The sequence below is a fragment of the Triticum aestivum genome, chromosome 1B (genome assembly GCF_018294505.1).
Source record: "Triticum aestivum cultivar Chinese Spring chromosome 1B, IWGSC CS RefSeq v2.1, whole genome shotgun sequence".
Taxonomy (NCBI): domain Eukaryota; kingdom Viridiplantae; phylum Streptophyta; class Magnoliopsida; order Poales; family Poaceae; genus Triticum; species Triticum aestivum.
The window spans coordinates 217,649,913-217,722,001 of NC_057795.1; the positions used below are offsets into that span (position 1 = coordinate 217,649,913).

Below are 72,089 nucleotides of genomic sequence, written 5' to 3' on the forward strand. Positions count from 1 at the left end.
TAGCAAAGTAATATGATAGTGGTGGTAACGGTAACAAAAGTAAAGACAGCAAAAGTAATGTTTTTGGTATTTTGTAGTGATTGTAACAGTAGCAACGGAAAAGTAAATAAGCGAGAACCAGTATATGGAAAACTCGTAGGCACCGGATTAGCGATGGATAATTATGCCGGATGCGGTTCGTCATGTAACAGTCATAACATAGGGTGACACAGAACTAGCTCCAGTTCATCAATGTAATGTAGGCATGTATTCCGTATATAGTCATACGTGCTTATGGAAAAGAACTTGCATGACATCTTTTGTCCTACCCTCCCGTGGCAGCGGGGTCCTATTGGAAACTAAGGGATATTAAGGCCTCCTTTTAATAGAGAACCGGAACAAAGCATTAGCACATAGTGAATACATGAACTCCTCAAACTATGGTCATCACCGGGAGTGGTCCCGATTATTGTCACTTCGGGGTTGCCGGATCATAACACATAGTAGGTGACTATAGACTTGCAAGATAGGATCAAGAACACACATATATTCATGAAAACATAATAGGTTCAGATCTGAAATCATGGCACTCGGGCCCTAGTGACAAGCATTAAGCATAGCAAAGTCATAGCAACATCAATCTCAGAACATAGTGGATACTAGGGATCAAACCCTAACAAAACTAACTCGATTACATGATAAATCTCATCCAACCCATCACCGTCCAGCAAGCCTACGGTGGAATTACTCACGCACGGCGGTGAGCATCATGAAATTGGTGATGGAGGATGGTTGATGATGACGACGACGACGAATCCCCCTCTCCGGAGCCCCAAACGGACTCCAGATCAGCCCTCCCGAGAGAGATTAGGGCTTGGCGGCGGCTCCGTATCGTAAAACACGATGATTTCTTCTCTCTGATTTTTTTCTCCCCGAAAGCCAATATATGGAGTTGGAGTTGGCGTCGGAGGGCCACTAGGGGGCCCACGAGGTAGGGGGGCGCGCCCCCACCCTCGTGGACAGGGTGTGGCCCCCCTGGTCTTCATCTTTGGCGAGGATTTTTTATTATTTTTTCTAAGGTGTTCCGTGGAGTTTCAGGTCATTCCGAGAACTTTTGTTTTTTGCACATAAAACAACATCATGGCAATTCTACTGAAAACAACGTCGGTACGGGTTAGTTCCATTCAAATCATATAAGTTAGAGTCCAAAACAAGGGCAAAAGTGTTTGGAAAAGTAGATACGACGGAGACGTATCATCACACGCGACATATGTGGCGAAAAAGGTGGCGTGGAGATCGAGGCTCTATTGTTTATCCACCCCGCTTACTTCGGCACGCCCCGTCCTGCGCGCTTCCCCGAAATTTCGAATCCCGTGAAATCCGAGATACACTGCAATCAATCGCGCCAAAGATTATGCAGCCCAAGACAGCACTCGGCGGATGATGCTACAAGTTCATTCGGCAACTCTCTAAATGGATCAAGGCGACTGAATCGAAGCTGAAGTACCAAGATAAGCCTTCCGTCCTGCGTAAAACACTCGCAAGACGCAAAGCTCGGAACAAGTTCAACTTCAACCTACTTTCCACTCGAACCTTAATCCATTCGGGGGCTACTGATGAGGGTACAGACCCGGGGTAGGGTCATAGGCCTGACCTATACACCCTACCCAAGGTCACTACCCTAGAAGATAAGAAGTCCAAGTGGCAACAAAGAACCCCTAGTCAAAGGTGTCGAGTGCTATCCACTCGACCAATCATATCACTCGTGTACCAATCCTACCTATTGTCACTCGACCATATAAGGAATCACTCGACCTACTGAAGAGCAGGAGTCACTCAGCACTGCAACGGTCAGACATTCACTCCGTAGTCTTTAAGGTCATTAATAGCACTTATGGTTGGCGTTATCAGTAAAGACCCTACTTTATGTACATTAAGCCCCTTGTAATGGAGGATGGATGGAGTCCTGGCGCACTCTATATAAGCCACCCCCCTCCTCTGGGACAAGGGTTGGTGTTGGAAATATGCCCTAGAGGCAATAATAAAATGCTTATTATTATATTTCCTTGTTCATGATAATTGTCTATTGTTCATGCTATAATTGTATTAACTGGAAACCGTAATACATGTGTGAATACATAGACCACAACATGTCCCTAGTGAGCCTCTAGTTGACTAGCTCGTTGATCAATAGATGGTTATGGTTTCCTGACCATGGATATTGGATGTCATTGATAACGGGATCACATCATTAGGAGAATGATGTGATGGACAAGACCCAACCCTAAGCATAGCACAAGATCGTGTAGTTCATTTGCTAAAAGCTTTTCTAATGTCAAGTATCATTTCCTTAGACCATGAGATTGTGCAACTCCCGGATACTGTGGGAATGCTTTGGGTGTGCCAAACGTCACAACGTAACTGGGTGGCTATAAAGGTGCACTATGGGTATCTCCGAAAGTGTCTATTGGGTTGGCACGAATCGAGACTGGGATTTGTCACTCTGTGTGACGGAGAGGTATCTCTGGGCCCACTCGGTAATGCATCATCATAATGAGCTCAATGTGACTAAGTAGTTAGTCATGGATCATGCATTACGGAACGAGTAAAGTGACTTGCCAGTAACGAGATTGAACGAGGTATTGGGATACCGACGATCGAATCTTGGGCAGGTAACGTACCGATTGACAAAGGGAATTGTATACGGGATTGCTTGAATCCTTGACATCGTGGTTCATCCGATGAGATCATCGTGGAACATGTGGGAGCCAACATGGGTATCCAGATCCCGTTGTTGGTTACTGGCCAGAGAGTTGTCTCGGTCATGTCTGCATGATTCCCGAACCCGTAGGGTCTACACACTTAAGGTTCGGTGACGCTAGCGTTGTTATGGGAATTAGTGTGCAGTTGCCGAATGTTGTTCGGAGTCCCGGATGAGATCCCGGACGTCACGAGGAGTTCTGGAATGGTCCGGAGGTAAAGATTTATATATGGGAAGTCCTATTTTGGCCACCGAAAAATGTTCGGGATTTTTCGGTATTGTACCGGGAAGGTTCTAGAAGGTTCCGAAGTGGGGCCCACCTGCATGGGGGGACCCACATGAACGTGGGTAGTCGGGGCAAGGCCCCATACCCCTGGTCAAGGCGCATCAAGATCCCCCCTTAGAAGGAATCAGATCATATCCCGAAGGGATAAGATCAAGATCCCAAAAAAGGGGGGATAACAATCGGTGGGGAAGGAAATGATGGGATTTCTTTCCTGCCACCTTTCCCAACGCCCCAATGGAATTGGAGGGCAAGAAACCAGCCCCCTCCACCCCTATATATAGTGGGGAGGCGCATGGGAGCTTCACCCTTCGCCTGGCGTAGCCCTCTCCCTCCCCAACACCTCCGTAGTAGTAGTGCTTGGCGAAGCTCTACCGGAGAACTGCAAGCTCCACCACCACGCCGTCGTGCTGGCGGAGCTCTCTCTCAACTTCTCCTCTCCCCTTGCTAGATCAAGAAGGAGGAGATGTCCCCAGGTTGTACGTGTGTTGAACGCGGAGGCACCGTTGTTCGGTGCTTAGATCGGATTCGGCCGCGATCTGAATCGCTTAGTGAACGACTCCACCGACCGCGTTCTTGCAACGCTTCCGCATCGCGATCTTCAAGGGTATGAAGATGCACTCCCCTCTCTCTAGTTGCTAGTTACTTCATAGATTGATCTTGGTGATGCGTAGAAAATTTTGAATTTCTGCTACGTTCCCCAACAGTGGCATCATGAGCTAGGTCTATTGCGTAGATTCTATGCACGAGTAGGATACAAGTAGTTGTGGGCGATGGTTTGTACAATTTGCTTACCGTTACTAGTCCTATCTTGATTCGGCAGAATTGTGGGATGAAGCGGCCCAGACCGACCTTACACGTACGCTTACGTGAGACAGGTTCCGCCGACTGACATGCACTTGTTGCATAAGGTGGCTAGCGGGTGCCAGTTTCTCCCACTTTAGTCGGGTCGGATTCGATGAAAAGGGTCCTTATGAAGGGTAAATAGAAATTGGCATATCACCGTTGTGGCTTTGCGTAGGTAAGAAACGTTCTTGCTAGAAACCCATAGCAGCCACGTAAAACATGCAACAACAATTAGAGGACGTCTAACTTGTTTTTGCAGGGTATGCTATGTGATGTGATATGGCCAAAAGAATGTGATGAATGATATATGTGATGTATGAGATTGATCATGTTCTTGTAAAAGGAATCATGACTTGCATGTCGATGAGTATGACAACCGGCAGGAGCATAGGAGTTGTCTTAATTTATTGTATGACCTGCGTGTCATTGAAAACGCCATGTAATTACTTTACTTTATTGCTAAACCGTTAGCCATAGTAGTAGAAGTAATAGTTGGTGAGACAACTTCATGAAGACACGATGATGGAGATCATGATGATGGAGATCATGGTGTCATGCCGGTGACGAAGGTGATCATGTCGTGCCTCAAGATGGAGATCAAAGGCGCAAGATGATATTGGCCATATCATGTCACTTTATGATTTGCATGTGATGTTTGTCATGTTTACATCTTATTTGCTTAGAACGACGGTATCATAAATAAGACGATCCCTCATTAAAATTTCAAGAAAGTGTTCCCCCTAACTGTGCACCGTTGCGAAAGTTTGTTGTTTCGAAGCACCACGTGATGATCGGGTGTGATAGATTCTAACGTTCACATACAACGGGTGTAAGCCAGATTTACACACGCAAAACACTTAGGTTGACTTGACGAGCCTAGCATGTACAGACATGGCCTCGGAACACAAGAGACCGAAAGGTCAAACATGAGTCGTATAGTAGATACGATCAACATGGAGATGTTCACCGATGATGACTGGTCCTTCTCACGTGATGATCGGACACGGCGTAGTTGACTCGGATCATGTATCACTTAGATGACTAGAGGGATGTCTATCTGAGTGGGAGTTCATTAGATGAACTTAATTATCATGAACATAGTCAAAAGGACTTTGCAAATTATGTCATAGCTTGCGCTTTAGTTCTACTGTTTAAGATATGTTCCTAGAGAAAATTTTAGTTGAAAGTTGATAGTAGCAATTATGCGGACTGGGTTCGTATACTGAGGATTGTCCTCATTGCTGCACAGAAGGCTTATGTCCTTAATGCACCGCTCGGTGTGCTGAACCTCGAGCGTCGTTTGTGGATGTTGCGAACATCTGACATACACGTTTTGATGACTACGTGATAGTTCAGTGCGTAATGTTAAACGGTTTAGAATTGAGGCAGCGAAGACATTTTTTGAAACGTCGCAGAACATATGAGATGTTCCCAGAGCTGAAATTAGGATTTCAGGCTCGTGCCCACGTCAAGAGGTATGAGACCTCTGACAAGTTTCTTAACCTGCAAACTAAGGGAGAAAAGCTCAATCATTGAGCATGTGCTCAGATTGTCTGAGTACTACAATCACTTGAATTGAGTGGGAGTTAATCTTCCAGATGAGATAGTGATGGTTCTCCATAGTCACTGCCACCAAGCTATTAGAGCTTCGTGATGAACTATAACATATCAGGGATAGACATGATGATCCTTGAGCAATTCGCGATGTTTGACACCGCGAAAGTAGAAATCGAGTAGGAGCAACAATTGTTGATGGTTAGTAAAACCAGTAGTTTCAAGAAGGGCAAGGGCAAGAAGGGATACTTCCTGAGACGACAAATCAGTTGCTGCTCTAGTGAAGAAACCCAGGGTTGAACCCCCGAGACTAAGTGCTTCTGTAATGAGGGAATGGTCACTGAAGCAGAACTACCCTAGATACTTGGTAGATGAGAAGGCAGGCAAGGTTGACAGAAGTATATTGGATATACATTGTATTAAATGTGTACTTTACTAGTACTCCTATTAGCACCAGGGTATTAAGATACCGGTTTGGTTGCTAAGTGTTAGTAACTCGAAATAAAAGAGCTACTGAATAAATGGAGACTAGCTAAAGGTGAGATGATGATGTGTGTTGGAAGTGTTTCCAAGGTTGATGTGATCAAGCATCGCCTGCTCCCTCTACCATCAAGATTGGTGTTAAACCTAAATAATAATTATTTGGTGTTTGCGTTGAGCATAAACATGATTGGATTATGTTTATCGCAATATGGTTATTCATTTAAGGAGAATAATGGTTACTCTATTTATTTGAATAATACCTTCAACGGTCTTGCACCTAAAATGAATGGTTTATTGAATCTCGATCGTAGTGATACACATGTTCGTGCCAAAAGATATATGATAGTAATGATAGTACCACATACTTGTGGCACTGCCACTTAAGTCATATTGGTATAAAACGCATGAAGAAGCTCCATATTGATGGATCTTTGGACTCACTCGTTTTTGAAAAGATTGAGACATGCGAACCACGTCTATTGGTATATACGCATGAAGAAACTCCATGCAGATGGATAGTTTGGACTCACTTGTTTTTGAATCACTTGAGACATGCAAATCATACCACATGGGCAAGATGACTGAAAGGCCTCGTTTTCAGTGAGATGGAACAAGAGAGCAACTTGTTGGAAGTAATACATTTGATGTGTGCAATCCAATGAGTGCTGAGGCACACAGTGAATATTGTTATGCTCTTACTTCATAGATGATTTGAGTAGATTCTTAGTATATTTACTTGATGAAACACAAATCTGAATTATTGAAAGGTTCAAGTAATTTCAGAGTGAAGTTGAAGATCGTCGTGACAAGAGGATAAAATGTCTATGATATGATCATAGAGATAAATATCTGAGTTACGAGTTTGGCACACAATTAAGACATTGTGGAAATTGTTTCACAACTAATACCGCCTGGAACACCATAGTGTGATGGTGTGTCCGAACATCATAACTGCACCCTATTGGATATGGTGCATACCATGATGTCTCTTATCGAATTAACACTATCGTTTATGGGTTAGGCATTAGACACAACCGCATTCACTTTAATAGGGCACCACACAATTCCATTAAGATGACACCGTATGAACTATGGTTTAGAGAAACCTAAGCTGTCATTTCTTATAAAGTTTGGGGCTGCGACGCTTATGTGAAAAAGTTTTAGGCTGATAAGCTCAAACCCAAAGCGGATAAATGCATCTTCATAGGACACCCAAAAATAGTTGGGTATACCTCCTGTCTCAGATCCGGAAGCAAAAGGGATTGTTTCTAGAATCAGGTCCTTTCTCGAGGAAAAGTTTCTCTCGAAAGAATTGAGTGGGAGGATGGTGGAGACTTGATGAGGTTATTGAACCGTCACTTCAACTAGTGTGTAGCAGGGCACAGGAAGTTGTTCTTGTGACGCCTACACCAGTTGAAGTGGAAGCTGATGATAGTGATCATGAAACTTCGGATCAAGTCACTACCAAACCTCGTAGGTCGACAAGGACGCGTACTGCTTCAGAGTGGTGTGGTAATCATGTCTTGAAGGTCATGTTGCTAGACAACAATGAACCTACGAGCTATGGAGAAGCGATGGTGGGCCCAGATTCCGAAGAATGGCTCGAGGCCATAAAATCCGAGAGAGGATCCATGTATGAAACCAAAGTACTACTTGATGGTCGTAAGGTTGTTGGGTACAGATGGATTTTAAAAGGAAGACGGACAATGATGGTAAGTATCACCATTAAGAAAGCTCGACTTGTCATTAAGATGTTTTCCGACAAGTTCAAGGAGTTGACTATGATGAGACTTTCTCACTCGTAGCGATGCTAAGAGTCTGTTGAAATTATATTAGCAGTCCGTGCATTATTTATGAAATCTTGCAGATAGGATGTCAAAACATTGTTTCCTCAATGATTTTCTTGAGGAAAGGTTGTATGTGATACAACCAGAAGGTTTTGTCAATCCTAAAAGATGCTAACAAGTATGCAAAGCTCCAGCAATCCTTCTAAGGACTAGAGTAAGCATCTCGGAGTTGGAATATATGCTTTGATGAGATGACCAAAGATTTTGGGTTTATACGAAATTTATTGGAAACTTGTATTTCCAAAGAAGTGAGTGGGAGCACTATAGCATTTCTGATGAGTATATGTTGTTGACATATTGTTGATTGGAAATGATGTAGAATTTCTGTAAAGCATATAGGGTTATCTGAAAAGTGTTTTTCAATGGAAAACCTGGATTAAGATACTTGAACATTGAGCATCAAGATCTATAAGGATAGATCAAAAATCGCTTGATAGTACTTTCAAATGAATACGCACCATGACAAGATTTTGAAGGAGTTCAAAATAGATCGGCAAAGAAGGAGTTCTTGGCTGTGTTATAAGGTGTGAGTATTGAGTAAGACTCAAGACCTGACCACGGCTGAAGAGAGAGAAAGGACGAAGGTCGTCCCCTATGCTTTAGACGTAGGCTCTACAGTATGCTATGCTGTGTACTGCACCTGAAGTGTGCCTTGCCATGAGTCAGTCAAGGGGTACAAGAGTGATCCAGAAATGGATCACAGGACAGCAGTCAAAGTTATCCTTAGTGACTAGTGGACTAAGGAATTTTTCTCGATTATGGAGGTGGTAAAATAGTTCGTCATAAAGGGTTACGTCGATGCAAACTTTGACACTAATCTGGATGACTCTGAATAGTAAACCGGATTCATATAGTAGAACAGTTATTTGGAATAGTTCCAAATAGTGCGCGGTAGCTGCATCTACAAGATGACATAGAGATTTATAAAGCACACATGGATCTGAAAGGTTTAGACCCATTGACTAATAACCTCTCTCACAAGTGAGATATGATCAAACCCCATGGGTGTTGGATTCATTACGATCACATAGTGGTGTGAACTAGATTATTGACTCTAGTGCAAGTGGGAGACTGTTGGAAATATGCCCTAGAGGCAATAATAAAATGCTTATTATTATATTTCCTTGTTCATGATAATTGTCTATTGTTCATGCTATAATTGTATTAACTGGAAACCGTAATACATGTGTGAATACATAGACCACAACATATCCCTAGTGAGCCTCTAGTTAACTAGCTCGTTGATCAATAGATGGTTATGGTTTCCTGACCATGGACATTGGATGTCATTGATAACGGGATCACATCATTAGGAGAATTATGTGATGGACAAGACCCAATCCTAAGCATAGCACAAGATCGTGTAGTTCGTTTGCTAAAAGCTTTTCTAATGTCAAGTATCATTTCCTTAGACCATGAGATTGTGCAACTCCCGGATACCGTGCGAATACTTTGGTGTGCCAAACGTCACAATGTAACTGGGTGGCTATAAAGGTGCACTATGGGTATCTCCGAAAGTGTCTGTTGGGTTGGCACGAATCGAGACTGGGATTTGTCACTCCGTGTGATGGAGAGGTATCTCTGGGCCCACTCGGTAATGCATCATCATAATGAGCTCAATGTGACTAAGTAGTTAGTCATGGATCATGCATTACGGAACGAGTAAAGTGACTTGCCAGTAACGAGATTGAACGAGGTATTGGGATACCGACGATCGAATCTCGGGCAGGTAACGTACCGATTGACAAAGGGAATTGTATACGGGATTGCTTGAATCCTTGACATCGTGGTTCATACGATGAGATCATCGTGGAACATGTGGGAGCCAACATGGGTATCCAGATCTCGCTGTTGGTTATTGGCCAGAGAGCTGTCTCGGTCATGTCTGCATGATTCCCGAACCCGTAGGGTCTACACACTTAAGGTTCGGTGACGCTAGAGTTGTTATGGGAATTAGTGTGCAGTTACCGAATGTTGTTCGGAGTCCCGGATGAGATCCCGGACATCACGAGGAGTTCTAGAATGGTCCGGAGGTAAAGATTTATATATGGGAAGTCCTATTTTGGCCACCGGAAAATGTTCGGGATTTTTCGGTATTGTACCGGGAAGGTTCTAGAAGGTTCCGGAGTGGGGCCCACCTGCATGGGGGACCCACATGAACGTGGGTAGTGGGGGAAAGGCCCCATACCCCTGGTCAAGGCGCATCAAGATCCCCCTTAGAAGGAATAAGATCATATCCCGAAGGGATAAGATCAAGATCCCTAAAAAGGGGGATAACAATCGGTGGGGAAGGAAATGATGGGATTTCTTTCCTCCCACCTTTCCCAACGCCCCAATGGACTTGGGGGGCAAGAAAACAGCCCCCTCCACCCCTATATATAGTGGGGAGGCGCATGGGAGCTTCACCCTTCCCCTGGCGCAGCCCTCTCCCTCCCCAACACCTCCTCCGTAGTAGTAGTGCTTGGCGAAGCTCTGCCGGAGAACTGCAAGCTCCACCACCACGCCGTCGTGCTGCCGGAGCTCTCCCTCAACTTCTCCTCTCCCCTTGCTGGATCAAGAAGGAGGAGATGTCCTCAGGTTGTACGTGTGTTGAACGCGGAGGCACCGTTGTTCGGTGCTTAGATCGGATTCGGCCGCGATCTGAATCACTTAGTGAACGACTCCACCGAACGCATTCTTGCAACGCTTCCGCATCGCGATCTTCAAGGGTATGAAGATGCACTCCCCTCTCTCTCGTTGCTAGTTACTTCATAGATTGATCTTGGTGATGCATAGAAAATTTTGAATTTCTGCTACGTTCCCCAATAGTTGGCACCCCCTGTAACACCACACACATATAATCCAGTCGACCGCCTCAGAGCACCGAGACGTAGGGCTTTTACTTCCATCGTGAAGGGCCTGAACTCTTAAATCTTGTGTGTACGACTTCACCATAGATGAGATCTTGCCTCTCCATACATACTCCCCTTTCTACTGTCAGTCTTGGAACCATGACAATGTATTTCCAAAATTATATGAACAAGTTTGTGCTGGGGCGAAGGAAAAAATGTTGTCGATGATAACACAAATCATCGAGGGGGGAGGATGGTATTTCTCATCATGAATTTAATTAATATCCTAGAAGAGCTCAGAATGTTGATGATGATCACGACACATTGTCAAGAGATTTGATGAAGATATAATCGATCGATGATGACATCAAGTCAAAGGAATGATGAAGCAAAAGGTTATTGGAATCACGGGTACGACATAAACTTGAAATCAAGCTTGTTGTTCAAGGCGAAATGATATGACGAGGAAGATCGACGTAAACTTAGCTCATCGTCGGAAATTATGCTCCAGGAAGGACCAGGTAGCACAGCTAAATTTTAGCACGATAATGATATTGCCGATCAGGCTATGAATGACTAGAAGGATTATTAAACTCGTAAGCAACAAAATTACTTAAGTTATTGAATCGGAGTGCAGGATCGATTTACTTATTAGTGTGATTGGTTGACAAACAACCCAGACCCCATGAAGTGACAATGACAGGGAAAGGTAGTCTACATCAAAAGTTCATAAGATATGGTACAATGGCATGATATCCTCGAGATACCAGGGGTAATACTTGAAGGTAGATCATATTAGAGGTTGGACATGTGTATTGATATGCAGAAGGCAAGTACTTCATCTTGTTCGAGAAATGGGATCAAAGAAAAACAATCTTGGTTGGAACCATGATTGCAGAGCTCCAAACAACAGTTACAAGATGAACTTATAAGAAGGGGGTAGTTATTTTTATGAGAACCTTTCATGATAAGATCCGCATCGTGTCCATGGGCATGAACACAAAGTTCAAGGTTGACTCCCACTTCTCCAATACAGAACTTTCATTCACTTCTCGATTTCAAAGAAGTTGTAGCATTGAAATTTTATCTAACAAAAAGACAGTAGAGTATAACCTGCATAACTTTTGAGTTCACACGGATTAGAAATGGCATAGGTGTTGGGGAACGTAGTAATTTCAAAAAAAATCCTACGTACACGCAAGATCATGGTGATGGCATAGCAACGAGTGGAGAGAGTGTTGTCCACGTACCCTCGTAGACCGTAAGCGGAAGCGTTATGACAACGCGGCAGATGTAGTCGTACGTCTTCACGATCCGACCGATCCAAGTACCGAACGTACGGCACCTCCGAGTTCAGCACACGTTCAGCTCGATGACGATCCCCGGGCTCCGATCCAGCAAAGTTTCGGGGATGAGTTCCGTTAGCACGACGGCGTGGTGACGATGATGATGCTCTACCGGCGCAGGGCTTCACCTAAACTCTGCGACGATATGACCGAGGTGGAATATGGTGGAGGGGGGCACCGCACACGGCTAAGGAACGATCCGTAGATCAACTTGTGTGTTTATTGGGTGCCCCCCGCCCCCGTATATAAAGGAGCCAGGGGGGAGGAGGCGGCCGGCCAAGGAGGGCGCGCCAAGGGGGAGTCCTACTCCCACCGGGAGTAGGACTCCCTTCTTTCCTAGTTGGAATAGGAGAAGGGGGAAAGAGGAGGAAGAGGGGAAGGAAAGGGGGGGCACCGCCCCCCCTTCCCTTGTCCTATTCGGACTATGAAGGGGAGGGGCGTGCGGCCCCCTCCTGCCTCCTTCCCTCTTCTCCCTCGAGGCCCATGTAGGCCCAATAACCCCCCGGGGGGTTCCGGTAACCTCCCGGTACTCCGGTAAAATGTCGATTTCACCCGGAACGATTCCGATGTCCAAATATAGGCTTCCAATATATCGATCTTTATGTCTCGACCATTTCAAGACTCCTCGTTACGTCCGTGATCACATCCGGGACTCCGAACAAACTTCGGTACATCAAAACTTATAAACTCATAATAAAACTGTCATCGTAACGTTAAGCGTGCGGACCCTACGGGTTCGAGAACTATGTAGACATGACCTAGAACTATTCTCGGTCAATAACCAATAGCGGAACCTGGATGCCCATATTGGTTCCTACATATTCTACGAAGATCTTTATCGGTCAAACCGCATAACAACATACGTTGTTCCCTTTGTCATCGGTATGTTACTTGCCCGAGATTTGATCGTCGGTATCCAATACCTAGTTCAATCTCGTTACCGGCAAGTCTCTTTACTCGTTCCGTAATGCATCATCCCGTAACCAACTCATTTGGTCACATTGCTTGCAAGGCTTATAATGATGTGCATTACCGAGAGGGCCCAGAGATACCTCTCCGACAATCGGAGTGACAAAACCTAATCTCGAAATACGCCAACTCAACATGTACCTTCGGAGACACCTGTAGTACTCCTTTATAATCACCCAGTTACGTTGTGACGTTTGGTAGTACCCAAAGTGTTCCTCCGGTAAACGGGAGTTGCATAATTCTCATAGTTACAGGAACATGTATAAGTCATGAAGAAAGCAATAGCAATATACTGAACGATCAAGTGCTAGGGTAACGGAATGGGTCATGTCAATCACATCATTCTCCTAATGATGTAATCCCATTAATCAAATGACAACACATGTCTATGGTTAGGAAACATAACCATCTTTGATTAATGAGCTAGTCAAGTAGAGGCATACTAGTGACTATATGTTTGTCTATGTATTCACACATGTATCATGTTTCCGGTTAATACAATTCTAGCATGAATAATAAACATTTATCATGAAATAAGGAAATAAATAATAACTTTATTATTGCCTCTAGGGCATATTTCCTTCAATCTCCCACTTGCACTAGAGTCAATAATCTAGTTCACATCGCTATGTGATTAACACCCAAAGAGTACTAAGGTGTGATCATGTTTTGCTCATGAGAGAAGCTTTAGTCAACGGGTCTGTCATATTCAGAGCCGTATGTATTTTGCAAATATTCTATGTCTACAATGCTCTACATGGAGCTACTCTAGCTAATTGCTCCCACTTTCAATATGTATCCAGATTGAGACTTAGAGTCATCTGGATCGGTGTAAAAGCTTGCACCAATGTAGCTTTTACAACGAACTCTTTTATCACCTCCATAATCGAGAAACATCTCCTTAGTCCTCACTAAGGATATTCTTGACCGCTGTCCAGTGATCTACTATTAGATCAAAATTGTATTCCTTTTGCCAAACTCAGAGCAAGGTATACAATATGTCTGGTTCACAGCATAGCATACTTTATAGAACCTATGACTGAGGCATAGGGAATGACTTTTCATTCTCTTTCTATTTTCTGCCATGGTCAGGTCTTGAGTCTTACTCAACTTCACACCTTGCAACACAGGCAAGAACTCCTTCTTTGACTGTTCCATTTTGAACTATTTCAAAAATTTCTCAAGGCATGTATTCATTGAAAAATCTTATCAAACATTTTGATCTATCTATATAGATCTTGATGCTCAATGTGTAAGCAGCTTCACCGAGGTCTTTCTTTGAAAGAACTCCTTTCAAACACTCCTTTATGCTTTGCAGAATAATTCTACATTATTTCGGATCAACAATATGTCATTCACATATACTTATCAGAAATGCTGTAGTGCTCCCACTCACTTTCTTGTAAATACAGGCTTCACCGTAAGTCTATACAAAACTATATGTTTTGATCAACTTATCAAAGCGTATATTCCAACTCTGAGATGCTTGCACCAGTCCATTGATGGATTGCTAGAGCTTGCACACTTTGTTAGCATCTTTAGGATTGACAAAACCTTCTGGTTGCATCATATGCAACTCTTCTTTAATAAATCCATTAAGGAATGCAGTTTTGACATCCATTTGCCAGATTTCATAAAATGTGGCAATTGCTAACATGATTCAGACAGACTTAAGCATCGATACGAGTGAGAAAATCTCATCGTATTCAACACCTTGAACTTGTTGAAAACCTTTCGCAACAAGTCGAGGTTAGTATATAGTAACACTACTATCAGTGTCTGTCTTCCTCTTGAAGATCCATTTATTTAACATGGCTTGCTGATCATCGAGCAAGTCAATCAAAGTCCATACTTTGTTCTCATACATGGATCATATCTCAGATTTTATGGCCTCAAGCCATTTCGTGGAATCTGGGCTCATCATCGCTTCCTCATAGTTCGCAGGTTCATCATGGTCTAGTAACATGACTTCCAGAACATGATTACTGCACCACTCTGGTGCGGATCTTACTCTGGAAGACCTACGAGGTTTGGTAGTAACTTGATCTGAAGTTTCATGATCATCATCATTAACTTCCTCACTAATTGGTGTAGGAATCACTGGAACTGATTTCTGTGATAAACTACTTTCCAACAAGGGAGAAGGTACAAATTACCTCATCAAGCTCTTACTTTCCTCCCACTCATTTCTTTCGAGAGAAACTCCGTCTCTAGAAAGGATCCATTCTTAGCAACGAATGTTTTGCCTTTGGATTTGTGATAGAAGGAGTACCCAACAGTTTCCTTTGGGTATTCTATGAAGACGCACTTCTCCGATTTGGGTTCGAGCTTATCAGGTTGAAAACCTTTTTCATATAAGCATCGCAACTCCAAACTTTAAGAAACGACAGCTTAGGTTTACTGCTAAACCATAGTTTATAGGATGTCGTCTCAACGGATTTAGATGGTGCCCTTTTAACATGAATGCAGCTGTCTCTAATGCATAACCCCAAAACAATAATGGTAAATCAGTAAGAGACATCATAGATCGCACCATATCCAATAAAGTGTGGTTACGACGTTCGGACACACCATAACGTTGTGGTGTTCCAGGTGGCGTGAGCTATGAAACTATTCCACATTGTTTTAATTGAAGAGCAAACTCGTAACTCAAATATTTGTCTCCGCGATCAGATCGCAGAAACTTTATTTTCTTGTTATGATGATTTTTCCACTTCATTCTGAAATTCTTTGAACCTTTCAACTATTTCAGACTTATGTTTCATCAAGTAGATATACCCATATCTGCTCAAATCATCTTGTGAAGCTCAGAAAATAACGATACTTGCCACGAGCATCAACACTCATTGGATCTCATACATCAGTATATATTATTTCCAACAAATCTGTTGCTCGCTCCATTGTTCCGGAGAACGGAGTCTTAGTCATCTTGCCGATGAGGCATGGTTCGCAAGCATCAAGTGATTCATAATCAAGTGATTCCAAAAGCCCATCAGCATGGAGTTTCTTCATGCGCTTTACACCAATATGACCTAAACGGCAGTGCCACAAATAAGTCGCACTATCATTATTAACTTTACATCTTTTGGCTTCAATATTATGAATATGTGTATCACACGATCGAGATCCAACAAACCATTTTCATTGGGTGTATAACCATCAAAGGTCTTATTCATGTAAACAGAATAACAATTATTCTTTAACTTCAAATGAATAACCGTATCGCAATAAACATGACCAAATCATATTCATGCTCAACGCAAACGCCAAATAACTTTTATTTAGGTTTAACACTAATCCCGAAAGTATAGGGAGTGTGCGATGATGATCATATCAATCTTGGAACCACTTCCAACACTCACCGTCACTTCCCCTTCAACTAGTCTCTGTTTATATAACTCCTGTTTCGAGTTACTAATCTTAGCAACTGAACAAGTATAAAATACTCAGGGGCTACTATAAACACTAGTAAGGCACACATCAATAACCTGTATATCAAATATACCCTTGTTCACTTCGCCATCCTACTTATCCACCAAAATATTCAGGGCATTTACGCTTCCAGTGACCATTTCCTTTGCAGTGTAAGCACTCAGTTTCAGGCTTTGGTCCAGCTGCGGGCTTCTTCGCGGGAGTGACAACTTGTTTGCCATTCTACTTGAAGTTTCCCTTTCTTTCCCTTTGCCCTTTTCTTGAAACTAGTGATCTTGTCAATCATCAACACTTGATGCTCTTTCTTGATTTCTACCTTCGTCGATTTCAACATCATGAAGAGCTTGGGAATCACTTTCGTCATCCCTTGCATATTATAGTTCATCACGAAGTTCTACTAACTTGGTGATGGTGACTAGAGAATTCTGTCAATCACTATTTTATCTAGAAGATTAACTCCCACTTGATTCAAGCGATTGTAGTACCCAGACAATCTGAGCACATGCTCACTAGTTGAGCGGTTCTCCTCCATCTTTTAGCTATAGAACTTGTTGGAGACTTCATATCTCTCAACTCGGGTATTTGCTTGAAATATTAACTTCAATTCCTGGAACATCTCATATGGTCCATGACGTTCAAAAACGTCTTTGAAGTCCCGATTCTAAGCCGTTAAGCATGGTGCACTAAACTATCAAGTAGTCATCATATTGAGCTAGCCAAACGTTCATAACGTCTGCATCTGCTCCTGCAATAGGTCTGTCACCTAGCGGTGCATTAAGGACATAATTCTTCTGTGCAGCAATGAGGATAAACCTCAGATCACGGATCCAATCCGCATCATTGCTACTAACATCTTTCAACACAATTTTCTCTAGGAACATATCAAAATAAACATATGAAAGCAACAATGCAAGCTATTGATCTACAACATAATTTGCAAAATACTACCAGGACTAAGTTCATGATAAATTTAAGTTCAATTAATCATATTACTTAAGAACTCCCACTTAGACAGACATCTCTCTAGTCATCTAAGTGATCACGTGATCCAAATCAACTAAACCATGTCCGATCATCACGTGAGATGGAGTAGTTTCAATGGTGAACATCACTATGTTGATCATATCTACTATATGATTCACGCTCGACCTTTCGGTCTCCGTGTTCCGAGGCCATATCTGTATATGCTAGGCTCGTCAAGTTTAACCTGAGTATTCCGCGTGTGCAACTGTTTTGCACCCGTTGTATTTGAACGTAGAGCCTATCACACCCGATCATCACGTGGTGTCTCAGCACGAAGAACTTTCGCAACGGTGCATACTCAGGGAGAACACTTCTTGATAATTAGTGAGAGATCATCTTATAATGCTACCGTCAAACAAAACAGAATAAGATGTATAACAGATAAACATCATATGCAATCAAAATATGTGACATGATATGGCCATGATCATCTTGCGCCTTTGATCTCCATCTCCAAAGTACTGTCATGATCTCTATCGTTACCGGCACGACACCATGATCTTCATCATCTTGATCTATATCAATGTGTCGTCACATGGTCGTCTCGCCAACTATTGCTCTTGCAACTATTGCTATCGCATAGCGATAAAGTAAAGCAATTATTTGGCACTTGCATCTTATGCAACAAAGAGACAACCATAGGGCTTCTGCCAGTTGCCGATAACTTCAACAAAACATGATCATCTCATACAACAACTTATATCTCATCACGTCTTGACCATATCACATCACAACATGCCCTGCAAAAACAAGTTAGACGTCCTCTACTTTGTTGTTGCAAGTTTTACGTGGCTGCTACGGGCTTAGCAAGAACCGTTCTTACCTACGCATCAAAACCACAACGATAGTTTGTCAAGTTGGTGCTGTTTTAACCTTCGCAAGGACCGGGCGTAGCCACACTCGGTTCAACTAAAGTTGGAGAAACAGACACCCGCTAGTCACCTGTGTGCAAAGCACGGCGGTAAAACCAGTCTCGCGTAAGCGTACGCGTAATGTCGGTCCGGGCCGCTTCATCCAACAATACCGCTGAACCAAAGTATGACATGCTGGTAAGCAGTATGACTTGTATCGCCCACAACTCACTTGTGTTCTACTCGTGCATATGACATCCATGCATAAAACTAGGCTCGGATGCCACTGTTGGGGAACGTAGTAATTTCAAAAAAATTCCTACGTACATGCAAGATCATGGTGATGGCATAGCAACGAGAGGAGAGAGTGTTGTCCATGTACCCTCGTAGACCGTAAGCGGAAGCGTTATGACAACGCGGTTGATGTAGTCATACGTCTTCACGATCCGACCGATCCAAGTACCGAACGTACGGCACCTCCGAGTTCAGCACACGTTCAGCTCGATGACGATCCCCGGGCTCCGATCCAGCAAAGCTTCGGGGATGAGTTCCGTCAGCACGACGGCGTGGTGACGATGATGATGCTCTACCGGCGCAGGGCTTCGCCTAAACTCCGCGATGATATGACCGAGGTGGAATATGGTGGAGGGGGGCACCGCACACGGCTAAGGAACGATCCATAGATCAACTTGTGTGTCTATGGGGTGCACCCCGCCCCCGTATATAAAGGACACAGGGGGGAGGAGGCGGCCGGCCAAGGAGGGCGCGCCAAGGGGGGAGTCCTACTCCCACCGGGAGTAGGACTCCCTTCTTTCCTAGTTGGAATAGGAGAAGGGGGAAAGAGGAGGAAGAGGGGAAGGAAAGGGGGGGCACCGCCCCCTTCCCTTGTCCTATTCGGACTAGGAAGGGGAGGGGCGCGCGGCCCCCTCCTGCCTCCTTCCCTCTTCTCCCTCGAGGCCCATGTAGGCCCAATAACCCCCCGGGGGGTTCTGGTAACCTCCCGGTACTCCGGTAAAATGCCGATTTCACCCGGAACGATTCCGATGTCCAAATATAGGCTTCCAATATATCGATCTTTATGTCTCAACCATTTCAAGACTCCTCGTTACGTCCGTGATCACATCCGGGACTCCGAACAAACTTCGGTACATCAAAACTTATAAACTCATAATAAAACTGTCATCGTAACGTTAAGCGTGCGGACCCTACGGGTTCGAGAACTATGTAGACATGACCTAGAACTATTCTCGGTCAATAACCAATAGCGGAACCTGGATGCCCATATTGGTTCCTACATATTCTACGAAGATCTTTATCGGTCAAACCGCATAACAACATACGTTGTTCCCTTTGTCATCGGTATGTTACTTGCCCGAGATTTGATCGTCGGTATCCAATACCTAGTTCAATCTCGTTACCGGCAAGTCTCTTTACTCATTCCGTAATGCATCATCCCGTAACCAACTCATTTGGTCACATTGCTTGCAAGGCTTATAATGATGTGCATTACCGAGAGGGCCCAGAGATACCTCTCCGACAATCGGAGTGACAAAACCTAATCTCGAAATACGCCAACTCAACATGTACCTTCGGAGACACCTGTAGTACTCCTTTATAATCACCCAGTTACGTTGTGACGTTTGGTAGTACCCAAAGTGTTCCTCCGGTAAACGGGAGTTGCATAATTCTCATAGTTACAGGAACATGTATAAGTCATGAAGAAAGCAATAGCAATATACTGAACGATCAAGTGCTAGGCTAACGGAATGGGTCATGTCAATCACATCATTCTCCTAATGATGTGATCCCATTAATCAAATGACAACACATGTCTATGGTTAGGAAACATAACCATCTTTGATTAATGAGCTAGTCAAGTAGAGGCATACTAGTGACTATATGTTTGTCTATGTATTCACACATGTATCATGTTTCCGGTTAATATAATTCTAGCATGAATAATAAACATTTATCATGAAATAAGGAAATAAATAATAACTTTATTATTGCCTCTAGGGCATATTTCCTTCAATAGGTTCAACCCACCTGGGCATCTTAGGAACATATACCAGAAACTTCAAGAGTAAATAACACAAGCTCGAAAGTAGAGCATGTTTGACAAAGCAGAGGATACAATTTACAAAAGGTATTATGTATCAAGGAAGAACTCACAAGGTGATTAAATATGAGGGGCACTGTCGGACAATAATCCAACAAAGGATCTAGTGGTCCACAAGGGATCCGATGTGAGCATTAGTACCCAACCAGAAGAAGAAATAATGCAAGGAGATCAGATTATAGAAACAACTGACTAATTCAAAGCTCAAATGCAAGGGAATTATGATTTCCAAATCAAGGGATCCAAAGCAAACGATCTGATTAAGGATGGATAAGTTGAATAGACTCAGGGGTACAATCGACGACAATTTGATTGATCGAGAACCGGCTCCTGTCCGGAATGATGTTTGAGCCGGAAGGATAATTTATAAGGATCAAACAATGATTGCGGGCATCCGCAAACATACCGAATCAAGGGCTCAAAATGACAATGACAAAGGATGCCAATGAACATTGCTAGACATATGGAATGCCACCATAATGCAAGCAGACAAGTATTTCAATAGCAAAAGGCTGTTGAGGATTTCTGGAAGATCGAATAGTATTTCAAAGGCTTTTGTGAAACACATGAACAACTAGGGGTGAACGGATACTCGATAAGTGTGAGGAAATATTCTTAGTGTATTCACGAGACAAGGAACTGTAAGGCAATAGGGATAAATCTCGGGAGGTGATAGTGCATCTTGTAATAACAAGAGCAACTCGGATGAATGTATGGACAAAAAATGTAGGTAGTTACACATAAGGATTTATCAGTGGTAGGGAATTGCAAAGGCAGTAGGCACAAGAGTGTCGAAAAACATCGGAGCGTATCTTCGAACTCTTCTGGCGAAGCAAGCAATCATCAGTAGTGAAGGGGCTCTCCGGGAGAAACTGGTTACGAGATCCTAGAGTCAGAGTTAGTAAAATCTTAAACATGAATAGACAAGAGATCGGAGTCCCAGAGTATAGACAAGGAATAAAAAGATCCTAATACCACCCAATGGCAACGTGGGCCAGTAAGCCACGTAGCCAAGTTAGTAAAACAATTTTCGGCTTCTAGACTCAACTTCGGCCAAGGAGTTGGCAAGGGGGATCCTACAGGCAGTCGGCTCTGATACCAACTTGTGACGTCCCCCGATTCAATCGTACACTAATCATGCACGCAATTGTGTATGACCAAGATCAGGGACTCACGGGAAGATATCACAACACAACTCTAAAAGTAAAATAAATCATACAAGCATCATATTACAAGCCAGGGGCCTCGAGGGATCGAATGCAAGTGCTCGAACATAAAAGAATCAGCGGAAGCATCAATGTCTGAGTACAGACATAAGTTAAACAAGTTGCCATAAGATGGCTAGCACAAACTGGGATACAGATCGAAGGAGGCGTAGGCCTCCTGCCTGGGATCCTCCTAAGCCACTCCTGGTCGTCGGCGGCCTGAACGTAGTAGGAGGCACCGTCGGTGTAGTAGGGGTCGTCGTCGACGGTGGCGTCTGGCTCCTAGGCTCCAACGTCTGGTTGGGGCATCCAAGAAGAAGAGGAAAAAGGGAGAAAAGAGGGAGCAAAGCAACCATGAGTACTCATCCAAAGTACTCGCAAGCAAGGATCTACACTACATATGCATGGGTATATGTGTAAAGAGGCAAAATCTATGGACTGATGTCTACTACGCAACCTTCTCCTTGTAGACGTTGTTGGGCCTCCAAGTGCAGAGGTTTGTAGAACAGTAGCAAATTTCCCTCAAGTGGATGACCTAAGGTTTATCAATTCATGGGAGGTGTAGGATGAAGATGGTCTCTCTCAAACAACCCTGCAACCAAATAACAAAGAGTCTCTTATGTCCCCAACACACCCAATACAATGGTAAATTGTATAGGTGCACTAGTTCAGCGAAGAGATGGTGATACAAGTGCAATATGGATGGTAGATATAGGTTTTTGTAATCTGAAATTATAAAAACGGCAAGGTAACTAATGGTAAAAGTGAGCACAAACAGTATTGCAATGCTACGAAACAAGGCCTAGGGTTCATACTTTCACTAGTGCAAGTTCTCTCAACAATAATAACATAACTGGATCATATAACAATCCCTCAACATGCAACAAAGAGTCACTCCAATGGCACTAATAGCGGAGAACAAACGAAGAGATTATTGTAGGGTATGAAATCACCTCAAAGTTATTCTTTCTGATCGATCTATTCAAGAGTCCGTAGTAAAATAACACGAAGCTATTATTTCCGTTCAATCTATCATAGAGTTCGTACTAGAATAACACCTTAAGACACAAATAAACCAAAACCCTAATGTCACCTAGATACTCCAATGTCACCTCAAGTATCTGTGGCTATGATTATATGATATGCATCACACAATCCCAGATTCATCTATTCAACCAACACAAAGGACTTCAAAGAGTGCCCCAAAGTTTCTACCGAAGAGTCAAGACAAAAACGTGTGCCAACCCCTATGCATAAGTTCACAAGGTCACTGAACCCGCAAGTTGATCACCAAAACGTACATCAAGTAGATCACGTGAATATCCCATTGTCACCACAGATAAGCACATGCAAGACATACATCAAGTGTTCTCAAATCCTGAAAGACTCAATCCGATAAGATAACTTCAAAGGGAAAACTCAATCCATTACAAGAGAGTAGAGGAGGAGAAACATCATAAGATCCAACTATAATAGCAAAGCTCGCGGTACATCAAGATCGTGCCGAATCAAGAACATGAGAGAGAGAGAGAGATCAAACACATAGCTACTGGTACATACCCTCAGCCCCAAGGGTGAACTACTCCCTCCTCATCATGGAGAGCGCCAGGATGATGAAAATGGCCACCGGTGATGGATCCCCCCTCTGGCAGGGTGCCGGAACAGGGTCCCAATTGGTTTTTGGTGGCTACAGAGGCTTGCGGCGGTGGAACTCCCGATCTAGGTTTCTTTCTGGGGGTTTCTGTATTTATAGGAATTTTTGGCATCGGTTTCACGTCAGGGGGGTCTCCGAGTCATCCACGAGGCAGGGGCGCGCCCAGGGGGGTAGGGCGTGCCCTCCACCCTCGTGGACGGATCTGGACTCTTCTAGCCCAACTCTTTTACTTCGGGGGCTTCTTTTGGTCCATAAAAAATCGTCAAAAATTGGCACGTCAATTGGACTCCATTTGGTATTCCTTTTCTGTAAAACTCAAAAAGAAGGAAGAAACGGAAATTGGCACTGGGCTCTAGGTTAATAGGTTAGTCCCACAAATCATATAAAATAGCATATAAACGCACATAAAACATCCGAGATGGATAATATAATAGCATGAATACTTCATAAATTATAGATATGTTGGAGACGTATCATGGACTGAACTGCAGAATGCCAGAATAAGAGGGGGATAGCTAGTCCTATCGAACACTACGCTTCTGGCAGCCTCCATCTTGCAGCATGTAGAAGAGAGTAGGTTGAAGTCCACCAAGTATCATCGCATAGCATAATCCTACCCGGCGATCCTCCCCTCTCACCCTGTGGGAAAGCGATCACCGGGTTGTCTTTGGAACTTGTCTAGGTGTGTTTCATTAAGTATATGGTTCTAGTTGTCATAAGGTCAAGGTACAACTCCGGGTTGTCCTTTTACTAAGGGACACGGCTATTTGAATAGATAAAACTTCCCTGTAGGGGTGCACCACATTTCCCAACACGCTCGATCCCTCTGGCCGGACACACTTTCCTGGGTCATGCCCGGCCTTGGAAGATCAACACGTGGCCGCCCTACCTAGGCACAACAGAGAGGTCAACATGCCGGTGTAAATCCTACATGCGCAGGGGTCTAGGCCCATCGCCCATTGCACACCTGCACGTTGCGTACGCGGCCGGTGAGCAGACCTAGCCTCCCTTATACAAGAGCAGGCGTTCCACTCCAACCCGATGCGTGCCGCTCAGTCGCTAACGTTAAGAAGGCTTCGGCTAATACCACGACGTCGAGTGCCCATAACTGTTCCTGCGTAGTTGGTTAGTGTGTATAGGCTAGTGGCCAGACTCAGATCAAATACCAAGATCTCGTTAAGCGTGTTATTATGAAGTAACCGCAAACGCCGACCAGGGCCAGGCCCACCTCTCGCCTAGGTGGTCTCAACCTGCCCTGTCGCTCCACCACAAAGTAACCATCAGGGGGCTGTCAGGAACCCAGGCCCATCACTACCTGGATGGTACCACCTGCCCCTTCATCCCCCATCTCTGAAACACTTGTGGGTACTCTATGAGCCGACCCGACTTTAGTCACCATCTGAATAGTATGTATGTATAGTATATACCCGTGATCACCTCCCGAGTGATCACGGCCCGACAGTATAGCATGGCAGACAGACAAGAATATAGGGCCACAGATGATAAACTAGCATCCTATACTAAGCATTTAGGATTGCAGGTAAGGTATCAACAACTGTAGCAACACTGACAGGCTATGCAACAGAATAGGATTAACCGAAACAGTAACATGCTATACTACTCTAATGCAAGCAGTAGAGGGAAGGAATAGGCGATATCTGGTGATCAAGGGGAGGCTTGCCTGGTTGCTCTGGCAAGGAGGGGTCGTCAACGCCGTAGTCGTACTGGGTAGCAGCGACGTCAGTCTCGGGGTCTACCAGAAAGAAGTAACAGAGGGGGGACACAATAAATAACAGAGCAATCAAAGTATCACAAAGTATAACATGGCAATACACGGTGCTAGGGGTGACCTAACGCAGTACTAGGTGTTACCGGCAAAGGGGGAAAACATCCGGGAAAGTATTCCCAGTGTTTGCGTTTTTGGACAATTGAACCAGAGGTGGATTGTTGCAGGTTCGCTATGCTAGGGACGTGTGGCTGACGAACGGACTGCGTATTCGGATTTTTCTCGTCGTTCTGAGCAACTTTCATGTACAAAGTATTTTCATCGGAGTTACGGTTTATTTTACATTAATTTTCAATGTTTTAATCATTTTCTGTAATTACCAGATTTAATATAATTCAAAGATATTAAATGGTTAAAATGCTAGGTGCACCCGAAAGTGTACCCAGTAGGGACTGTTAGAGGGTGACAGGTAGGGGCCCGTTGACTGCCCAGTCAGCAGTCAACAGTTGACTATTGACTGGTCAACAAAGTCCAGGGGTCCCACGTGTCATAGACTCAGACAATTATTAGGATTTTAAATTAGTCTAATTAAGTCATTTAGTTAGGCGGGCCCAATGATCAGAGATAGAGGTTAAATTAATTTCTGTTAATGGAAGCTTAATCTAGTTAGCAGGGCCCATACGGCAGTGGCTATTTAGCACCTAATTAAACTAAACGGGTCGACGGTTAGCACCCCGGGCACGCGGGTTGCCGGAGACAGAGCGGCAGCAGCACGGGTGGCCCCCTCCGGCGACCCTGTGGTCGGTCGAGAGGCCCTACGCGATGCAGGAGGGGCGAGGAAAAGGACGGCCCTACGAGCGCAGGTAGGGGTTATCCGGAGCGATGGCTGCGGTGACGGCGGCTTCAAGATGGGCGGCAGCCTAAGTGGGCGTGGGTGCGGGCTCGCACGGGAGGGCGGAGGCAGTCGCGGCGGCTGCAGCGAAGGCCGCTACGGGCGGCAGGACATCCGCGGAGGCGCGTGGGGGCGGCGCGGGAGGCGAGCATCAGTAGAGGCGGCGACGGCGACAAACAGAAGCAACAGCAGCAAAACAGCAGCAGGAGCAGGGAGGCGCGGCCTGGGTTCACGGGCGCATGGGGCAGCGCGCAGCCAAGGGCGGCCATGGTACACGGGCGCGCTGAGCCAAGCTACGGGCAGGGAAGATGGGGCGGCGACCTACGGCGTCGGGAGCCAGGGAGAAGCGGGGCGGAGGAGGAGGCTCACCGCGAACGTAGAGAAGGCCTGGGGAGGCCAACGGTGGTCGAAGGTGACCGAATCGATGGTGACAGAGGCGGGAGAAGGTGGCGATGGCGACGATAGAGTGAAGCTCCGGCCAAATGGATCCCCGTAGTCGATGCAGACAATGACGACGCATCTCCTGGGCGTACTCCCGAGTGATGGAGACGACGGTGGCCACGGAAACAATGGCGAGGCAGCGGTCACCGTGAGTTGTTCGAGCTTGGATTCGGGAAGAAGAGGAGGGGCGGTGGGGGAAAGAGGGGGAAAGGATGAGGGCAAGCCAGGGTTTTGTGGGGGCACTTTTATTGGCCAAGGGGAGTCGACGTGGTGGCCATCCGGCCATGGCGCCGTGGGACGGCCGCCACGCCATGGCCCTTGTCTCCTGTATGTACAAAGAACAGAGGAAGGGGAAAAGGCCATGGTGGGCTTGGGTCGTGCTACTGTAGCACTAGGCCTCTAGTGCACAGTGTGCACTTAGCCCCTTTTCCTTCTTTCTAATTTTCTATTTTGTATTTTATCCACCATTTGGTATTTTAATTTAATACCAAATAAGTTTTGTTGAATCCAAAACTTGTCACATAAATAGTAGGCAATGTTTTGAGCTAGCACACAAGATTTCAAGTGGTTTGGAAAGACATAAACATTTGTTTATTTTGAAAAGGCAATTTTAGTTGTTCTCGGGTCACTTTATATTTTACTAGGGATTAAATTGGCGAGTAAAATGATGTTGGTTTCTACATGACAATTACTTAGTGAATATTTGCAACAACTCGAACATTTTTTTTATTCTCTGCATGGATAACTAATAATTTGGCTTTACTTTAAATTTGAATTTGAGGTCGGTTTGGAACAAAGTGATGATTAGCAAAATCCAATTATGATGATGTGGCACCATTAATAGGGGTTTACTGTAGCATGACACACCGGGGTGCTACAGATGTACATACTAACGGAAACAATTTGCCTTGTACAATTGCCTCTGATGCCTCTCCCGATCGCACACGAGCTCATTTTGCCCCGCATGTGTTACCGGAGGACCTATCCCCGACGGTTTCTGGGTCGTGTTGGAAGGACCCCCCCTATCGTACACATAGGCAAGGCGACAATTTAAAGCTCCGTCGCGGAAAGGGGGTTAAAACCATTTGTATAGCACGTCTCTACACCGGTGAAACAAGTTAATGCAAGAATTATCTCCACAAAGCTCAGCATACAAACTTTCATCAAAATTGATTCTTTACATGCTTCTGCAATAGCCATGTATTCTGCTTCCGTGGTAGATTGAGCAACTATGGCTGCAACTTTGCCCTCCAACTCACGGCACAACCACCAACAGTGAACAGATAACCTATAAGGGACCTCCTCTTGTCCAAATCAGTGGAAGCAAAATCTGAATCCACATAGCCAGCTAGTCACCAGTTCTGCCAAATTTCAAACAAGCATTAGAAGTGCCACGAAGGTACCTGAAAATCCACTGAACAACCTTCCAATGTTCTTTACCACGGTTAGCCATGTATCTACTGACCAAACTCATTGCAAATGAAAAATCAAGCCTAGAACAGACCATGACATACATTAAAGAACCAACGGCACTGGAATATGGAACTCTTGACATATACTAAAACTCTTTGTCATTACTAGGACAATGAGAAGATGATAATTTGAAATGAGGAGCAATGAGAGTGCCTACTGACTTAGCATCATGCATATTAAAACGATGAAGAACTTTCTTAATGTAACTCTGCTGACTAAGAAATAACAAACCAGAATTTATGTCCCTCGTAATCTCCATACCTAGAATTTTCTTAGCAGCACCAAGTCCTTCGTCTCAAACTCACTGCTTAATTGTGCCTTTAAAGTAGTGATATCTTTCTTTCCCTTGACAACAATCACCGTATCATCAACATATAACAACAAGTATATAGGTGATCCATCAACAAATTTAATGTAAACACAACTATCATATGCAGACCTCTTAATTCCGTGTGTTATCATAAATGAATCAAACATTTTATACCACTGTCTCGGAGACTGTTTCAAACCATATAGGGACCTCTTTAACTTGTAAACAAATTTCTTCTTACCAGGCATTATGAAACCTTCTGGTTGGTCCATGTAAATCTCCTCCTCCAGTTCACCATGCAGAAAAGCAGTCTTGACATCTAACTACTCAAGCTCAAGATCATGCATAGCAACAATACCAAAAAATGCATGAATGGAACTATGCTTCACAAATGGAGAGAACACGTTATTATAATCAATACGTGGTATCTGACTGAAGCCCTTAGCCTCCGCTTCGGCCCAAGCCTACCGGTGACGGACCTCGCTCCACTCACTCGTCAGAAGTTAGTCTTTCTCTTTATACTTAAATTGGAGCATAACATAGCGTACATCTTCCCATCCGACATGGTTACATTTATGACTTACGAGATACATCAGTGTTCTGACCTCATGGGAGCTATGACGACGATGGAGGCAAGGTGACTTCGCTAAGGTGGTTAGATTAATGTTTCCCAATCGAGAGCAATAACCATGATATAGAGAAGACAGGGAAATCTCGTGGGAGTGGTTCATGGTAGGGATAGGATGCTAGGGTTGAGGGTGTGCGTGTTGATGTCGAAGAAGAAACCATGCCCCTGACTAGAGGTATGACAAGTGGCAACATGATTGGCAATGGTGGTTATTGGGGCACTATGGTTGCGGGTAGAGGAGACGGAAAGTGAGATGGCAATTTTAACCATAGGGATGGGTATCCGACCAGCATGGGTAGGGTATAGGAACATTTGTGTCCATGGTCAGTGCCCGAACCTTACCCGACTAGTCGCCGGTAGAATGGTACGACTTTGTGCCTATAAATATGCCCAGATCCTGCCAGATTATCTTTCTGGTGGGCACATCTTTTATAAACCCCAAGTTATCGAGTCTTTGTATGTAAGCTCTGTATCCCACCCCATCCTCCTCGCAATAACCAAATTCACAACCATAGAAATCTCTCGATGGCTGGCACCTATGAAACTAGCTATTATGCCGTCATTGTTGTGTTGATCTGCTCAATGGGTACCCATAGGGCACGATACAACATGGGCATGGATATTTACCCGATGGTTATGGTACGGTCATAACTTTACACCCATGAGAAACATGGATATGGGTAAAGAATTATTGTACCAACGATCACACCCCACACGCTGCCATCGGGAGACAGTAGAGGTGCTGGACACAACTCTTTAATTCTTGGCTCGCGGGGTCTAGTGTCTTAAACCAACCACATATAGTTTTAACTCAGTTATTTGCACGAGAAATCAATGTTGCTGCATCTAAAGCATTGACATTTCTCAGAAGGATGAGGTGTGCCAACTAGACACATCCAAGAAGTCGTTCTAACCATTGTTGAGGTTGTTGCACATTTATAAGATTAAAGTTCCGCTTCGTATTGAAAAATTTATGTGGTTCGTCCATAAAGAAGTCATTCTAACCAAAGATAACTTGGCAAAAAGGAATTGGGTTGGTAACTCCAGGTGCTGTTTTTATGATCAAAATAAAACAACTAAACAACTCTTTCTCGAATATCCTCTTGCAAAATTATTATGGCCATCAATTCATATAGCTTTTAACGTTCAACCCTCAAGGAGCATAAACATGTTATCTGGGACGTGACTGATGGAGTGGACGTACACTTAGCTAAACATATTCGGATAGGAGTATGTGCACTATTTTGTGCTATACGAAACACTAGGGACGATATGATTTTTAATGGGACAAAATTTATCAATTTTTTGCGGGTTATTCACAGAGCTACAATTTGGATTCGTATGTGGTCCTTACTCACTCATGCGGACTTTAGGGAGCTTTTAGTTATTGATTGCAACCGCTAAAAGACAATAGCACGGGCCATCTTCGGTCGATTTGGGTGGCGAGCTAATAATAGGCTAAATGTGTAAGCATCGTAGCTTGTTTTTTATCGCCAGATGTGGCACTTTTCAATTATATATCGCCAGATGTGGCGTTTTTGGGATTTATTTTCTTTCGACTACTGCTCAATTTATGAGCTTCTTTGGACCTTTATGACATTGCTCGTTTTTATTTAATAATATAGCTGCATGCATGGATTGATGCAGAGGCGGGTAGTCCTCCTTTTCAAGAAAAAAAAAGACACACACACCTGCATATTCTTGACTACTACTTCCTGCTAAACTAGAATCACATCACGCTAGCATGCCAGGAACTAAACCCTGAATCGAGGTAGCCAACTTGGCCCACAACCAGCCCTACAACTCTTGGTCAGCAAGGAGCGCAAGATCTAGAGGTTTCATCAGTTGAGAACCAGCTTCATAATCAGATCGTTCCAGGCGTCGATGGGCCCTGGCACGCACCAATGCAGGCAATCATTCTGAACCGATGAGCCATCCTTGTTGCCCTGTGCAAATGGATGGAACATCCTGTAAGGACCAGCATGGCCGTCAGGTCTCATGGACGAAATGCTGTAAGTGTCCAAGAGCTTCAGTTTCACCACATCCCTTGAGCTATTGGCCGCTGTTACGGCCTTGTTGAACTCCTCAAGCTCGATCCCCCTCATGATATGTTCCATGTATTTCCCACCGTACTCTCCCTTCTTGTAAGGCAATACCCTGTTACAGGTTCCACCGCTGAACCACTCGCCGTTCTCAAAGTGATCAGGCGCCCATGTTCTGAAGAGGACAACTGGCTTATGGTGTGCCGAGGTGATGAATTTGAGTACCTCTTGTAAAGTCCTGCGATACAAGTGCTCAAACCCGACTTCAGTTAGGTTCTTGTCCTGGCAATGATGACAGCCTAACACCTTACCACTCTCCCAGTAGACCGCAGTCTTAAGAAACCACTGTCCACCGGCAATCACAACATAGTCAAACCTCTCGTACTGACTTATCCAGGTTGGTTCAAGTATGTCAAGGTGAAGCTGGATCTCGGAAGTGGACTCGCCATTCTCATTTTCAAAAACCTCTGATTTGACGAGGAAGGGAGCCCAAACGAGGGACACAGTGAAGTTGTATGATTGGAAGTGCCATCTCCTATTTTTGAATTCTTTATCATGGTAGACCTCAACAGGTTCGTCGGCCTAAATAAACAGCAAGCAGGTCCAATAATAAGGATACTATACCACTACAAATGCAAGGTATAGAGGGGAGAGGCATGTTACATAAGTAATGCATTGTTGTTCTAACCCAACTAGAAGTACACTCAAATAGTGCACACAATTTATAAATATGAGGAAAAAAAACACCACTTTTGATCCTAAACTACTGGCTTCATTCACATTCCTCTTCAAACATTTTTTTGGGCTCATTTGAATCCATAAACTATCAATATGTCAGCCTATGTGTGTAAAATTAGTTACAAAATATGACTGTAATCTGTGCAAAAATAAAGTAAATATATTACATTTTTTTGCACAGATAAATGACCATATACTTTCAAACAAAGATTTACATGCATAAACCTCACGTCACAACGTACATACAAGATTCTCATCAGATATTTTCAAAATTTCAGAAGCGATTCTTGCATTATAGAAACTGGCCAGGGCTGAACTGCTCTGGATACTAGTGGATACAATAGTTTAGAGGGTTACGTATCTTGGCATAATTCAGTGTATGCTCCTCCAATTGTAGTATCTCCTAATGAGGAGAAACAAAATTTCCTTTTAGGGCATTTAAACGCAAAAAATCAGAAAATACAGAAACGAGCATGATGCTTCAAGTAAGCATTAACAGCAGCACTTCAGTATGACAAATTGATAATTAAAAGGAGGAGTCATGTAATGTGGTATAATTTACCTTAGACAGAAGGCATATCAAGGACTGGACTTGGTTACGAAGAATGGAGTCACCAATAAGGCCCCATGCTTTGTTCCTCATAGCACCTAGAAATCTAATTTCATCAAACGGTGGCAAATCACATTCATAAGGTTTCCACCTCCAGTGAAGATATCCAGTGTCTGGTCTACCATTCATCATACAATTTTGGTGATCATCAATAAATCGACAACTTGAATTTGTATAGGCTGGGCCAGAGGGATTCGGTAGCCACTCTCCATTGAAAAGGTCACATTTTCCTATGCAAGTAGTATCCACGTCAGATTCTGGAAATCAGAAAAGTGCAGAAATAAGCAATCCAGCTTAAAATGTTTTTTTTTCTTCTTTCAGATTTCCACAAGAGTAAATCCTTAGGTAAAAAAGTAGTGAGGTGGGTGCATTCAGGTAACAGAAACTGAGAACTGCTCCACTGAGTCATTAATCTTGTCCATTTTGTGAAAACCTGAAAACATGGCAATAGAAGGCACCTGGTTCTAACTGCCCCTGATTCTCTAGGCTATGCTTGCTTTTATTTTCCAAAAGAATAAAAAATAAATCCCTACCCCTGATTCTCTCTCTGTTTCGGCAAGAAAATTATTGGATCCGAAAATGATCGCTGCCAAATTCCTTACAGAAAGTTAGAAACTAAAAGATTTGATCTGAAATTCACCAAAATTGCTCTTCCTGAAGACCACCCGTGGAACTTGCCCATACATCAGGACGCAAGGCCACATGCTCATCGTGGCACAGCATTTTCGTAATGGCAAGGTTGTCTTGATGTGCTGGTGAAGAGTATGAATGCTCATGAAAGGTTTTCGTCCATGTGCTCATGCAGGTGAGAGTATGAATGCTCATGAAAGGTTATCGTCCATGCGCTCATGAAGGTCACAACCACCTTCATCCTTGCTACAGCATTCTGCACTTGCTCCGCTTTTTGTCACCAACATCAAGGTCATTTGCTTGCTGCACTTATTGTCTCGAACGGTCTAGCCACAAGGAAATGTTACCAGCAACGTACTAGGTTATTGATCATGTGAAAGTGTGGACAAGGATGAAACACAGAGAGAGGATAGGAAATAATTTTCCTTTTTCAAACTAAAGTTAGGCAGTCAAGCCCAGCGTATTGTTTTTGTGGTTTAAACCCCCCCTGATGCGCCTAATCTGGCGAATTCTTTTTGCGGCTTTTAATCTACCCGCTCCAATCTCTATCTCAAGAGAACTTGTTAAATGGGGTAAATAGACAAATTAAGGCTCTGATGCGGGTGGAAGTGACTGCTTTATGTTGGGCTATGTAGAACTGCTGCAATGGTTTTATTTTTAACAAGAATAATGTTTCCAATTTCTTTTTTTTCTCTGTTTTTTTGCAGGATAAACATTGGACCCATAGGTGGTGCTTACTGCACTGTGTGGAGGCACGGGTTTCACTGGACTCTGGGTGCAGCCATTTGGAAATGGTAGCACACGCTTTGTTCAACAAATATGTAACCTAGTAATAGGATTGATGTTTTATCGGAAAAAAAGTAATAAGATTGATGTCGCACAAGTTGTTGCTGTTAATCCTGTTGCTCTTTGGTTGGCAAACTCCGAGTTGCTTGTTTTTCGTTTTTTCTTTTTGTAAGGATTAAACGTTGCAATAAAAATTGGTTGCGCGCATCAACCAATGGAAAGGCCAGGGCCATCCCCTTTCTGGATAAAAAGATGGCAGGGCATCCCAGTCAGTGCCAAATGTGTCTTCCTGTGCCACGTGGTGGGACTTTGACGCAAAGTGCACCAACAAGATTGTGAGAAACTAGAATAGGATGGAACACACAATGTAAGGAACACTTAAAGAGTGATTTAAATACACTGTTAGACGCACAACATGTATAACAGAAAAACACTTTTATATCTAGCCAACTGCATGAGAGAAACAAGGGTAATCAGGGCACAGCTTGGTGTATGTAGCGTTGGGAATCACTTATTGGATTATCCACTCCAACAAAGATTAGTGACACAAATGAGCAATTCTCAAGTCATGTGACCTGTATGCATACAACTCACAAGTTGTTTGTACCTGAGGTGCAATTTAGTCTTCCAAAACATAGGAAACCTGTCGTTGCTCCCAAGATGTTCTTATTTGTGAGGCACCAGAACGGGTAAGCACTAATTAGTTGACGAAACAACTGCCTATGCGCTACTAAATTTGGCAGTTCATACACAAAATATGATTAGGCAGATCAAATGACAGTGTTAAAGGCAACGTATCAGATGAAAACTTCATTTCAGTGCAACCCTGAAAAGTATCTTCCTAGGACGTCGGATTCTAGATGGACTGCTTGGATATCAGGTGGATATCACGACCCAAGCTCCGGAGAGCGTAGTCGTGAGGAGGCTGCTGTGCCATGGCGTGGAGAGGTGGGCGAGAGGGTTGGTGGAGGTGAACCTTCGTTTTCTGATTGATGCCCCTAAGGCTTACATGGCTGTCCATTATATGGACGACATCTACTTGATCCCCAAGTTGGATCAGACCCTTTCCTCGCAAAACTGTGAATGTTCCCTAATAAACTATGATTCTTTCCTATCTTATAACAATTATAATAACTAGACAAGTCTCAGGCTGCAGGCTCTGGACTAGCCCTGCGCACCCATGAGAATTTTTGGCATTTTAGACCACCTGATGACTTTCCGATTAAAATAAGACTGCACCAGGGGTCAGCTTTGAGCACTTATCTTTTTGCTTTGGTGATGGATGAGGTCACAAGGGATATACAAGGAGATATACCATGGTGTATGCTCTTTGTGGATGATGTGATGCTAGTCGATGATAGTCAGACGGGGGTTAATAGAAGTTAAGAGCTATGGAGACAAACCTTGAATCGAAAGGTTTTAGACTTAATAGAACTAAAACCGAGTAGGTGCGATTTCAGTACTACTAGGCACGAGGAGGAGGAGGTTAGCCTTGATGGGGCAGGTGGTGCCACATAAGGACACCTTCCGATATTTGGGGTCAATGTTGCAGAAGGATGGGGATATCGATGAAGATGTGGAACCATTGAATCAAAGCCGGAAGGGTGAAGTGGCGCCAAGTTTCTAGCATTCTCTATGACAAGAGTGCCACAAAAGATAAAAGGCAGGTTCTATAGGACGGCGATTCGACCCGCAATGTTGTATGGCACTAAGTGGTGGCCGACTAAAAGGCGACATGTTCAACAGTTAGGTGTGGCGGAGATGCGCGTATTGAGATGGATGTGTGTGCTGAAATATGAGGTGTGCTTTAGGCCCATCTAACAATTTCTGAAAATCTCTAAGGGCCCATGTGGGTTTATTGGCACTAGGTGTAGTGGGAAGTTTAGTCCCACCCCGGAAGTTGGAGAGGAGTTGGACCTCCTTATAAGGGTTTCTCTTCTACATGCTATTGGAGCTTGAGAAGAGAAGAGGCCCTCGCGCACTCCTCCGCCGCCCGCCTCGCCACGCCATGCCTCGTCACGACGCGCCGCGGGTTGCAGGAATGAGCTGAGCCAAGCTCACACCTACGCGCTTATTTTTGCCAGTCAGTAATGTAGAGTTTTCTGACAGCTGGGCCATGATCTGAGACGTCGGATCGTGGGCTATCACGGACTCGGACGTGGGTCGAGCCCACGTCTCTCCATGCGGTTGCGCCTATATAAGTATGCGGTGTCTCCTAACCCTAGCCGCCACGAACAGATCACATCTGCTCCACGCGCACGCCCACCGTCGTTCCTTTTGCTGCTGCTGTTGCCGGTGACTCCATCCCGTCCGCCGCGTACATGGTCGACGGGAGAGCAGGTCTCCGAAACCCCGCCTCTCTGGATCCCGTACGGGAGAGGGTGAATAGGTTTTTGGGAAGCGACTACACGACTGCTCGCCTCCGATCCACTACTTCCTCTACGTCCGCGTCGTCTCCATCATCACCATGTCGCAGTCCGACGCCGACCGTCTCGCTGCCGAGAAGCTCGAAGCCGACAAGAAGGCCGCTGAGGACGCCGCTGCTGCCACCGCCGTCGCGGCTTCTGCCTGGCCTACTGGAGGGTATAACATGTTTATCCCCCTCATGTTTATTTTCGTATTAGCAGTACTAGCAGTGTATGTAGATGTGTCTACTGTTTGCGTAGTGTGTGCATGTTTTAGATCAGAATCAGTATGTCGTTAATTCAGTCAATGCCATGCTAGTGATTTATCTATGGATTAAATTAGTCAAAAAATTGCCTGTTTTCTCAACAATCCAAAAACCTATTCTGTGTAGGAATTTTTCGGCAAGTGGCTTTGTCGCTGCACTGAAACCGGATAAGTTTACCGGGATGTACTTTAAGCGTTGGCATACTAAGATCACTTTATGGCTCATGGCTATGAACGTGTTCTGGGTCGCCGGTGTCTCAACGGGATCGATTGCTCCTGAACAAGAGAAGGCGTTCAGGGAGGCCGCCGTTGTATTTCTCGAAGCAGTTCTTAACGTGATCGAAGATAAATTGGTCGACGCATATTTACATGTGCATGTCGCCAAGGACTTGTGGGAGGCGCTCGAATCTAAGTTCGGGGCCACCGATGCCAGGAGCGAGATGTATACTATAGAGCAGTTCCATGATTACAAGATGATTGAGAACCGTCCTGTATTGGAGCAAGCTCCTGAGATAATATGCATCGTTAAGGAGCTTGAGCTTCTTAAGTGCGATTTACCGGGCAAGTTTGTCGCGGCTGCATAATCGCTAAGCTCCCTAGTTCCTGGAGGAACTTTGCCACCACTCTGAAACATCAAAGGCGTGAATTCTCTGTGGAGGATGTCATTGGCCATCTGAGTGTTGAGCAGAATTCGAGGGCAAAGGACTCACACAGAAAAGGGGCCGAAGGAACTTCTGTCGCCAACATGGTGAGCCAGAGGAACATCAACTCCCACAAGCCCAAGGGAAAGAACGGTGTCCAACACAATACCGACTTTAAGAAGGGTAAGAAGACCTTCAAGAAGAACAAGGAGGATGAGGGCTGCTTTACTTGTGGTTCGGTTGAACATTGGGCCAACAAATGCCCAAACAAGTTTAAGAAGTCAGGACTCAGGACAGGACTCCAAGTCTGTCAACATGATTGTGGGCAACAATGAGAATGGTGCATCTGGATAAGGTAATTTATTTACTATTTTTTCCATTATTTCAGCCCACCGATTGATGGGTGGACACAGGTGCAGTTGTTCATGTGTGTGCTGACATTTTATTGTTTTCTTCTTACCAGGTCACAGGCCATGGGTCCTTATTGATGGGGAATGGCACGAGTGCTTCTATTCATGGTGTTGGCACGGTTGATCTGAAGTTTACTTCGGGAAGGATCGTGCAGCTGAAGAACGTGCAGCATGTCCCCGCCATCAAGAAGAACCTTGTTAGTGGCTCCCTTCTATGTAGAGAAGGATTTAAGTTGATATTCGAGTCTAATAAATTAGTTGTTACTAAGTATGGATTATTTGTTGGAAAAGATTATGAGAGCGGAGGGATGTTCCGCCTTTCCCTCGCGGATTTCTGCAATAAAGTCGTGAACCATATTCATTCGAGTGTTAATGAATCTAAAGTTTGGCATTCACGTCTTTGTCACATTAGTTTCGGTGTTATGACACGGCTAGCTAAGTTGCATTTAATCCCGAGTTTCACTTTAGCCAAAGGTTCTAAGTGCCTTTCATGTGTGCAAGCTAAGCAACCTCACCAGCCTCACAAGGCTGCGGAGGAGAGACACTTGGCACCATTAGAACTCATAAATTCTGATCTTTGTGAGATGAATGATGTGTTGACTAAAGGTGGAAAGAAATACTTCATGACATTGATAGATGATTCTACTGGATATTGCTATGTGTATCTGTTAAATACTAAAGATGAGGCTCTACACTACTTTAAAATCTATAAGGCAAAAGTTGAGAATCAATTTGAAAAGAAAATTAAACAAGTCAAGTCAGATCGTGGTGGAGAGTACTTCTCGAGTGAGTTTGATTCCTTTTGTGTGGAACACGGCATTATTCATGAGAGGATGCCTCCTTATTCACCCCAGTCAAACGGGGTTGCCGAGCGGAAAAACCGTACTCTAACTGATTTGGCTGACGCCATGTTAGATACATCGGGTTTATCCAAGGCATGGTGGGGGGAGGCTATATTGACGGCATGTCATGTCCTGAATAAAGTTCTGACAAAGGATAATGAGATCACTCCCTATGAGAAATGGGCAAAGAGAAGGACAACACTCTCGTACTTGCGTACTTGGGGTTGTTTGGCGAAAGTCAATGTGCCGATCCCCAAAAAGCGTAAGCTTGGATCAAAGACTGTGGACTGCGTTAATTTGGCTACGCTAAGAATAGCGTTGGCTATAGATTTCTAGTAGTGATATCTGAGGTACCTGACCAGAAGGTCAGTACAATTATGGAGTCCAAGGATGCTACATTCTTCGAGGATATTTTTCCTATGAGAGAGATGCAAAGCACTTCTAGACAGGAATCTGAGGGGACTCCTGAGCCTGCCATTCCTATGGAATATTATGAACAAACACATGATGAAAATCCTGAGGAGGATGACAAGGAAACCCTTGGTAGGGGCAAGAGACAAAGGACCGCAAAGACCTTTGGTGATGATTTCTTCGTGTACCTCATGGATGATACTCCCACTTCTATTTCAGAAGCGTATGCCTCTCTAGAAGCTGACTACTGGAAGGATGCGGTCCGTAGCGAGATGGATTCCATCATGGCTAATGGGACATGGGAGATCATTGAGCATCCCTATGGTTGCAAACCATTGGGATGTAAGTGGGTGTTCAAAAAGAAGCTTAGGCCCGATGGTACGATTGAAAAGTACAAGGCTAGGCTTGTGGCCAAGGGCTATGACCAAAAAGAAGAGGAAGATTTATGCTAGCCGTGTCATAACACCGAAACTAATGTGACAAAGACGTGAATTAAATGCAACTTAGCTAGCCGTGTCATAACACCGAAACTAATGTGACAAAGACGTGAATGCAACTTAGTTGGCGGCCTCGGTGTGGCCAAGGACAGACTGACCACCATTAAAGGCCGCCAACTTAAATGCAACTTATTCACCCGTGGACAGACTGACCACCATTCAAGTATTACTCTCGTTGGCGGCCTCGCATGGTCTTCTCATCCACCAGATGGATGTTAAGACGGCTTTCTGAATGGAGAGCTAAACGAGGAAATCTACATGCAACAGCCAGATGGATTTGTGATAGATGGTCAGGAAAGAAAGGTGTGTAGGTTGCTGAAATCTTTATATGGACTAAAACAAGCACCTAAGCAATGGCATGATAAGTTTAATACAACTCTGACATCTGTTGGCTTCCTTGTTAATGAAGCTGACAAATGTGTATACTATCGCCATGGTGGGGGTGAAGGAGTTATACTGTGCTTGTATGTTGATGACATACTAATATTCGAAACCAACCTCAAAGTCATTGAGGAGGTCAAGTCGTTTCTGTCTTAGAACTTTGAGATGAAAGACCTTGGTGTGGTTGATGTTATCTTGAACATCAAGCTACTGAGGGATGATGACGGTGGGATTACACTTCTGCAATCCCATTATGTTGAGAAGGTGTTGAGTCGTTTTGGATATTCGAACTGCACTCCATCTCAAACACCATATGATCCTAGCGTGTTGATTCGAAAGTTCGAAGGCACGGCTAAAGATCAACTGAGACTCGAATTATTGGTTCACTGGTGTACCTAGCGAGCGCAACGAAGCCTGACATCGCGTTTGCTGTGAGCAAACTGAGCCGGTTTGTTTCCAAACCAGGTGATGTACATTGGCATGCTGTTGAAAGAGTTATGCGCTATCTGAGAGGTACTATGAACTATGGACTTCACTATACCGGATACCCGTCGGTACTTGAAGGGTATAGTGATGCGAATTGGATCTCTGATGCTGATGAGATGAAGGCCACAACTAGGTATATGTTCACTCTTGGAGGTGGCGTTGTTTCCTGGAAGTCTTGCAAGCAAACGATCTTAACGAGATCAACAATGGAAGCAGAATTAACAGCATTAGACACGTCTGGTGTCGAAGCAGGATGGCTTCGAGATCTTTTGATGGACTTGCCATTGGTTGATAAACCGGCTCCGGCTATCCTTATGAACTGTGACAATTAGACTGTCATCACCAAGGTGAAGAGTTCAAAGGACAACATGAAGTCCAACAAACACATAAGAATGAGATTAAAAGCTGTCAGAAAATTAAGAAACTCCGAAGTGATAGCGTTGGAGTATGTCCATATGGCTAAGAATCTGACAGATCCCTTTACTAAAGGGCTATCACGTGCTGTCATAGATAATGCATCGAGGGAGATGGGCATGAGACCCACATGAGTTGCCATGGTGGTAACCCAACCTATGTGATCGGAGATCCCATGAAGTAGGACCTGGGAAAACAAGCCAGTGGTGAACTGAGGAGAGTAACTATACTAACCCACTCTGTTGGAGATGCAATACTCTCAATACTGTATGGTAGGGTGACTATTGTCTTAATGTGTTCCAAAACTTATGTAAGCAAGATGCTATCCTACAGAGCGATCTTTGGAGGAACACACCTATATGAGCCTTACTGCTGGTCACAGTCTATGAGATTAGGGTGATCTCTAGTAAGCTCATGAATAGGCCAGGAGTGTGACTTATATGCTCCACCCGAGGGGTCAGCCCTCGGCAGCCTAGTACTAGTAAGACATGTGGTGAAGCTTCTTTACGCCAAACTGACAATTCAAGGCATAGTCCATTGTTCAGTTGTGAAGGAGTGTAGCTACTTGCTCTAGGTGAAGCTCAACCTTCACAGGTCTTCACTGAAACACTAGTATATTAAAACAACAATTAGAACAGAGAACACAATGGGCCCTCGAGATCTGGTGGGGGATTGCTGAAATATGAGGTGGGCTTTAGGCCCATCTAACAATTTCTGAAAATCTCTAAGGGCCCATGTGGGTTTATAGGCACTAGGTGTAGTGGGAAGTTTAGTCCCACCCCGGAAGTTGAAGAGGAGTTGGACCTCCTTATAAGGGTTTCTCTTCTACATGCTATTGGAGCTTGAGAAGAGAAGATCCAGTGCATAGCTGACAGCTAATGCGTACTAATGTCAAGAGAGGTCGGGGTAGACCGAACTTGACATGGGAGGAGTTCGTAAAGAGAGATTTGAAGGACTGGAGTATCACCAAAGAACTAGCTATGGACAGGGGTGTGTGGAAGCTTGCTATCCATGTGCAAAAACCATGAGTTGGTTGCAAGATCTTATGGGTTTCAACTCTAGCCTACCCCAACTTGTTTGGGACTAAAGGCTTTGTTGTTGTTGTTGTAGACCACCTGTATGAGTGTAATGACAGAAAGGACCACCTCTGAGTGGAATTGGCAAAAAAAAAGCCACCTGCCCCGTGGCAGCAAGTGCGGCAAACGACACGTGATGATTGCCGCCACAGCCAGTGGCGGCAACCTGTTCATGCACTGTTCATCATCTCCCAGCGCGTGTATTGTGCACGTCCCCGTCAATGAACAGTATTGCCGCCACAGCCATGTCGCGTCGCGTGTCGCCGTACTTGCCGCCACGGGGCAGGTGGTCTGTTTTGCCAATTCCACTCAAAGGTGGTCCTTTCTATCATTGCACGCAGGTAGTCTAAATGCCAAAATTCCAGCCGTGACAGTGGGATCCTAATCATTCTACGAAAACCACCCTGTGTGATCCTTCTTGCAACCGGCCGTTCATCCTCTTTCTATGCCATGACTTATTGCGACGCCAGCCCCATGGCCATGGGCTGGAGAATTGGGAAATTATATTTCACCCACATGCTACACCACCGCACATCCTACTCAGTGCCCTCGCTGCTTATCTTTCCCCTCCTCACAATAGTGCGGCACTCCTTGTTGCCGTTTCATTTTAACAAATTAAAGGCGAGCATCTCAACCACGGTTACGAGGCGGAGCTTGGTGCTCCATTGCCCGTCAAGCTGGACGGCGGGCGCGCACGGAAGCGTCGCCCTCTCCCTCTAAGCATTGAAATCATGTACAACTTCACATTTGTTGGCAGCAATGGAGACTGGGGGTTAGACTGATATTTTTTTTTTCCTTTCCAGGAAGACGATGGAGCAAGAGGTAATAAATCCCCCCCCCCCCCACAAAAAAATGAAAATTCACAGCAGCCATGTAGCCTGTTCTTCTCCCCCAACGCTCACATGACCATTTGGAGGAACTCGCCATCGCCGACCAACCACGAACCAAGGAAAGTACCGAACGGGATTCACTCATGTACAAGAGTCCCCTAAATCTAGAGATCCAGATCCGGAGGGCCTAACCCTTGACTCGCCTACAACGGCAAAGAGTGCGCCGTAGTGACAGAGGTCGGAGAGAATTATTCCTTGCCATTGTCGTCTTTGTCGCCGCTTTGACCTCGGCGATGGAAACAATGGAGCTTCCTCCACCACCTCTTGCTCGCCAAGCATGAGAGAGTTCACGAAGCAGAGGGGAGTCATGAGGGGTTTTTCATGATATATGCTCAAGTGATTAGAGGGATATCCCACATTTAATCTGACCCGTCGATTCTGAATCCGAGAGCTCAAATTGAAAGATTCCCTGTCTGCACTGAAATTGAGTTTTCACCTGATACGTTGACGTGTTTAAAAACAAATAAAAGGTACAGTGAGCAGATTGAATGGTGATATTTTCTATCTAAAAATCAAAATGTTCTATATATTTGGTATCTAATTACCCTTGAAAAGTAAAGCTAAATTCCTCTACAGCTTGGATTTCAGAGATATCTTTCATATTAATATGAATTCCACGAGTTGTGACATTGGCAGGGGTGGAACCTATGAATAAAGATGTTATGACAACCGAGAACTCACAACATTTTTGTTAGCACTTATATAAACACATTCACCATTTTTTCCTAAGCCACAAATGTAGCAAGCTCTATACATGGAAGATGTGGAACCTATGAGTGAAAATGTTATGACAAGTTATCAACTAAGGACTAAAAATATTACCCCCTCCGTAGAAAAATATAAGAGCGTTTAGATCACTACTTTAGTGATCTAAGCACTCTTATATTTCTTTACAGAGGGGGTACTTTTTAGCACTTATCAAACATATAAATTCATCCCTTTTCTTCCTAAGCCACAAATTTGGGAAGGTCTACAAAGGTTAACAAATTGAACTCAACTGTTACACTCATGATTATGCTGCCAACAGTGTCAAGAAACATTATACTACTCCCTCTGTCACAAAATGTAAGACGGTTTTTGACATTATCATAATGTCAAAAAATGTCTTACATTTTGAGATAGAAGGAGTAACTTTTTATGGTGCCCACAAACATATACCCATTTCCTTATAAATATTTTCCAAAAAATGAATAGCAAAGGAGCTGCTAACATTTAATCAAACAAGTCAACAAGTAGCAATTTTGTCTTAACAATTGATCTGTGTCGAAGCTCGTAATATTCTTTTTATGGGTGTAGCGAAGCAAAGCTTTTAGTATAATTGTATAGAATTTCATTCCCGTATTTTTTAACTCAAGTACATCCCATGGCAGTATCTGAATTCTCGGTATTTTACATAAATATTTACCCGCTAGATGGGATTAAACCACCGGTCTCGTGTCTTACTTTCTATCCCATGCAAAAGCACACCTTAAAACCAAAATGTAGAATTCAAGTTGGCAATTGCCCATGGAAAATAAGTGACGGGGAAGACAAGTCAACACGTGCAACCGGAAGAGAGCGATGGCGCGCGAAACTCACGTATGACTCAAGAGGCCTCTACATGGACACAAAGGGGGGCTATCAGCAATTTTAATTTTTAAATAAATTGTGCAAACCAGGACTTGAACTCAAGACCTTAGCTCCGATACCATGATAAGCTTCATGCACTAGCCAATGCAACCAAAAGTCTGAACTGATGGAAAGGGCTAGTACAATCCACATATACTATAACACCCCCTCTCACGTGTGACGGGGAAGACAAGTCAACACGTGCAACCAGAAGAGAGCGACGGCAAACCAGAACTTGAACTCAAGACCTTAGGTCTGGTACCATGTTAAGCTTCATGCACTAGCCAACGCAACCAAAAGTCCAAACTAATGGAAAGGGCTAGTGCAATCCACAATTCCACATATACTGTAACAGTTATAACGGCTCCTATGCTCATAAATAAAGATTCAATGTTTCCAAACATGGAGGATAAATAAAAGATCAACTTTTTATACTAGAAAGTACATACATCAAATCAAAATGTTCGACACTGCTCCATTTTGTTCTCAGTGCCGTTTCGAGCTTCCCATCGAGCCGCGGGAAAATAACACTTAGCTAAAAAATGATAGGGCAAACACCGATTTCCCCAGCATTCAAGATGCAACAAAACAATCAGACTGTAAACGTGCAATCCCTATTCCTCTGCAATCACCCAATATCTTTCTGAACCTTACTAGTCTTATTAAGACCACGACAGGCGTTCAGGAACGATAGAGTAAAATTCTTATTTCACGGAACCAAAACATAAGTTCCAAGTTCCAACCTTGAACTCAAGAAAATACGGCGCAATTTCCAACAAACAAAAAATCACCAAAAACTGCAGGCGAGAAAAAATGCGAAACAATTCGCCCTCACTAAAAACCCCCGACAAGATAAACCTAAACCCTACGAATCTCTGAACTTTCTTACTCAACTGAAATTAGAACTGGCAGAGAAATCCCGTACCTTCCTTGATATCCGGCGACAGAGACGAAGAGGAAGAGAAGGAGCAGAGCAGACGGAAGGAGACGCCGGCGAAGAGGATCCAACCGATGGCCTTGAGCCCTCCCAATCCCCATCCCCCTCCGCCTCCCTTGCGAGATCGAGGAGAGAACGGCAACGCCGCCCACGGCGACCACCTCGGGCCCAAGCCCATGGGGTGCTACCGTGCTAGGATAATACTACTAGGATAGGATGGACCCCAGCTCGAGTGCCTGTGCGTGCAAGCCGAGCAGGGTAGGAGGACTGGAAGATAGGAGGAAGGAGACACTGGGACTGGGGATAATTGACGCTGGGACTGCGAGTCGACGACATCTGACCCTCTCGGTCTTCTTTTTTTTTTAGGAGTTCTGACCCTCTCGGTCTGGGCGTGTGGGAGTCCCATTGTGGGGCCTGCCGCAAATTTGACAAATTTAACCTATAAACGAAATTAAATCACAGAATGAACTATTCGTAAAATTATTTTACGCGGCAGACCCGTGGCGCCTAGCTTTCAAGCGCTGCACTAGTGCAACGCCTGAGAGCTAGGCGCTGCACTAGTGCAACGCCTAGGAGCTAGGCGCTACATTGTATAGTGTGGCGCCTAGTTCTCAGGCGCTGCACACGACTTAGTAATTTTTTGATCACACGTGTGCGACGCTGGCGGTGTAGCGCCTATCTGTGAGGCGTTGCACAGTGTAGTGTGGCGCCTTCGTGTCGGGCGTCACACAAAAAGGTCAGCCGCGTGAGATAGTTTCATGAATAGTTCATTCTGTGATTTGATTCCGTCTATAGATCAAGTTTGTCAAATTTGTCTCCATTCTCAGCCTCATCGCCTCCTCTTCCTGACCGGGCCTCGTGACCCGTGACCTTAATTCCTACACCAGAATACAGCATACGATTTTTGTACGATGTGATCTTACTCGTCCATGCAGTTCATCGAACGGCTGCTGATGCTGTCATACGTAAATCGTACAGAAATTTGTCGTATGTGCGTACGATTAATTCTATTACTATTTTTAGGCAGAGTTTTACTAGTAGATGGAGGGAGAATCACCGGTTCGGTTCAGCAGCGCGTAGAATATTATTTTGTTACTCTACTTGAACTGACCACTTAGAGCGGTTGTACTGATGCTTTCATTTTTGCTGAACTGATCCTCTTATTTGGTTTTGCGAATTTATTTTGTCGGAATGGGGCATATAACATATCGTTGAAAAGCTCTTGACATCTATATTACAAGTCATATATAATTTTCTTTGCAAAAAAACTCATGCTTTAGGAGCAGTTTTGAAAAAATTGGTTTTTTCAAATTAAAAAACGTGAATCGTATTTTGGACTTTATTTTCAAACGGTTTGTCAGAATTAAGCAAATGAGATGGCGTTGGAAAGCTTGTGAAAATCCGCTTTTCCATGAATACAATTTTTTTTTCAAATTCTACATGATTTAAAAGTAATTTGAAAAATGGTGAAAGGCTGGGCTAAATGTATTTTCGTAATTTTTTTTCAAACGGTTTGTCCGATTGACGCAAACAATACATCGTTGGAAAGCTATGGAAAATGTGCAACCTTTTTGTATAGATTGTTTTTTCTAATTCTATACGGTTTAGGTTCAAAATTGAATACTTTGAAAGTTGGTTACAAACATGATTTTTTTTAAATATCGAAATGATGCAAATAATATACCGTTGAAAAGTTATCAAAAATGCGAAAATTAGTCATGTTGAACATTTTCTCAAATTCATAACCATTTCAGAGTAATTTTGAATATGGCCAGACTCATTGTGCTATTTTTTGGTTCAAAAAACAAAATACTCGTATCGATCTATTCGTACTGATCTATGTGTGTCTTTATACTGAGCGTGTTTTCACATACTAGACTTTACTATGTTTCTTCGGTATGATTTTCCTCGTAACTTTTCAACGGTTTACAGTATAATCGTCCCCGAACTTGCATAGTTTATATTGTTGAATGGTATTTTTCTTAAAAATAAAATGTTTTGTGTGGTCTCTTAAACTGAGCATTTTTTTGCAACAATGTTATGAACTTCTCTCATATTACGACTTGTTCCTTTAGCATTTGAATTTCTGTGGGGATTCTTTTTGTTTGAACTTTTACCATCTGACTTTTATAAAAGACTTAGTAGACAACAACGAACATCATCTGAACTGCTGTGTCACAAAAACAAAACAAAACACAAAATCAGATCTTTGTACTTGAACTCCTCAAATTAATAGAGGTGCACTTACTCACAAACTTTTTTAATTCAAGGTTGTTGCACACATAAGAATTTAAAGCAACCTGTAGCTCTAGAAAAAATCAGGTGCCCTGTTATACCAAATACAAAACACTGGAAAAATCTTTGATTCTCATAGGCATTTTGTCAAGCACCTTGGTAGAAACTAGGGTTCTACCGGGTCTAGGCCGGAGGTTGTAGGGGAAGGAGGGAGCTGGTCGTGGGCAGACTTGCAGCCGCCGCCGGCTGAGCGCCGTCGTGCTCAAGGAGGCAGCGGCTGTGAGGGAGATGGCGCAGGGAAGGAGGCGGCTAGGGTTAGGTCTCCCGGCTCCCTAAGGAAGCCGAGCAATTATGATTGCGTCTTTGCTTGATTAGATTGATACATCTCCTCTCCTTATATAGAGAGGTTTACTTGACTCCCAAGCCCCTAATAACGATAATTGGGCTAAGCCCCTAATAACGATAAGATAGACTGGGCCACAACTAACCGGGCTAAGCCCCTAATAACGATAAGATAGACTGGGCCACAACTAACTGGGTTAAGCCCCTAACATGTCGGTCATAACATTTCTCCCCGCCTGCACAAACAGCTCGTCCTCGAGCTGGAAGGCGGGAAAGCACTTGTGGAACACCTTGACGTGATCAACCGTCGCCAAAACACCTCCGCGGAAGCTGGGGCGGGCAGGTCGCGAGCCCGACTGCAGCGGCATCATCCTCAATGTAGTCCGCAGCCTCCAAGTAAAAGAGTCGCGGACAGACGTGGTCGGGCGCGTAGGGCTCGTCGCAGTTGAAGCACAACCTTGGCGGCGACGCTCGAGTTGCTCGGCCGGTGTGAGCCGGCGGAACGGGCGCGGCGCGGTCGCGGCGAGGGGTGCCGCGGAAGCATGATCAGGACAACCTTGCGCTGGAACGTCCGGCCAGAGTGGCGGCCCAGCGGCCCGGGGCGGTGACGCCTGCTGGATGGCCACCGCGCGGCGCTCAAGCGCGCAGGCATAGTACATGGCCGTCTGGAGGTCCTGGGGTCCCCGCAGCTCCACGTCCACGCGGATATGATCCGGCAGACCGCGGACGAAGAGCTCAGCCCGCTGGCGAGCCGTCACGCCGGGCGCGTGGCACGCCAGGGCCTGAAAGCGGTCGACGAAGTCCTGCACCGTAGAGGTGAAGAGAAGACCGCCCAACTCCGTCAGCCGACTCCCGCGTATCGGCAGCCCGAAGTGAAGGAGGCAGAGCTCACGAAAACGCTCCCATGGAGGCATGCCGCCCTCGTCCTGCTCGAGAGCGTAATACCAAGTCTGTGTGGCGCCTCGGAGGTGATATGAAGCGAGCCAGGTGCGGTCCGACACGAGCGTACGTTGCCCCCGAAAGAACTGGTCACACTGATTAAGCCAGTTGAGGGGGTCCTCGGTGTCGTCGTTGGTGGCGAAGGCGAGCTTGGCAAAGCGCGGCGCCGTCTGGGTATGACCGCAATGGGGGTACGGCGCCATCTCGTTATGACCATCGTAGGGGTACGGCTCAGCAGTGCGGAGTAGCGGCACTGGGTCGATGATCACAGGGGGTCCCCCGTGGACTGCGTCGCGTCGAGGCCACCGTAGGGACCCGCGAAACTGGAGGACCCACAATACTGCGCCTGCTGTGACGACACGTGTGGCGGTCCCGAGGCCATCGTGTAGACCTGCTGAGACGACAACTCGGTCAACCAAGTCGATAGAGGAGACCGCAAGGGCGGGAACCAGACACAGTGGATCGGGAAGCCCGCCGGCACGGTCGATACGGGCCAGAGCTGACCGGCGGTGGCTGCTGCAGCTGCAGCGGGTGTTGCGGTGTCGCGCCGGGCAGTGGCAGCGGCTGCTGCGATGGAGCGTCGGGTGTGGCAAAGGCTACCAGGAACGGCGGCTGCCACTGCAGTCAGGCTGGCGATGGTGGCGATGGATGGCAGCTGCCGCGGCCCGGCAAGCGCGGCGGAGGCCACCTGATGCGGCGGCTGTCACTGCAGCCAGGGCTGGGCGATGGTGGCGATGGATGGCAACTGGAGTGGCCCGACGAGCGCGGTGGACGCCGCCTGGTGCGGCGGCTGCCACGGCAGCCACGGCGGCAATGGGCGGCGGGGGGGGGGGGGGGGGCGCCGCGAGGGTCAGCGACGGCCACTGCGGGGTGGCAGCAGGCAGCGGTTGCAGCTGCAGCGGCCCCGCGAGCGCCGCGGAAGCCGTCGCGGGTGACGGGTACCACGGCAGGGCTGGTGGCGGCGGACCGTAGGGGCTGGCTAAGTACAGCCGGATCCCCTGGACCACTGTGACCTAGTAATTGAGGACCCCGGTGACCTGCTCCGGGGTGAAGACGGCGGCAGGGGCGCGGTGGAGGGAGGCATCTAACCGATGGAGGCGCCGACGGTGGAGTCCAGCTGCGCGGATGAGGAGAGCAGCGGCGCGGACGAGGAGATCAGCGGCGCAGTGGTGATGGGCAGCGACGCAGTGGTGATGGGCAGCGGCGCGGTGGTGCCGGTCGGCAGCGAAAGCGACGAGGTGGGCGACGGCGAAGACATGATCGGAACTGAGCTACCTAATACCAAACTGGTCTAGGCCGGAGGTTGTAGGGAAAGGAGGGAGCTGGTCGTGGGCGAACTCGCAGCCGCCGGTGGCTCGGCGCCGTCGTGCGCGAGGAGGCGGCGGCTGAGAGGGAGATGGTGCAGGGAAGGAAGCGGCTAGGGTTAGGTATTTCGGCTCCCTAAAGAAGCCGAGCAATTATGATTGCTTCTTTGCTTGCTTGATTAGATTGGGGTTCGGCTCCTCTACAATACGGTTATTACTGCATAGGTGCTGTAGCTTCTAAATCTGCCGTTCATTCCAATCGAGTGGTTCTCCTTCCTCCCCCTTAAGTATCTTGTTATTAACCGGGGAAAACCACGCCGGCGTTATACGCCGCAACGGCAGTCCTCCGCCTCCAGGTGCCGGCCAGCACAATCATCCACGTAGCCGCGTAGGTGAAGTCAACACGGTGGCGACATCGTCGGAGTCCAGGGGCTATCCCGCCCTTGGCTCCTCAAGCTCCATACGCCAGCCGGCTTGGTTGCGGCTGCCGGCCCAGCCGCGCAAGTGAAAGCACGACACCGGAAACTTGCTCGGGCGTCGTAGAGTTGCATAGAAGCTGCAGAGCAAGTCTTCTTGCCACTACTTAACGAGGCCTCACCGGACCTTGTTGCTTGTCTTTCATGCTCCAGCCACCGATAGTTGGGCTTCAGGGACGTGCGATGCTCATGGTTTCCCTGAGGATCTTGTGCTTCAGTCCTACAGCTACAGGTCCTGTACAACTACAGGTCGGGGGAGCTCCTGGACCCCGACGATGTCGCCGTTGTGTTGACTTCACCTACACGGCTACGTGGATGATCGTGCTGGCTGGCGCTTGGAGGCGGGGAACTGCCGTTGCAAGTTGCAACGTCTAACGCCGGCGTGGTGTTTTTTCCTGTTAATAATAAGATAATTAAGGGGAGTAAGGAGAACCACTCGTTTGGAATGAACGGCAGATTTAGAAGCTACAGCACCTATGCAGTAATAACCGTACCGTAGAGGAGCCGAACCCACGATAACTGGGCTAAGCCCCTAATAACGATAAGATAGACTGGGCCACAACTAACTGGGCTAAGCCCCTAAAAAGCCGGTCATAACACACCTACAGAGCATTAATTTGTGCAAAGAATTAGCATGAGATTGAATGAAGCAGCAGCAAGCCACGAGTGCAAATAAGTACCAACAGCAGCTCAAGTTATTCCTCTTATTTTGTATAGGATGCACCACCAGCGCAAGTTCCTCCTCTTTGTTTTGTACAGAATGCAGGTGTTCATTCAGTTCAGAACATCACACTCGCACGCCACAGCAGGCAGCTCAAGTTCAGAATTTGTTTGCACAGAAGCAACATTAGATTGAACGAAGCAGGAGTAGGCCACGAGCGAAAACAAATACCAGCAGAGCTCAAGTTCCTCCTCTTTTTTTGTTTTTTACATGATGAACCATCAGCTTCTGTCCTCTTAAACTACTCCTGCACACACAAGAGCCATCAGCTTTGAACTACGCCTATATAGACACTCGAACGATCAGCTTTGGCATAGTTGAACTACTCAGCAATAAGCCATGTAAAAATCATAAGAAAAAACACTATTTTTCAGGCATAAACACAAACATCTTATGTGCTTATCACTGATCTCGGCTGGTAGAATGAGAGGGAGGTAAACAAAGGGCATGGGAGATGAATTAGCAGAGGAGAGAGAGAGAAAGAGACCTGGTCTCTTCGAATCAGCTGACATCGGGCCGCGCAGGTGAACTGCTGGCTCCTGTTTGAATGGCTTGTCCACCGGTGACGATCTTGGGAGGATGCTGCTGCCGCCCATCCGAGCTCTGAACTGCTGAGGCACAACCATGCCCAAGTCCGAACTACTGCTCGCGACAAACACGATCACCCCGACGCCATGGGGTTGGACTGAGGATGGCGCACATGCAACGATGGAGGAGACCGTGGGGTGAGGCCGCCGTGGCGCCACCATTTTTTGGTCGGCGGCGGCGGTGCGCTGGAATGAGGCGGCGGCGCATGTGGGGACGCAGGACCGGCGCGCTGGAAGGAGGCGTGTGGGGACGCAGGACCGGCGCGCTGGAAGGAGGCGTGTGGGGACGCAGGACCGGCGCGCTGGAAGGAGGCGGCGCTGTGGGGAGGTTGCGACAGCTTTTCCTGATGTACAATGCTTTCTATTTCGAAGTTCACACTAGCCAGGTCTGTAGAATTTGTTCCATGAGTTTTTACGCAAGGGGAAACACAAAAACTTTTAGAGCTCACTTTCTTGTGGAGGAAGTGGAAGAAGGATTAACTAATATTTGTTTTTGGCACAATAAATATATTTGAACCTAGACGATTTAACCGGTTGAACTGAAACAGTCAAACTGATTAGCATATCTAGGTATAATGAGACGTTTTAACTAGTTGAATTGAGACAGATTAGCACCAAATAGCTAGCACTGAACTGAGCTAAAATAAGAAACTGATCTGAACTAAAATAAGAATTGAACTAAAGTAAAATTAGAAATTGCATTGAACTAAAATTAGAATTTGCACTGAACACATGATTATAATGACTTGCACAATTTGTACGGAAACCGTTCAACGGAAATTAAACGACTCAAGAGATCAGTTGGCCACAACAATAACAATGTGCCAAGATCTGAAAAGATACGATGCTCAAAACTAATAACCAATAGTTGAACTCAGCATTCCACTTGGTTAAGGTATGTGCTAGTAATAACTCCCAAGGTTACAGGCTAAAACAAGATCATCATGTTCGTGTGCACACTTAGCAATATGACCGATGCACGTCATGGCCCTTAACAAGTACAATATGATAACAAAGTTACATTCTGTTTTTCCATGTCACTTAATACTTATTCAGTTTTCACTAGCATACACAAAATTGCATTGACAACATTCAGAAGTTGTAAAGAAAAATGCATGAGAACAGACAAGCAAGGGTCAGTATCGTACCTGGAGCGTACAGGCTTATGTAGGGTAGGACGCTCAAGTAGAACCCAGGCTCGTAAACCTTCTTAAGCTGTCAAGGATTGAGCTTGATCATAAATATGCCAACATCTGTGCTAACGAACATGAGAACCCACACCTTCTGCAGACCCAACAACAATTGAAATCGTCATTGTGATTGGCAACAGGTATAATTTTCTCTAGCTCAACTACCCTGTGCTGTACCTACCCTGCAGGTTCTTCAGTATCCACCTTCCTTTGACCACACATAAAGGCTGGAACCTTGGATGCAGGCAAAGTCAAGTGAAATGTCCCCCGTGGCCATGAGGGCAACCTCATACACGTTCCAGGATGGTTGGTCGATCAGGAATCAACTAAAATTTTCAATCAACTCGATATTCATCAGTACTAGCATGATTGGACAAGAAAGTATTTAATTTTAAACACTAAATGAAATCCAGATAGTCTAGTGAAATTGCAAACTGGAGCTTTAGTCACCTCCCCCTGACAAAGTGTGAAGGCTACAAGTAGTACTGCACGTTTCTGAAACATTTGACTAAGACCATAGCTGTTGTAGGACTGTGATTACTTGAATGGGTAGCCACGGTGCTGATACTAAAAAAAATGCATGTCTCAAATCAATTGAGACCAAGGCTCACTTCATTCCTTCCCCTATGTTACACTTTCTGCTTCGAGTATGTATTCAGATTTGTAACAGCACATGCACTAAACATGAAGAGTTTTTCGTTGAACTTATCTAGGTGATATATATAAACTTACAGAATTTTGAAAGTTGAACTCTTAAATTATTGTATCTTCGGGTCTGAACTGATGCAATCATATAACAATTCAAGCATTATGACCTGTAGCTCTCAAAAAAGGTAATTCCTTCTCTTCTCGTTATACCAAATAGAAAAATATTTGGTCCTCATCCGCATTTCGACAAGCACCTATAGAGCATTAATTTGTGCACAGAATTAGCACAAGATGAATTAAGCAGCATCAAGATACAAGTGAAAAGAAGTGGCAGCATCAGATCAAATTGCTCCTATGGTTTTGTGCTCCTATTTGTGGTATCAAAACCACAGTATGAACTTGTTTTTGGTTTCACCTGAATTGCAGGCATGGAAAGTATATAATGCACAAACATAATTTTTCTGTATAAAGCTCCACAAAATCAAGCACACCTTCTGCCAAATTACTAATAAAAACCCACACTTTTTCACGAAGCTACACTTAACTCGCTCCACGACAATATTCGAACTTATGCATGCAGATGAATTGAACTTTACAACAAAAACAAAATCTCTAAACCTGCCTCTGTGTTATGCTCGGCATCAACACACACTGTTCCTGTCCCACAAACAGCACTGGGACGGCGAGGCCGCCGGAGCGGTGGAAGGAGGTCCACGGCGTGGGGGGTGAAGGGCAGCGCGCGTGGAGGGAGGCCGCCGGCGTGGGGGGAGGAGGAGGGCAGCGCGCGTCATCGGGAGGAGGAGAGGGGCGGTGAGCCGAATGTCCGGAGGAGGAGAGGCGCGATCCGCCCTACATCGGTGGAAGGAGGAGGCTGGCATGTCACCACGGTAGTGCAGGCACCACCGCGTGACTGCCAGTTGGCCAGCCAAGGGTAGTGGGTGCGTGCGTGACAGCTGGGTGTGCGTGTGTGGCCGAGTGTTGGGTACTTAACCCCAGGAGGGGCGTTGTAACAGACAGGCTGTTATTTGTGAAATCACAATCCTCATCTAGTTTCTCTCTCGCTCACCCCCTCCCTCACGCTCCTCTCGTCCCCTTTCCCCTTCCTGCCTACTCGGATCCCCCAGATCCCGATCGGGGCGTGACAAATTGGTAATCAGAGCCACCGATTCCTGCCATAATTTTTTTCCGCTGCTCCGCAAATCCTCTTGGTCTTGATCCGTAACACCCACCGTCGCGGAGTTGGATCGGCTCGGAGAGGAGCAACGGCACCATCGAAGCCCTCGGTGCAGACGCGGCAGTTGCTGTCCGCCATGGACGACAACACCAGCACGCTCAAGGCCCTGATGGAGACAGTCCTCGCTCGCCTCGACGAGCAGAAGATCGACAACGACAAATGACTGGAGGTGCATGCCGCCTTCAACGCGCAGGTCGCGCAAGATCTGCGGGCGCTGACCAGACAGGTGGATCTCACGCAGGCCGATGTCGACGAGACGCGCAAGGCGCTCGAGAGGTCGTCGTCACCGCGCGGATCGGGATCGGCTGCTGTTCTCAACCCGTCACCACCTCCACCCCTGCCGCCTCCTCTGCGGCACCCATCGGCACAGCAGCAGCATCAGGGACCGCCCCCGTCCCCCCGGCTCGCCGACCAGCGTCCACCGCTGCTGCAAGTCCCGTCTCAACAGCAGAGCGAGCCGCACCACCACCACCAGCAACACCACGACAACTACATCAAGCCTCCCAAGCACGATTTTCCGCGCTTCGACGACATCGCTCCGTACCTGTGGTTGGATCGCTGCCGCGCCTACTTCGATCTCTACCGGGTACCACCATCAAGCTGGGTGACGACGGCAACACTGTACATCGAGGGCCAAGCCGCACATTGGTTACAAGCATTTCGGCAAACACATGGTGGCCTGGGATGGGAGGCGTTCTATGCAGCAATCATCGAGGAATTCGACGCCGACGAATTCGAGCTGGAGATGCACAAGCTTCTGCAACTCCGTCAGAGCGGCACCGTCAGCGAGTACCGTCAAGCGTTCGACGGCCACATGTACCACCTATTGGCGTTGGATCCCTCGCTCTCCACCAAGTTCTTCATCACGCAGTTTCTGCTGGGCCTCAAAGACGAATTGCGTGCAGCCGTGCGCCTCCAGGCTCCAACAAGCATCACACGCGCGTCAATCCTCGCCCGCATTCAGGAGGAAGAATTGAACACACCGCGGGCGCGGCCACGACCGCAACCGCAAGGCCGTCCACCTCCGGTGCCACAAGCACGACCAGGCGCGGCACCACGACAACAGCCCGACGACTATGCACGCGAGCGCCAACTCAAGGAATTTCGCCGCGCCAACGGGCTCTGCTTCAAATGTGGTGATTGTTACAGCCGGGAGCACCGCTGCAACCCACAAGCGCAACTGCTCACGATCCAGGTGGGCGCATACGGAGAAGTGCTCACCGACGACACCGTCCATGCACTGGATTTGCTCGAGCCGCAGGAACCAGCAGTTCCTCCTCCTCCGGAGTGCTGCACTATATCAGCACACGCGCTGGACGGCTCAGAGGCACCCAGTACCATCCGTCTCCGCGCTCTGGTGGGCAATCAGGTCATGCTGCTTCTGCTGGATTCCGGGAGTACACACAGTTTCATCAACAAGACCTTTGTCGAGCGCGTCGGCGCCACTACACAGGAGATCGACACATTGGATGTGCGTGTGGCGAACGGCGATCGCCTCACCTGTTCGCGCCAGGTCCCTGACCTCAAATGGTGGATGCAGGGTCACACCTTCTCGACACTGATGTATGAACTCGACACGGGCGCCTATGACGGCATCCTCGGCATGGATTGGTTGGAGAAAAACAGCCCAATGATGTGCCACTGGCAAGAAAAATTCATCTCCTTCACCCACGACGGGGAACTGGTCACTCTACAAGGTGTTCGACCAAAGACGACGCCAACGTTAGCGGCAGTTCAACCAGCTGAGTTGTGCAAACTGATTGCAGGCAATGACATTTGGGCAATGGCCATGGTGGAAATGCAGCCACCTAAACCCAAGTTTCGCATACCATCACTGACACCGATCAGTGATCTATTGGAGGAGTTTGGCGATGTTTTCGCCAAGCCCATTGGCCTACCCCCTCACAGGCAGTACGATCACGCAGTTACTTTGGAAGAAGGGGCTCAACCCACCAACACCAGACCGTATCGCTATTCTCCACTGCAGAAAGATGAAATAGAGCGACAAGTGAAAGAGATGCTCGATGCTGGGGTGATCACGCACTCTATCAGTCCCTACGCTGCTCATGTTCTGTTAGTGAAGAAGAAGGATGGGACTTGGCGATTTTGCGTGGACTACAGACGCCTCAACGACAACACGGTGAAGAACAAATTTCCCTTGCCGATCGTGGACGAGCTGCTCGATGAACTGGCCGGTGCGGCATTCTTCTCCAAGCTCGATCTGCGTGTAGGCTATCAGCAAATTCGCATGCGGGAAGAGGATGAACACAAGACCGCATTCAAGACACACCACGGCCACTTCCAGTTCCACGTCATGCCGTTCGGGTTGACGAATGCGCCAGCAACATTTCAATGCTTGATGAATGCAATCTTTGCCAAGTATACACGTAAGTTTGTCATAATCTTCCTTGACGACATTCTAGTTTTTAGTGAGACACTGGAAGAACATCTGGAACACCTCCCCCTCATCCTCAGCTTGCTTCGGGAGCACCAGCTTTATGCCAAGATGTTGAAGTGCTCTTTTGCACAAGACCATATCGACTACCTTGGCCACATCATCTCCAAACAAGGCGTCACGACTGATCCAGAGAAGACAGAAGCCATGGCTCAGTGGCCTACTCCAACCAACGCCATGAAGCTGCGCGCATTCCTGGGACTGACTGGCTACTACCGCAAGTTTGTGCCACACTACGGGATCATCGCCAAGCCCCTCACGCTGCAGCTCACCAAGAAGGGCTTCGAGTGGCCGGAGTCCGCACCGCACGCCTTCGACACGCTCAAGAAGGCGATGATCACCACGCCCATTGGCCTACCCCCTCACAGGCAGTACGATCACGCAGTTACTTTGGAAGAAGGGGCTCAACCCACCAACACCAGACCGTATCGCTATTCTCCACTGCAGAAAGATGAAATAGAGCGACAAGTGAAAGAGATGCTCGATGCTGGGGTGATCACGCACTCTATCAGTCCCTACGCTGCTCATGTTCTGTTAGTGAAGAAGAAGGATGGGACTTGGCGATTTTGCGTGGACTACAGACGCCTCAACGACAACACGGTGAAGAACAAATTTCCCTTGCCGATCGTGGATGAGCTGCTCGATGAACTGGCCGGTGCGGCATTCTTCTCCAAGCTCGATCTGCGTGTAGGCTATCAGCAAATTCGCATGCGGGAAGAGGATGAACACAAGACCGCATTCAAGACACACCACGGCCACTTCCAGTTCCACGTCATGCCGTTCGGGTTGACGAATGCGCCAGCAACATTTCAATGCTTGATGAATGCAATCTTTGCCAAGTATACACGTAAGTTTGTCATAATCTTCCTTGACGACATTCTAGTTTTTAGTGAGACACTGGAAGAACATCTGGAACACCTCCGCCTCGTCCTCAGCTTGCTTCGGGAGCACCAGCTTTATGCCAAGATGTTGAAGTGCTCTTTTGCACAAGACCATATCGACTACCTTGGCCACATCATCTCCAAACAAGGCGTCGCGACTGATCCAGAGAAGACAGAAGCCATGGCTCAGTGGCCTACTCCAACCAACGCCATGAAGCTGCGCGCATTCCTGGGACTGACTGGCTACTACCGCAAGTTTGTGCCACACTACGGGATCATCGCCAAGCCCCTCACGCTGCAGCTCACCAAGAAGGGCTTCGAGTGGCCGGAGTCCGCACCGCACGCCTTCGACACGCTCAAGAAGGCGATGATCACCACGCCCATTGGCCTACCCCCTCACAGGCAGTACGATCACGCAGTTACTTTGGAAGAAGGGGCTCAACCCACCAACACCAGACCGTATCGCTATTCTCCACTGCAGAAAGATGAAATAGAGCGACAAGTGAAAGAGATGCTCGATGCTGGGGTGATCACGCACTCTATCAGTCCCTACGCTGCTCATGTTCTGTTAGTGAAGAAGAAGGATGGGACTTGGCGATTTTGCGTGGACTACAGACGCCTCAACGACAACACGGTGAAGAACAAATTTCCCTTGCCGATCGTGGACGAGCTGCTCGATGAACTGGCCGGTGCGGCATTCTTCTCCAAGCTCGATCTGTGTGTAGGCTATCAGCAAATTCGCATGCGGGAAGAGGATGAACACAAGACCGCATTCAAGACACACCACGGCCACTTCCAGTTCCACGTCATGCCGTTCGGGTTGACGAATGCGCCAGCAACATTTCAATGCTTGATGAATGCAATCTTTGCCAAGTATACACGTAAGTTTGTCATAATCTTCCTTGACGACATTCTAGTTTTTAGTGAGACACTGGAAGAACATCTGGAACACCTCCGCCTCGTCCTCAGCTTGCTTCGGGAGCACCAGCTTTATGCCAAGATGTTGAAGTGCTCTTTTGCACAAGACCATATCGACTACCTTGGCCACATCATCTCCAAACAAGGCGTCGCGACTGATCCAGAGAAGACAGAAGCCATGGCTCAGTGGCCTACTCCAACCAACGCCATGAAGCTGCGCGCATTCCTGGGACTGACTGGCTACTACCGCAAGTTTGTGCCACACTACGGGATCATCGCCAGGCCCCTCACGCTGCAGCTCACCAAGAAGGGCTTCGAGTGGCCGGAGTCCGCACCGCACGCCTTCGACACGCTCAAGAAGGCGATGATCACCACGCCAGTGCTCGCTCTCCCTAACTTCGACAAGCCCTTCTCCATCGAGACCGATGCCTGCGACACTAGCAATTGGCGTTGTGCTGATGCAAGAAGGGCACACAGTCGCCTACTACAGCAAGGCATTGGGGGTGAAGAATCAGAAACTTTCCACTTACGAGAAGGAAATTTTGGCGGTCATGATGGCAGTGGACAAGTGGCGCTCCTACCTGCAGCGCGGGGCGTTCACTATCCTCACTGACCACAAGAGCCTGTGCACACTGGGTGATCAACAGTTGGTGACGGACGTCCAGCGCCGTGCAATGTCAAAGCTGGTGGGGCTGCAGTTCAAATTTCAGTACAAGCGCGGCATCGACAATGGCGCAGCAGACGCGCTATCCCGCGTGGGCAGCCACTTCAGCGCCCACGCCTTGTCTCTCTGTCAACCCGCGTGGATCCAGGAGGTAGCTAATTCCTATGTCACTGATCCAAACGCTCAAGAATGACTGCAGCTATTGGCGTTGCATAGCCCGGATGAGGAGGAGTATGAACTGTACCGTGGACTCATTCGTCGCCAGGGCCGACTGTGGATCGGCGCCAACACAGCTCTGCGCACTAAGCTCATCAGCGCAATGCATGACAGCGCCGTGGGTGGACACTCAGGTGCCACTGCAACCTACCACCGCGTCAAGAAGGCTTTTGAGTGGAGGGGCATGAAGCAGGATGTCGACGACTTTGTCCGGCAATGTCAAGTCTGTCAGCAAGCCAAGCATGAACTGCGCAAGCCAGCGGACAAGCTAGCTCCACTACCAATCCCCACTGCACCATGGCAAGACCTGACAATGGATTTCGTCGAAGGATTACCAAAATCCGAAGGGTATGATGCGATAATGGTGGTGGTCGACCGTTTCACCAAATTTGCTCATTTCGTGCCCTTACAGCACCCATTCACCGCGACGCAGGTGGCGCGCATGTTTTGGGACAATATCGTCAAGCTTCATGGCATTCCAAAATCCATTGTCAGCGATCGGGACAAGGTTTTCACCAGTGCGCTGTGGCGTGAACTGATGGCAGGCGCGGGCACCAAACTGCTTTATTCAACAGCTTATCACCCGCAGACTGACGGCCAAAGTGAACGTGTCAATCAGTGCATGGAAATGTACTTGCGCTGTGCAGTCCACGACACCCCCCGGCAATGGCGCCGCTGGCTTTCCTCTGCGGAATTCTGGTACAATTCTTCCTTTCACTCATCGCTGGGTTGTTTCCCTTTCAAAGCACTATATGGAGTGGAAGCCAATGAAGGAAGTATGGCCACTTGGCCGGCAGTACAACCATCGTTGCCGGACGGTGAACAGTGGGACTGGTCCCTGCATCAGGAGAAGCCGCGCACACACTTGGCTCGCGCGCAGATCAAGCACAAGAAGTTTGCGGATTTGAACAGAACGAAACGTGTGTTCCAAGTCGGAGACAAAGTTCTTCTGAAACTTCAGCCTTATGTTCAGAAATCAGTGGCAAGTCGCCCCTGTCCCAAACTAGCATTCAAGTTCTTCGGGCCTTTCTCCGTGCTCGAGAGGATCGGTCCCTTTGCATACAAACTGGAACTGCCTGGGGATAGCCGCATACATCCGGTATTCCATGTATCCCAACTGAAGCCATTCACACCAAACTACAGTCCTGTGTTCTCTGAATTGCCAGTCATTGCTGATCTGTCGTCAGACAAGACTGTACCAGTGAAGATTGTGGATCGCAGAATGAGGAAAAGGGGCAATGCACCGGTGATTCAGTTGCAAGTAGCTTGGAACACGGTGCCACCTTCGACAACATGGGAGGACTATGAGGTGCTTCGCCAGAGTCACCCACACGCAAGCATCTGGGAAGACGAGACACAAGAGGAGGGAGCACCATCTCAAGGAGGGGAGAATGTCACCACGGTAGTGTAGGCACCACCGCGTGACTGCCAGTTGGCCAGCCAAGGGTAGTGGGTGCGTGCGTGACAGCTGGGTGTGTGTGTGTGGCCGAGTGTTGGGTACTTAACCCCAGGAGGGGCGTTGTGACAGACAGGCTGTTATTTGTGAAATCACAATCCTCATCTAGTTTCTCTCTCGCTCACCCCCTCCCTCACGCTCCTCTCGTCCCCTTTCCCCTTCCTGCCTACGCGGCGGAGGAGGGAGGAGGCGGCGCGCGGCGGGGGGAGGAAGGAGGCGGCGCTAGCGGGAGAGGGAGGAAGCGGTGCACCGACGGGGAAGAAAGGAGGCGGCGCGCTGGAGGTGGGTGGGTTCGGGGTTGGTGGGCCGTGCGCGGTGGGTTCATTTTTATTCTTTTCGGTCGGTGCCGGTTCGCGCTAGTGGGCTGGTTTCGCGAAATTGTATCGCGCGCGTCAGTAACAATAGCTCTCGAAAATCCATCTCTGCCCTCAGCTCATCTGCACCCCAGCTGACGAAAAAAATCAAAATAAATACTAAAAAATTCAAAACATTCCAATTTATTTTTGTGCGTTAGAAAATTTGGTGCGTGAGGTCGGCTTCAATTTTCAAATCATTTGAACATCTGAGGAGCTCTCAGAAAAAAGACAAATTAGGGGTCTGTAAAAATGTTTACTGTTATGTACTGTTTTGGCCCGATTTGTGTTTTTTGCTAAGAGCTGCTCAGATGTCCAAATAACTTAAAAATTTGTAGCGGTCCTCACGCATCAAATTTTCTATCGCACAAATTTTTTTGGAATTTTTTGAATTTGTTTTGAATTTTTTACGATTTTTTTTCTAACCGGGTGCAGATGAGCCTCGGCATCGAAACGCCAATAGCTCTGTCCTATATATATAAACTTTGAATTTTTACCTTAGCTGTCATTGTGGGCAAATACTTCAGAATACTCTTTTGAAGCAGAGAATGCACCCTTCTCCCATAGGATTCCTTGCACCATATGACAAAATGCATAGCAAAGAATTACTGTAGATGTGCAAGGCTTCACTTCTAGTTCATCATGATTGCCAATGCCAGACTCCTTAAATATTCGTCATCCTCATTTTGAGGGTGACATTCCTGCATGTAAACATCATTAGCATCATATTCATCCAAAGTACAGTTATCATCATACTCTTGTTTTTGTATATCAAAGAGGTTATTTATGATGGCGCAAGTACGACGTCGTTCGTCTTCCGTGACCTTCAAACTTATCTTTTTCTTCAAACTTTTCTCCCAAGTGATCTTCATCGTGAAGAAGCTCTATGCAATAATTGTATATAGAGTACACCATATCATGCATCCAATCAATTATCGCATCTTTGTTGTGGAGTTGAACAACATGTTCATGTCAGATATGTTGCTCTTTGTAGACCTTCTTACTTCCATCTGGTTCATCATCCTTTGAGGCTATATCGATTTTGCAAACATCAACTATTATTGGCATGGTGCAGCCATGTTTTTCTTGGATGTGGAACTTCATCAACACATTTCTTCCTGTGTGCCATGCTAGGATAAAAATTTCTCACTATGTCACGCACCAACCTGTTTGCTGTATTTTTAAGTATATCACAAGAAGTATCAATGGATGATACCGGTGTTTCTGTTTGCTTGGTGTAATACTCCCATCCTTCTTTTGTTACCTGCAAATGCTTAGTATAAATTTTGACAAACTGCAAGTAGTGTCAGGATCAAGATGAAATTTTTCGCTCACGTTTTTGTCATTTTTGCACTTGGAGTAGATTTTAATACGATCATAATCAAGTTATATTCCTCCTCCACCTCCTTTATCTATTCCCCAAGTGCTATGATTCTCATTGATTTCATCTAACAATTCCCAACATTGTTCAACAGGTTTGTCTATAAAAGCTCATGTCGAAGCAAGATCTAAATTTCTTCTACATTCGTTATCTAGTCCCCCATAAAATAAATTTAATAGCAGCCATGAAGGCAAATTATGATCAGGACAATTATGCAGTAGAGAGTGGTACCTTCGACAAGCCTTAACAAGACTTTCACCTGGTTTTGGTTGAAGTTCACGCTCATGCACCTCGCTCCATAAGTCTTCCTTTGTGAGAAAAAGCGATCCAAGGTTGCGCTAGGCAATATTTCCCAAGTGTCAAAAGTACCTTCTGGGTAAGTTACTAGCCAATTTTTTGCCTCGACAGACAATGCATGATAGAAAAGCTTAAGTTCCATTTCATCATGAGTAAAGGCATTTAATTTGGAAGTCTCACATAAATCTTCAAATTGCTTCAATTTTTTATATGGATCCTCCATACAATAACCTGTGAATTTCTTAATGTGCGGCATATCGAGTATACTTGGACCAATTTCATAACTTCCTTCAGTGTCTGTACCAAAGGTTTCAACATTCCCTCTATTGCCTCTTATCTTGCAAGTCTCTAGTGGTCCTATATAGACATATTGGAAGACATGATGAGTAGATTTTTTTTCTAAAGTAAAAACAGTAAGATAAATAATAACTAACAAAATAAACTATGAGCGAGTTGGAAGGTAACATCAAGTGCTATGCTCCTCGGTAACGGTGCCATAAAATGTTTGATGACCTGCAAGGGTGGTGTTGTAGCAATTTCATGATAAGTAAGTGTGGAATCCCACAAGGAGCGAATAGGATGACACTACAAACCCCGCAACAACGTTGTCATCCACACAGCTACGTTCGCACCCAGACATTAGTTTGGAAATAGTTTATTATATCGGTTCCTAATGGAATGATAATAAAGGGGGGTTTAACTCGACTACACACTAGGAAAATATAAAGTAAACTAGAACACAAAATAAAAGGGTTTGCAACTTGTAGTATTGAATAGATCAAAAGGCATTGTTGAAAGTGCAACCAATCCTCAAGTGGTTTTGGTAATTCATAACAACACATAGCTCATTGAACTAATATCAATTCAAGTTAAATATTTCAGAAAGTTCAATGATTGGCATGGCATTGACTAGAGATGTGGACCTCTCCAAATGCTAAGGACAAAGATTGGCAAAAGCTCAAGACTCTTCATTTTCATTTTGATGATCCAAGATCACATTGAGTCTATAGGAAAGCCAATACTATTAAAAGGGGATGAGGTGTTGCCTAATGGTCTAGTTGCTCAAATTGCTTAGTGGTATTGCTCAAAAACCCTCAACCACTTTCTCATTTCCACATATGTCCAAAACCCAAAGCCAAACTCGGCCCCACCGATTTGATCTATCCGGAGCCACCGAGTTCAGTTGACATAGCCACCGCCATAAACCCTAGACAGATCGGTCCCACCGAGTTCTCATTGCAAAATCTCGGTTTCCCTCCGTAACGTTTCGGTCTCACTGAAATGAGCCATCGGTCCCACCGAGTTCTCATTGCAAACTCTATGTTTCCCTTCGTAACCTTTCGGTCTCACCGAAATGAGCGATCGGTCCCATCGAGTTTGCCTGACTAACTCTCTGTTTGCTCATTGTTGAAATCGAAATCACCGAGTTCATGCAATCGGTCTCATCGAGATGAGGTTTTGCCCTAGCCCTAGCACATCAGTCCCATCGAGTTGATCATGTCGGTCCCACCGAGATTCCTAACATTCACATTTTGAACTAAATCGGTCTCACCGAGTTCATCTATTCGGTATGACCGAGTTGGGTCAAATGTGTGTAACGGTTGGATTTTGTGTGGAGGCTATATATACCCCTCGAGCCCCTTCTCAATTTAAGAGAGAGCTATCAGAACGTGCCTACACTTGCACTACATATTTTCTAAGAGAGAACCACCTACTCATGTGTTGAGACCAAGATATACCAATCCTACCACAAGAATCTTGATATCTAGCCTTCCCCAAGTTGCTTTCCACTCAAATCCTCTTTCCACCATATCCAAATCTGTGTGAGAGAGTTGAGTGTTGGGGATACTATCATTTGAAGCACAAGAGCAAGGAGTTCATCATCAACACACCATCTATTACCTTTTGGAGAGTGGTGTCTCCTAGATTGGTTAGGTGTCACTTGGGAGCATCCGACAAGATTGTGGAGTTGAACCAAGGAGTTTGTAAGGGCAAGGAGATCGCCTACTTCGTGAAGATCTACCCGAGTGAGGCAAGTCCTTCGTGGGCGATGGCCATGGTGAGGTAGACAAGGTTGCTTCTTCGTGGACCCTTTGTGGGTGGAGCCCTCCGTGGACTCGCGCAACCTTTACCCTTCGTGGGTTGAAGTCTCCATCAACGCGAATGTATAATAGCACCACCTATCGGAACCACGCCAAAAATCTCTGTGTCGACATTGCATTTGCCTTCTCCAAACCCTTCCCTTTACCTTCATATGCAATGTTTTACTTTCTACTGCTACGCTCTTAGAATCGCATGTGTAGGTTGATTGCTTGACTTGTGCTAAGTTGCTAAAATCTGCCAAGACTTAAAATTGGGAAAAGGCTAGCTTTTTATTTGGTCAAGTAGTCTAATCACCCCCCTCTAGACCTACTTTCGATCCTACAAGTGGTATCAGAGCTTTGGTCTCCATTGGCCTTAATTTCCTTAGCTTTTGGTGATCATAGCCTTGGTTTCACAACCTAGGAGAGTATGGCGTCTAGCGAGGAAAATTACCACCATAGAGGTCCTTAATTTGATGGTACTAATTTTGCTAGTTGGAAGCATAAGATGAAAATGCATATTCTTGGTCATAACCCCGCCATTTGGGCTATTGTGCGTATTGGTTTGCAAGGTGAATACTTAGAGGATCGAAGAGAATCGAATCGTGAAGCGAGCGCGAAAGAATTGAAGATGTTGCAATATAATGCTCAAGCTTGCGATATCCTTTTCAACGGATTGTGCCCCCGAAGAATTCAACAAAATGAGATGCCTTGAGAATGCAAAGGAAATTTGGGATATTTTGGTTGATTTGCGCGAAGGTACCGAGTCCGTCAAGGAATCCAAATTGGATGTGCTTCAAAGTCAACTTGACAAGTTCAAAATGAAGGATGGTGAAGGAGTCGCTGAGATGTACTCTAGGCTTGCTCTCATCACAAATGAGATTGCCGGCTTAGGAAGCGAAGAGATGACCGACAAATTCATCATCAAGAAGATCCTAAGAGCCTTGGATGGAAAATATGATACCGTATGCACCTTGATCCAAATGATGCCAAACTACAAAGATCTCAAGCCAATGGAAGTAATTGGTAGAATTGTTGCTCATGAGATGTCACTCTAGGATAAGGAAGAGCTTCACAACAAGTCTAGTGGTGCTTATAAAGCTTCATATGATACTCCAACAACATCAAGTGAAAACAAGTCTTCAATGAAGAATTGAGCTTAATGGTGAAGAACTTCAACAAGTTCTACAAGAGTAGAAGCAAAGAGAGAAGTTTCAAGTCAAGGTCCTACAATGACAAAAGATCTTCTAGTCGTGATCGCAATTGCTACAATTGTGGAAGACCCGGACACTACTCCAATGAGTGTACGACTCCCTACAAGAGAAGAGAAGACCAACCTAAAAGGAGAAGTAAAAGAGATGAATCACCACCAAGAGAGAGAAGGAGTAGACATGATCGTTATGAGCGAAGACCCTCTCGTAGAAGCAAGGATTCAGAAAGGAAGGACAAGTCATTAAATAGCTACACAAGACGAAGACACCAAGATCATGTTGGTGAATGGGTATCTAGTTCTGACTCCGAACACTACTCTGAGAGAAGCTATCACTCCGACTCCGAATATACTCAAGATGAAGGTGTTGCCGGTCATGCACTTGTGTCATCCAACTCCAACGACTATTTGACTCACCAAATGAAGGGATTGGAAGATGCTTCATGGCTAAAGACCCCACCCCGAGTATGTTGATTTCAATAGTGATGAAGATGATTTGCTAGGTAATGATGATTTACTTGTTGACAACACTAGTGATGAAAACTATGATGAAATTGCTATTAATCATGCTAATCAAGATGAAAACGAATGACAATGATAAGACGGGGATTGAGCATCTAACTAAAGAACTAAACACTCTTAAGTTAGCTTATGAGACTACCTTAGAGGATCATCAAGAGCTTTTAAAGACTCATGAGAAGCTACGCTTTGAGAAGCTCAATTTAGATAAAGAGCATGGGTTCTTAAAAGCAACCAATGATGATCTTCGAAAGAAAAGTTCTTCTTACATTGCCAAGCATTTACTCTTGTCTACTTACATGCCACAAGTAAAATCTAGCAACAAGAGCAAGAAAGATTCTTCTTCTAGTAGTAACAATAATCATGCTAAATCCAATATTGTTGCTTTTAGTAGTTCTCTTGATTCCACTAATGATTCTCTTAGCCAAGTTACACTTTGGGCAAGAAAAGAGCCTATTGAAGGGAATTGCAGATAAAAGTGTTTACAAGAGCCTTGCCGGAAGTAAGCAAATTGAGGAAATTGTACGCAAGAAAGGAAGGCACTGGAAGAATCAAGGTGTTGGTTTTTAATGCAAGTTCAATGTCAATGGAGTTGAGTGGGAAGAAGATCAATACCCCAAGACAAAGTTTGTTCCTCAACAAGAGAAGTATGACCCCACTTCTTTCGAGGGAACACAAGCTCAAGATGATCTTCCACCACAAGACCACAAGCTAAAAGGCAAGGACGAGCTTCAAGAGTAGATTGATGCATTTGAAGAAGCTCCTAAGGCCTTGGTCAAGTGGGTTCCTAAGACTACATCATGTTCTACTTCATAAAGGAACTCAAAGGTCCCACCAAGGATAGAAGCACATCTTGAAGACGCTTTTGCAAGGTGGATATCATTACATCAAACCATTACATAATAGTTGGGGATACATACAAGAGGCATAGAATGCCACACGAATACAACATCATTAAACACAAGAGCATCATCCGACTATGGACGAAACACAAACAGAAACTCAAACGACATCCACCCTGCTAGCCCAGGCTGCCGACCTGGAACCTATCCACTGATCGAAGAAGAAGCAGAAGAAGAACTCCAAAACAAGAAAACATCGCTCTCGCGTCATGATCATCACATAACCTGCACCTGCAACTGTTGTTGAAGTAATCTGTGAGCCATGAGGACTCAGCAATCCCATTACCATGGGTATCAAGACTAGCAAAGCTTAATGGGAAAGGAAGGGGTAAAGTGGTGAGGTTGCAGCAGCGACTAAGCATGATATGGTGGCTAACATACGCAAATAAGAGCAAGAAGAGAAGCAACGGAACGGTCGTGAAGCTAGCAATGATTAAGAAGTGATCCTGAACTCCTACTTACATCAAACATAACCCAAAACCGTGTTTACTTCCCGGACTCCGCCGAAAAGAGACCATCATGGCTACACACACGGTTGATGCATTTTAATTAAGTCAAGTGTCAAGTTCTCTACAAACGAATATTAACAAATTCCCATCTGCCACATAACCGCATGCACGGCTCTCGAAAGTTTAAACCCTGCAGGGGTGTCCCAACTTAGCCCATCACAAGCTCTCACGGTTAACGAAGGATATTCCTTCTCTCAGGAAGACCCGATCAGTCTCGGAATCCCGGTTTACAAGACATTTCGACAATGGTAAAACAAGACCAGCAAAGCCGCCCGATGTGCCGACAAATCCCGATAGGAGCTGCACATATCTCGTTCTCAGGGCACATCGGATAAGCGAAGCGTACAGGTACCAACGTAACCCAAGTTGCCAAGGGACGGTCCTGCACGGTGCTCTAGTTTGGACCAACACTCGGAGGAGCACTGGCCGGGGGGTAAATAAAGATGACCCTCAGGCTCCGGAAACCCAAGGGAAAAAGGCATAGGTGAGGCAAATGGTAAAACCAAGGTTGGGCCTTGCCGGAGGAGTTTTATTCAAAGCAAACTGTCAAGGGGGTCCCATAAATCACCCAACTGCGTAAGGAACGCAAAAATCAAGGAACATAACACCGGTATGATGGAAACTAGGGGGGCAAGAGTGGAACAAAATGCCAGGCATAAGGCCGAGCCTTCCACCCTTTACCAAGTATATAGATGCATTAATTAAATAAGAGTTATTGTGATATCCCAACATAATCCTGTCCACCATGAAGCTATCTTCAACTTCACCTGCAACTAACAACACTATAAGAGGGGCTTGAAAGCACAAGTGCTCCCTAGGTGGTTTTGGTAATTAATGTCAGCATATCTCTTGTTGGACTAACACTTTTATCTAGTATGTTTCAGATAAGTTCAACAATGGAGTGGCATGGACTAAAGGATGTGGGAACTCCTTCAAGATGCTAAGGACAAAGGATTGGCTCAAGCTTCAAGCTCAAGACTCTTCATTTCATATTTTAGTGGTCCAAGATCACATTGAGTCTATATGAAAAGCCAATACTATCAAGGAGGGATGAGGTGTTGCTTAATGAGCCTCTTGCTTCATGTGCTTAGTGATATGCTCCAAAACCCTCAACTACTTTCCCACTTCCACAAATGACCTAAACCTAAAGCCAAAATCGGTCACACCGATTCTTCCTATCCGGCGCTACCAATTTCATATGTCTTAGCCACTGCCACAAACCCTAGGCAAATCAGTCTCACCGATAGGGATCTCGGTCTCACCGAGATGGGATTGTAATCTCTCTGTGTATGTCCATTATCAAAATCGGTCTCACCGAGTTTGAGCAATCGGTACTACCGAGATTACAATGCAAACTTCCTGGTTAACTCATTACCAAAATCGGTCCTACCAAGCTTGAGTAATCGGCCAAACCGAGTTTGCCTGACCAACTCTCTGGAAAGCCTATTACCAAAATCGGTCTCACCGAGTTTGTGTAATCGGTCTTACCGAGATTACGTTATGCCCTAACCCTAACCGAATCGATCTCCCCGAGTTGCATTTCAGTCCCACCGAAAATCCTAACGGTCACATTATTTGCTAAATCGGTCTGACCGAGTTTAACGATTCGGTCCCACCGAGTTTGGTAGATTGTGTGTAACGGTTAGATTTTGTGTGGAGGCTATATATACCCCTCCACCTCCTCTTCATTCGTGGAGAGAGCCATCGAAACAAACCTACACTTCCAACTTACCATTTCTGAGAGAGAACTACCTACTCATATGTTGAGGCCAAGATATTCCGTTCCTACCATATGAATCTTGATCTCTAGCCTTCCCCAAGTTGCTTTCCACTCAAATCTTCTTTCCACCAGATCCAAAACCTATGAGAGAGAGTTGAGTGTTGGGGAGACTATCATTTGAAGCACAAGAGCAAGGAGTTCATCATCAATGCACCATTTGTTACTTCTTGGAGAGTGGTGTCTCCTAGATTGGCTAGGTGTCACTTGGGAGCCTCCGACAAGATTGTGGAGTTGAACAAAGGAGTTTGTAAGGGCAAGGAGATCGCCTACTTCGTGAAGATCTACCGCTAGTGAGGCAAGTCCTTCGTGGGCGATGACCATGGTGGGATAGACAAGGTTGCTTCTTCGTGGACCCTTCATGGGTGGAGCCCTCCGTGGACTCGCGCAACCGTTACTCTTCATGGGTTGAAGTCTCCATCAACGTGGATGTACGATAGCACCACCTATCAGAACCATGCCAAAAATATCCGTGTCTCCAATTGCGTTTGAATCCTCCAAACCCTTCCCTTTACTTTCTTGCAAATTGCATGCTTTACTTTCCACTGCCCATATACTCTTTGCATGCTTGCTTGATATGTATTGTGAATGTTAAACTTCTGCCTAATCTCCACTTAAACTTAAGGAAACTTAAAAACTGCAACTTTGGTACTTAGTGTCTAATCACCCCCCTCTAGACACCTCTTCTCAAGGTCCTACAAGTGGTATCAGAGCCTTGGTCTCCATTGCTTTGGTTTAATCACCATTGGAGGAAGATGGATGAGTCTACTATTGGGAGTCTTAGACATAGAGTGCCTATTCTTGATGGAGAGTATTTTCATGAGTGAAAAAATGAGATGCTTGTTATTTTCAATCAATATCATTTGAACAAGTACATTGCTAGCCCTTGTGCACTTTATGTTGATCCTATGCATCCTACCCATGATGAGTCAATTGACATGATTAGGAATCTTAGAATTGCCGAACTTATCATTAGAGGATTGCCTAGAAACTTGATTGGATGCTTGCCTACTTTCAAGTGTGCCTACACTATATGGAAATTTCTTGAGAAACAATTTCCAGATTATTCCCTGGAAAATCTTGATGAAATTCTTCACAAGTCCATTGCTTTGAGTAAAATGAATTCTAGTGATCCTTTGTTTGGTGATCGTCTATTTGAGCTTACTAACCTTATGCGTGCCAAAGGAAATGTTGGGATTATTAGTGATATTATTTCTGAAGCTATAAAAATTCATAAGCAAGATCATCGTCAAACTCATTCTAATGAATCACCCTCTCTAGGATTTGATCCACCACATGACGATGTTGAACATGGATACTATGATGAGGATGATGATAGTGACTTCGATCTTGATGATGCAATGAGACATTTTGGTCTTATGGCAAATCTTGGAGGATATATGTCAAGAGGAAAGGAATGGGTTCTTGATAGTGGATGTACCGATCACATGACCGGAGATAAATACATGTTTTGTGAGCTTGCTGATAATGATAGTCCTCGAAAGTATGTCACTTTCGGTGACAACTCAAAGGCTAAGGTGGTTGGCCTCGGTAAGGTGGCCATATCACATGATAGCTCCATACAAAATGTTATGCTCATTGAATCTCTTGGATACAACTTACTTTCAGTATCTAGACTTGCTGATTTCGGTTCCAATGTCTTATTTACTGAAGTAGATTGCCAAGTGTTTCGTCGAGACAACCATAAAATGGTCTTTACCGGTGTGCGTAGAGGTGATCTATACATTTTTGATTTCACTAAAAAGGCTCAACCTAAAACTTGCTTCATTGCTAAATCCTCAAAAGGTTGGTTATGGCATAGACGACTAGGTCATGTTGGTATGCGAAACCTTGACAAGCTTATTAGAGGAAATCATATCCTTGGAATTAAGGATGTCATATTTGATAAGGATAGACTTTGCAGTGCTTGTCAAGCAGGTAAACAGGTTGGAGGAAGGCATCCCGTGAAGAACATCATGACCACAAGGAGGCCACTGGAGCTACTACACATGGATCTCTTTGGTCCCAACTCTTACAAGAGTCTCAGTGGAAATTCTTTTGGTCTAGTTATA

At 45.7% G+C, this 72,089-nt stretch overlaps 1 protein-coding gene and 1 long non-coding RNA gene across 6 annotated transcripts; both read right to left on the bottom strand.

Annotated features, from left to right (window-relative positions):
* Positions 1–30,243: 30,243 nt before the first annotated feature.
* LOC123116640 (protein trichome birefringence-like 26) lies at positions 30,244–45,036 on the bottom strand. Of its 2 annotated transcripts, none has more exons than XM_044537579.1 (3): positions 44,711–45,036; positions 31,996–32,300; positions 30,244–31,277 (listed from the first exon to the last, which is right to left on the bottom strand). In XM_044537579.1, the coding sequence occupies exons 1-3, from the start codon at positions 44,898–44,900 to the stop codon at positions 30,495–30,497; spliced, it is 1,278 nt and encodes a 425-aa protein (XP_044393514.1). In that variant the 5' UTR covers positions 44,901–45,036; the 3' UTR covers positions 30,244–30,494. The 2 variants fall into 2 exon arrangements, with proteins under 2 accessions (XP_044393514.1, XP_044393520.1); XM_044537585.1 differs by having other exon boundaries at positions 31,996–32,273; positions 44,711–45,032.
* A 5,672-nt stretch (positions 45,037–50,708) lies between these two features.
* On the bottom strand, positions 50,709–54,136 carry LOC123116655 (uncharacterized). Of its 4 annotated transcripts, none has more exons than XR_006457143.1 (4): positions 53,783–54,136; positions 52,698–53,418; positions 51,227–52,610; positions 50,709–50,986 (listed from the first exon to the last, which is right to left on the bottom strand). It is a non-coding gene; the product is annotated as an uncharacterized lncRNA (long non-coding RNA). The 4 variants fall into 4 exon arrangements; XR_006457142.1 differs by having other exon boundaries at positions 52,475–52,610; positions 53,783–54,132; XR_006457144.1 differs by having other exon boundaries at positions 50,709–51,714; positions 52,475–52,610; positions 53,783–54,132.
* Between the last annotated feature and the right edge of the window lie 17,953 nt (positions 54,137–72,089).

What these genes read in the sequence shown, in the direction of transcription:
- LOC123116640 (XM_044537579.1), bottom strand. Translation starts at nt 44,900, where the DNA reads ATGGGCTTGGGCCCGAGGTGGTCGCCGTGGGCGGCGTTGCCGTTCTCT. An exon ending in GTCGCCGGATATCAAGGAAG is followed by an intron (nt 32,301 to 44,710) that starts GTACGGGATTTC and finishes TCTGATTTCCAG; the next exon opens with AATCTGACGTGGATACTACT. An exon ending in TGATATGCCTTCTGTCTAAG is followed by an intron (nt 31,278 to 31,995) that starts GTAAATTATACC and finishes CTGTTTATTTAG; the next exon opens with GCCGACGAACCTGTTGAGGT.